The sequence below is a fragment of the Hirsutella rhossiliensis genome, assembly GCF_020360975.1.
Source record: "Hirsutella rhossiliensis strain HR02 chromosome Unknown scaffold00004, whole genome shotgun sequence".
Classification (NCBI taxonomy): Eukaryota; Fungi; Ascomycota; class Sordariomycetes; order Hypocreales; family Ophiocordycipitaceae; genus Hirsutella; species Hirsutella rhossiliensis.
Window position 1 is genome coordinate 4,021,809 of NW_025408670.1, and position 66,418 is coordinate 4,088,226.

The window sequence follows — 66,418 nt, forward strand, 5'->3', positions numbered from 1 at the left end:
AGGTGAACAGCTAGCCGTGGGGAATGTTCAGATGTTCAGCGTCCCTTCAACGCTGAATCTAGCAAATTGCATTGTAGCCGAGGCGTGAAGCAGAGCAACCCTTTTCGCACTCCCTTGAGTCTGGTGTTTGGCACCGTGCATGGTTGAGCAGGGAGAGAGTTTGATTTGAATCACATCCGACACTGCTCTCAAGTCTGGTGCCCGAGGCTCGTTATCGACACTTGTCACACGGATGAATACAGTAGAGCAGGTCGTCTCAGACGAAAATCAGTTTTCGTTTGGTAGTGAGATTAGCCTTGGTCGAGTCCGGCGATATGAGTCTCTTTGCCTCTCCCTGAGCTGGAGTCTGACCGCGCCTATTCCAAGCGTAGGATTGAAGCGGCGGTTTTCAGAGAATTTTACTGTTTTGAGCTTGTCCAGGGCCGAGATCCGGTGGGCATTCAAGCCTCAAAATCATGCTCTGCCCTGCTACAAGCTCCAGGACGGCGCCACTCTCCTACAAACACTCTGTCACGTCTTGAGAGTGAAGGCTTATTCGCGCTATCGAGAACCCTGTCGTGCTCCATCCGATGGCACAGCGACGTGTAACAAAGTGCTGGGCGAGCAGGGGTTCCCAATTGCGATGAGGTAACAGAAACTCGGCCGGAGCTGTGTAGTTTTCACGCGTCCCTTGGTGACAAGTCAGCGGGGGGCTTATCTTGCTAGATGCGCTCCTTGAGCCTCGATCGTTGTTGGTGTTTCATGTTAACTTTCCAGCGAAATACTGCGTCACAGCACCGAAAACATTGATCCAAGAGCGACTTGCGCCCATAGTTATGTTTATACCAAAGCTTACGACTGGAAAGCTCTCGGGGATACTTGGCGAGAAAGCCGTCGTGGAGCTCGGCTGGGCGGTATTGCAGTCGACGAAGCATTGGGCAGCAAGTTGAATCTCGACCAGGCAGTCGGATCGACGAGCTTGCTGATTGGGTGCCTCCCGTTTCCTCGACAACCACAGAAAGCCTGGGCCCCAGATTATTGTTGGCCGTCGCCTGCCGTCGTCGACAAGGCCCACGATCATTGGGCGTGGCTTTCCGACGCGTGTGGTTGCACTGAAAGGAGAGTCGAAGACTGAGAAGTTGATGGAACCCGATTGGACCTGACATTTCGGGACCAATGGAGCCTGCTGCTGTGTAAGCCGAGGCCAGGGTTGGAGAAACAGGGATGCTAGCTAATCGGAGAGGCAACGAGGGAGGACGATGGTTGCCCCTAAAATATGCTGACACCCTCACCGGAGGTGGGGAGGGTGTAATACAGTCCGAAGGATGTATCTCTATGACATGATGCTCGTACCTCTGGGTCTGGCTATGCGCTGGCGCACCATGAAGCGGTTTGTGCATGACAATGACGAGCTTTGGCCCTCTCCGTGCACTATAGCGACGTCATCAAGAAAAGCGAGGTTGGAACAGTGGTTGGCGAAGTTGTTGTTGTTTGCGCCGATGCTCGTCGCGAACTTTCATCAGAACACCTGCTAATCTGTTAGGGCTTATAGAGCCTCAAGCAAGAATAACATGATGGAGCTCTACTTGCCATCAGGTAGCTTCTCATAGTGGAGAGATGCCCGTTCAAAAGGCGTATCGATCATTAGGCCCTCAATGTCTTGACCCTGGAGACTGCAACGTAGCTAAGCCCAGTCTGGAAGTCACGTTCAGACAGATCGGTCACCATTTTGTCAACTGTGATGCTCTGTGACTTATGAACCGTGATGGCATATGATGCCATGAGTGGGAACTGCGTTCGGGTACTGGCGGACGCCCCAAGAAAGAAGTCTCGCTTCACTGGGAGTATGGGCACTACCTCGCGCCCATCATCCGTGGTTAGATACGATGGCCCGGTATACTTATCCATCACCATCATAATGACACATGGCGGGTCACGGTGCGTATCAGCGCCAGGCGCCCAACCGATGTCATATACTGTCCCTTGGGCCCCATTGACTAGGCCTGTTGGATGCCAGATGTTCTGGGTTAGCATGAGACGAGCACCAATACATACCGGAAACTGGCCAGCCAGGTTGCCAGCTTGTTCCGACGTTGCCTTGTCAGCACCGTTACCAATGTTCTTCGCCATGACTTGGATTGCTGGACGCTTGAGACGGACGAGATGCTCGTAGTTGTACTCGCTAACACGAGCTTTCTTGCTATAGATACGAAGAGCAGCATCAAACGAATCTACGTCTCGCTGGCCTAGCTTGGCCTGCACACGCTGGCTCAGAAGTTTCCATGACTCTATGGATAGCTCTAGGCCACGTAATTCGTCAAGTGCAAGACGAAAGCTAGCCTGGTCGTCGCCCTGTTGCCGCTGGACCTTTTGCAAGAAGACAGTGTGGTTAAACGCCCTATATGCGATCTGGCCAGAGACCTCGTGCAGGTCTTTGAGTGGTCCATCAAAGTAGAGGGGTTTGTTCGCAATCGGCGGGAGCTGGAAGAAGTCACCAACGAGGATGATGCTTATGCCGCCAAAGAATTCGGCTGCTCTAGCAGGAAAGACTTGGCGGAGGCGTTTGTCGATCCACGAAAGTTGACGCAGACCTAGCATGCTTTTCTCATCAATCACGAGATACCTAACGTCCCGTAGCTTCTTCTGAAGAGCATTAGCATCTGCTGGGGAGAGCTCTGTAAACGCCCTATCAACAGGTAGCCGGAGCAGAGAGTGTAGTGTTGTCCCCATTATCTGGTTGCTTGCAACCCCAGTGGGCGCAGCTCTCCAGATTGGACTGGGCCGGTTCCTGGCAAGCTTCTGAAGATGTGAAGATAGGACTTTGATCAGATAGGACTTGCCCGTCCCGCCACCACCGTCAACATGGGTAGAATCTGCTCCTCGCTCTCGCATTGGAAGTGTCCGACTATTGTATCGTAAACTATCCGCTGCTCTGCGTTGAGCGTATCGCGGGCCTCTGAAGGCAGGTCTTCAACATCCATATAGAGAGGATTCTGCGCAATGCGCTGGCGCCAATAATCGCCCTGAACGATCCCTGGATCAGCGTAGCGACCGACGTGGGGTGTCCAATCGTATTGGATATCGATATCCCGTCTACCCAGGAGATCTACCATCTCTTGGCTTGGTGGGCAGTCGGGAAGCTGGCGGGCAAGCTCAAGCCAGTCCTCCTCCAGAAGGTCAGGCTCGTGAAATTCTTCCTCGAACTCATCCGGATCCGGTCGACGGTCTTCGGCATTAGGTGTGCCATAGTAATCATCAGGGTGCTGGTGGTTCGCAAAACAGAATTCGGCGGCAGATGCATACGAGTCATACTCTACACCGTTGATCTTGCGTAGTTCGACGGGATCGCAATGAGGGTGAGCAAGCATTAGCTTTACCCGACAAAAATCATCGTATTGGTGATGCTGCGGATTCGACTTGTACCGCGGAAAGTAGTATAGCACTCGAGGCTTAGCTTGACGACTCCAACGTGTCCACTTTCTCCCATCCCTCTTGCTTGTATTCCAGTTGGCTAGGAAGTCAAGGTAAGTGAGTTCTTCGTGAAGGGCAGGGCGAGAAAGATACTTCTCATATATCCCAACGACCTCAGCGTCGTCATCATGATCACCCTGGAGGCGAAGCGACCGGCCCTGTTGCTCGTAGGGACGGCAATCGACGGCTCTTACAACACGAGTACCTTCCTGGAGCTCGCAGTTGAGTAACACATGGCAGATCTCTTGGCCCGAGAAGTCCCTCTCAGCAAGCAGCTTGTTCATTAGACGCGAGGCAAAAGAAAGAAGTGGATTCTGGTGGGAGACATAGGGCAAGATTTGCTGCCCCAGGCTTGCATAACTGTCGGTCCGCTTCTCCATCTTACTGCAATACTTGGCTGCGTAATTAATGACGGCTTGAAGGCTGGTGCAGGGGGAGATATCAATGTTGGCTAACCAGCCAAGACTGAGACACCGGTTGTAGTGGTTCATAAGGCTATCATTCCTGGCCGCCTCGAAGGAGAAATAGGAGTGTCCTTGGCGTCGAACAACGTCAGCCGTATCTCTCGCATCCCGGGGGAAGAAAAAGCGGCAAGAAATCTCGTCTGAACCCTTCTTCTTTCGTAGGCAGTATGTCTCACTGCAATGGTGGCGTTGGCAGCGATTCAGAATTTGTGAGAGCCATTGGAACGTCAAGGGATGCTGCACCGGATTCACAGCCAAGGGGTTACCCTCTCCTTGCTGTTGGACTCGGGCTGGCTCAGGATTGAATGCTGTGACGTGGAAACTCCAGACGCGGGCGAACTCTTTGCGCACATGCTCCCTTTCCAAGTCAACACTGGGGGCACCATCCATCCAGTATAGGCCGTGGCAATGGCTACTTCCACGACCCTGCCACTCATACCTGTTCCAAAAATCAGTGACATTGAATTTCTGCTTGAGAACGATATCTCTGAATAAACCAAACCGCCTGTGGAAGTGCCAGGCTGCAATATGTGGGTTGTCACGGAGAAGTTTGCTAGACATCCCCATTCGTTGTTGCTCGGGCAACTCCTGCCAGTCTTGAAACTGGGGCAAATGCTGATAGAGGCTCCTCCAGTGTAAGTCTGCCGGGCTGAATGTAATAAAAGCACCTGGACAGCGAAGGTTGTAGGCGTAAGACTCGAGCTCTCGGCGCTTTCGGTACCAATACGGGCGCGTCCCGCGAAGCTGTGCTGTCTGGCGGTTGATAGAGTTGAGCAACTGCTGGGCTTCTGCAGATTCAGGGTTCTGGAAAGCCTCAAGTAGATCATCTCGCGTTAGTAGGCCCTGCCGTTGTTGGTGTTGCTTGACGAAGTAGCTGCTTTTCGCTCGTGCCTGTACTCGCATCAGCGTGTTGAAAACCACAAACCGGAAAGTGGGATGGCAGGCAAATCTGCCATCATGCCATCGAAGGGCATGCTGTATGTAGTCCGCATATTTGATAGGCCGTAACCTTGGCTCGATGAAATCAGCTTGACCGCGAGGAAATAGTGTCGGAAAGGCTAGGGACAGGAGTGCCTGTGACTGGTTGAATTCGTTTATCGGTGTTCTCCGAATATCTGGCATTTCAAGCTGATGTTGTGTCGCTGGTCGTGCAGGGGGTGGTGCGTCGTGCTCGTCGCCAAGAACGTGCGAGTGCAATGCTTCCATCTCTGTATCCTCTGGTAGTAGATCTGGCACTGCAGACTGATCAACCTCATCTGCCTCAATGTCGTCATTCTCGATGTCACCCAAATTACCTGCCAGAGGATCGGAGACTTCCAATAGCAACCTGATCAAGTACATCGCCATCTTCGGGTAGCACTGACATCCGCTTCTGGCAGACAGTAATATCCGGTAGCCCGGGTGGTTATGAGACAGGAAGTCCAGCCACTGCTGAAGACAACGACGGCGCACGCGGAACTGGCGTCTGAATTGGCGGTTAAGGTGGGCATGTTCACCCGCATTCGGAGGACGTAGCAAGATAACATCTAATTCAGGCGGTAAAAGGGGAAGTTGTCGATACACCTTGCCAACATCGCGGAGAAAGTGCACAATATGGCCACGATATTTGTATTGCTGCCCTCGAACCTGCATGACGTTCACGAACACATGAACTGGAGCAATTAGCATCTCTTCCACTTTCGTCAATTGGGGGAGGAACGCAGGGATTGAGCCAAAATCCAACTGATTTTCGGCTGAAAAAAACAAAGGCTCATCCTCCTTTTTGTTCTTGTCCTTGGTCACGCAACGCTTGCAAATGTCATCCTTCAAGCCCATGTCAAACCATGTCTCCTGACAGCGAGCGCAGTGTTCCATTCGGTCGTTTTCCAGCTCCGTCCAGAATTTCTCCAGGAGCTCCTTATCCCTATCAGACAACGGGCAATGGGACAGATCACCCATCCAGCCAGGGTCCGGAAGCTGGAAATCTCGACGTTCGATGGCCGACTGCTGGACAGGTGGGCGGAAATATCTTCCCCGGGCATGTCTCGGCCATATAGAAGGACTCGATACTGGAGATTCGATCGGCGCTCCAAGTCGTACGCCTTCTTGAGAAGCAGTCGAGGGACCTGGTCGGGAAGGAATCGGCACCTGCGCGCCCGCTCCTCCTGTTGACGCGGCAATTGGTGTTCCCAATAGAATAGGTTCTTGTGAAATAATCGGTGTGCCCAGTTGCAAGTCTAATAATGGCAATCCTTGTCGACGTATTGGGGATAACCCAGCTTGTTCTGCAGTACGCTTAGAGGTGCCTGGGGCATGTCGATTCCTACAGCCGAGACAGTTAACCGTAAGCGGTCCACATGATATGGAACGACTTTTCTTCGAAATGAATTGATCTGCCGGCTTCGCCTGCTTGCAGTTCCTGCAAACTTTTGTTGAAGGGATAGAATCAGCCATTAGCATGCCGGATTGGAGGGGAAGGTTTGGTGAAGAAGGATGAGTGTCAGGAGCACGGGGCTTATTCAGCCAGAAGTGTGCTGGAAGCTCTCGAGGAGCTGGCTAGCTAGTCGATGCTCAGGGGCAGGCTGTGAGACCCTCATTTGGTGGCGTTATTGCATCGGCATCAGCCGAGCGCACCCCAACGGCTCAGCCCGGGGACAGAGTGGGGACACAGGACATATTCTGACCAGTCCCCGATGAGTGGGGACTCAAGGACGTATCTGACCAATGAGAGCGGAGCTTATGGTGTCAAGTTATCGTCGTAATAACAGTCCTTCGGACTGAATTATTACACACTGGCCAGCACGGGATCCTAGGCTTAGTCATCAACGGCGCCATCACTTCGCGCCTACCTCGCTCGCGCCTACCTCGCTCGCACCCACCTGCCAGCCACCACAAGCTGCCCGCCTCTTACCAGGACTTTGGTTTGGAGACACAACACTCGTGGGCGCATACTCCAAGATGCCAAAGGAGAGGAACTTCAACCCTGTTCAGGCCCAGCGCAAGGCCGATAAGGCGCGGGCAATCAAGAAAGGTATGCGAGCATCGACCGAATCCCCTTTCCCGTGGCTGACTGGGAAGCATAGGCAAGGCAGAGGTCCAGGAAAAGCGCAACGAGAGACTCGCCCGCAAGAACCCGGACCGGATTCAAAAGCAGATTGACGACCTCAAGGCCATCGCGTCCAAGGGCGGCAAGCTCACGAGCCATGAAGAGCAGGTGCTAGCGGGGCTGGAGAAGGAGCTCAAGGCGGTCAAAAGGGCGAGGGAGGCTGTTGGCGACAACGCGCCGTCGTTTAGTCGCGCGAGAGACGGAGACTCTAGGCCTGGAGTCTTGGGCAAGAGGAGGCGCGGCTCCCAAGATGCTTCCAGCAGCGATGAAGACGTACCCGACGACGTACGCAGCATTCCTATGCCGCGAGATACCCCTCCGCCGATATCCAAGGACGTCATGGACCAGTGGTACGCCAAGCGACGAGCACGACGGAACACGGGGCCTGCGGACAGGCATGACCGCCGGGGTGACGACGGTCGAGGCGACACTAGCCGAGTCGTGGATGGTGAAAGGCCGGCAAAGAAAGAGACACCGGCAACTGAGTACAAAACGGTCTACGAAGCAAAGCCAATCATGCGCGACCTACGGAAAGAGGCCGTGTCGGCGTTTGTGCCTGCAGCCGTCCAGATGAAGATGGCCAAGGGACAGGGCCAAGGAGGACTATTGGAGCCTGAAGAGGCGGACAGGCTGGAGCGGGAGGGCTATCTCAAAACAACGGCGGCAGGGGAGCAGAAGCAGTCTCGGGAAGGCGCTCGAACGGCCGCGGTGGAGGATGCTCAAGAGGACGAAGAAGAGGGATGATGCGGAGCTGGCCATGCGCAGGTGGCGTGGGCCCGGTTCGCTCCACCCCGGACCTCGGCTCGCCCGCAATGCCCCATGCAGGTCTACCTTGCGCAGCCGAGGGCTGAACAAAGGGCGGTAAGAAGGCCCTGATCGCTGCCCAACGATCAGCCACGGTTGCTGTCGCGAAGCAGAACGACCGACTTGCATGGTTAAACTAGCAATTAAAGGAGCGGAGAGTCGGGCACACCCCCCGGGCAGCTGCGGACGACGAAGGGCGCCAAGCTCAGGTGAGCAGTTGTTCGGCAAGTGAGGCTGCTTTTTTCCCCAGCGCTGCTCTGCCGGCGACCCGGCATCCTGGTTTGCGTCCGGCCGGCGCCGGCAAGCCTAGAGAGACTGGAGATGGACATGAGCCTTGGGAGGGGCTCCAAAGGAGTCGATGCATATGTGTATGTCAACCCTCTCGTGCCATGGGACAAGGCCATGCAAGCGTGATGGGTTGGCTGGTAACCTATTGACTAATGCGTTGGGCGGCAGAGCGGGTCATTGGCTGGGTTTCCATTACATACATTGCCCTCCCAACGGCCAATGTCGTGCGTGCGGACAGGCCCTCCGCGCCGAAAGCGGCTTTCGCGCCGAGGGCCGATCTGCTCGTGCATCGTCGAGTTGGCGATGTGCGGGATGCCCTGAAGCTGAAGGCGGGTCCTTTTGCTCCAGATTTTCTACTTGACATATTCCTGCCGTGTCCCGACTCTTTCCTACTAGTAACAAAGGCAAAGGCAGCCTGACTTTTTCTCTTCTTTGCCTGTCTCGTTGGTGACACTGCATCATACGCCGCCGCCGCCGGGGCCCCGTGGTCCACCGGCTAACATCACGCCCAACCTCTCCCCTCCCGAGCACGCCACGGCAACGGAGCAGAATGGACGCCCAGCAGGTCAACTCGCGTGCGCTCCACGATGAGCGTCTGGCCTACGACACGGCGGGTGGTGGTCCAGGCAGTCGAGGCCAAGGCCACGGCTCTGAAGCCGGGAGCGACGCAGATGGCATCGACAGCTACAACCGCGACGGATCGCAGCAGCAGCGTCTCGAGCAAAAGCAGGACGGCGCGGCGCTGGAGAAGCGGGCAACGCGGGTCTCCACGGCCTCGTATGAGGAGACGTACCCCGAGGGCGGGCTGCAGGCCTGGCTCGTCGTCCTGGGCGGCTGGTTCGCCATGATCTCGTCCATGGGCCTGATGAACACGGTCGGCATCTTCCAGGCCTACACGCTCAGCCACCAGCTCCGCGACCACAGCGAGGGCACTGTCGGCTGGATCTTCTCCATCTACACCTTCCTCGCCTTCTTCGGCGGCGTCTACATCGGGCCCGTCTTTGACAAGTACGGCCCGCGGTGGCTCGTCGTCGCCGGCTGCGCAAGCACCACGGCCGGCGTCTTGGCCATGAGCTTCTGCACAGGTGATTTCAGTCCCCCTGTTGGCTTCCACCCGGTGTCTGTCTCGCGTAACTTGTCGTTGGGACTAACAAGCACCGGTATGGCGCCCAGAGCTATGGCAGTTTGTCCTCTCCTTCGGCGTGCTCGCCGGCTTCGGCACCTCGCTCCTCTTCACCCCGTGCATCGCCGCCGTCGGCCACTGGTTCCGGCGCCGGCGGGGCTTCGCGACGGGCATGGCATCGACGGCCGGCGGCATCGGCGGCATCATCTTTCCCCTCATGCTGACGTCGCTCTTCGACAGCATCGGCTACGCCTGGGCCACGCGCGTCCTCGCCCTCATTTGCCTCGTCTGCGGCCTGCTGGGCATCCTCCTCGTGCGCTCACGCCTGCCGCCCGCCCAAAACGCCACGGCCCATCCCGATTTCCGCATTTTCCGCCAGGTCCCCTTTACCCTCACCACCGTCGCCATCTTCCTCCTCGAGTTCTCGCTCTTCATCCCCCTCACCTTCATCTCGACCTATGCCATGCACCAGGGCTTCAGCCAGTCGTTTGCCTTTCACCTGCTGCCCATCATGAACGCCGGCTCCGTTCTCGGCCGGGCCTTGCCGGGCTACTACTCGGACGTCGTCGGGCCCTTCAACACCTGCCTCTTCTCCGTCCTGCTCTCCCTCGTCGCCTGCCTGTGCGTCTGGCTGCCGCTCGGCCACACGCGGGCCGGCATCATCACCTTTTCCGTCATCTTCGGCTTCGGCAGCGGCACCTGCATCGGCATCGCCCCCGTCTGCATCGGCCGCATGTGCAAGACGCAGAACTACGGCCGCTACTACGCCACCTGCTACACCGTCGTCTCGTTTGCCTGCCTGATCGGCGTCCCCATCGGCGGCAGCATTGTCCAGGCCAGCGGCGGCTCCTACACGACACTGATTATCCTGACGGGCGCCATCTACGTCGGCTCCGCCGCCAGCATGATGCTGGCCAAGGTGTGGCATCTCGGCTGGAAGAACTGGATGGCAGTGTACTGAGTGCCGCGAATTCTGTGGCAGTAGCGGCTGCGATGCAAGAGCTGGCCAGAGACGAAGGGTGGTGCAAAAGGGAGGGCGTTGCTCAGTTTCTCCGCGCTTGCCATCTCTTCCTGTTTGAATGTGGCCTTTCCCCTTTGTAATGATACTCTGTTTCCATGTTGTTTTAGCAACGGGCCAGTGCACTTGTTTTTGGACAAGGGGGGTGGTGAGATGGAGGGTGCTGCACAAACAGCATGGGCGGCGGGCTTAGAGGGAGGCTCCCTTGGCTCTTGGATGTATTTCCTTTGGGTCTTGACGATGCAGCCCACGCATGCCTAGCTGGAATAAGCAGTGTAGTCTGAAGTATAGAAATGGATCAAAGCGGGAGACATTGACTGTGTTATGAATGAAGTAGTACGACGATATAAGTCACGTCTTGGACTCTAGTATCAGCCCCATCGAGGAGACGGGCCGCGTCGAGTTGATGCTGAGCGTCCCGAACGGCCATAAAGGATACACAAAAACAATACACACGGAAGGTCAGGCAGGTCTCTTCGCCCTCTCCCCCTTTCGCCCCCCTCGCTGCTCAGGCTCTTGCTCTCGCCGACGACAAAAACTCAGCCGAGTCAAGCCCTGTCCCTGTCAGCGGCAATGTGCGCGTCGTGCAGCTCAGCCACGGCGGGGATGATGAGCCCCTCAATCTCCGTCTCCGGGTCCTCCCTGGGCAGCTCGTCAGGCCGGAGCGGGCGTCCCTCGGCATCGCCCCAGCCCCCACCACCTTGGCCACGGCCGGCAGCAGCGGCCGTCGGCGGCGGCGGCACGCGCAGCCAGCGGTCGTCGCGGCCGGGACTGACAAAGACAACCTCCCACTTGCGCGTGGCCAGCAGGTTGCCGATGACGAGGTGGTGCTGGTAGCGGACGAGCGAGGCGCGCGCCTTGTGCACCAGGATGGCCGGGTCCGTCTCCAGCTTGTACGAGACTATCATGCCCTGCGGCGCCCACCCGTCGACGAGGTTCTTGAGGAACTTGGGCACCGGGTCGAGGTCGACGACGAGCCGCTTGGAGCGCGGCACCCGCGGCGAGGCGTCGAAGTTGTCAAACGTTTCCTCGTCTTCCTCGCCCGCCTCGTCTTTTTGGCGCTCCCGCTGCTGCTCTTCCGGTTGGCGTCCGTTTTGCATCTTGTCGGCGCTGGCATCTTCTTGTCCCCTCTCTTGTTCCGGGGCGCGCGTCCTTCTCTTTTTGGATTCCGGCTCCTCGTTGGGCACGGCGTCTTGCTGCTGCTGCTGCTGCTGCTGCTGCTGCTGCTGCTGCCGCCGCTTTAGCTGCGAGACGACGTCGGTGGACTGAATCTTGTGCTCAGCCATGCGTTCGGGCGGCACAAAGAAGTCAGACACGGCGGCGGCGAGGTAGAGCAGGCCGTTTGCACCCAGGGGCCGCATCAGCCTGGACACGGCGCGCAGCTCGTGCAGGTAATCGCCGATGGTGACAAAGGGCAGCATGAGCAACGAATCAGCCTCCTTGGCGCGGCGATAGTCGCGCAGCACGGAGCGCACCTTGACGACGTCGCCGGCGCGCACGCCCACGCGGCCATCGCCGTCCTCGCGCAGGAAGTCGAGGAAGCAGTCCTTGGAGTGCGAGAAGTGGCGCGAGTACGGCAGCAGGCTGAACTCGCGGTGCAGGAAGATGACGGCGTAGCCGGCGGCGAGGAAGTACTCGGCGCTGGTGGCGCCGCGCGTGCCGGCGCTGAAGTTGTCGATGAAGCGCACCGTCTGCTTCTCCAGCGGCACCGTCGTCCCGCCGCTCGTCACCAGCACCACGCGCCGCCCGCCGGCCGCGTGCGCGTCGATGAAGGCCTTGGCTCGCGCCGTGTGCTCCTCGAGCTGCCGTGGCGGCGGGTTCGAGGCAAAGTAGGCGTCCTCGGCCTCGACGGACGAGGGCATGGTGATGGCGAGGGTGGGGAGGGGGGTTCGGAGGGTTGGGAGGGTTATGTGCGCATCTAGATCAAGCCCGAGTGCAGGTAGAATGCAGGTACGTGGACGAATGTACGTATGTCTAGGTATTACGTCGTCGACGGCGTGGGCGAGATCCAGCAGTCGAGGTATATGTGGAGGAAGTTCCCGATGAGCGAGGGTGCAGCGATGCAAGGAGATACCGGTCGTGCCAATGAAAGACGCAAGCCAAGCGCGCCGAGGCCAATGAAAAGAGACGCAGTTGCCGTCGAGCCAAGAGCCGCTTTATATACACGCTGTGCTCACGTTTACGAAGCAGCTCCCATCCCGGCGGGGGGGCGCCCGTTTTATCTTGCTCACTAACAGAGACTCGCCGGCAGCTGTTTCCCGTCGTCCGAACGCACACATTTCGCTGTACAACAACGCACTGTCGCTTGCGATGAAAACTTACGGTGAAAGAAGGCATGCGGAATTGAACCAATGAATCAAAGAGGGACATTGAGGGGGAAAGCGTTCTAGAGGCAATTGAAACAAGGGGACCTCCTCGGCTTGTTGGGCCCCGGCGCAGATCCCCCGGCCCGCACTCGGCCCGCGCCATGCCGCCGGTCCGTCTCGGCCAACGGAAGCAAACACACCAAGAGGGACCGTCTTCTCACGGTTGGATTGAACCAGCAACAAATCCCTTCAAGCCTCTACTCGCCCTCAAACCCAGCCATGCGTCCCACATCGCATCGCGCATATGCAAAGAAACTCTACAGCATGTATGTATTCTACACCAACGTCCCGTCCCTACTTGCCGGGCGACAGCCTCCACGCCCGGAGCGGCAGGCTCTGCAGATGCAGCACCTTGGGCCGAATGTACCACAGGAATGTCGCCGTCCCAAACGCCACGCACATCATGTTGACGGCATAGTACCCGTCGCGAACCGTCTCGCACGTCCCCCCGCCGCTCTCGCACCTCTCCTTGTCCGCCTGCATCGCGCACGAAAAGGCCTCGGTCACGAGCGCGCCCTTGAGGCCCGAGGGGCTGGCCGACGAGCTCGGGTGGCACGTGGCGACCGTCAGCGTGTCGACGAGCTTGAGCACAAAGTACCGCGGGAAGGTTCCGCCGAGGTTTGATACACTGCGAGAACAGTCAGCTTCCCCAGCCCATCTTCTCAGGGGCTTGCGTGAGAACTTACGTGGCAAGCAGAGTCATGTAGGTCCCCCCAATGACCGGGTCCGACACCTTGGCGTGAAAGGCCGAGACAGCCACAAACATGACCGTGTTGGTAAACGTCGACAACACGTGCTCGCCAATGACGAGCAGCAGGTAGCCCAGCGTCACCCCGCTGCTCGGGAACACGGCGACGGTCAGCTGCGCCAACATGGCCGCGCCCAGCCGGCCGACGAAGCCCCAGCACCAGAGGCGCATGGGCGTGTACCTTTGCGACCACATGCCCGCGTAGTAGCCCAGCCCAATCTCAAAGGGGAAGTCGATGAGCACCGTCAGCGCCATGTTGTCTTTGCCGAAGCCCTTGTCCAGCAGCTTGAGGTTCGTCACGCCGTCGTTGGCCTGGAAGCCAATCTTGGCAATCAGGTGCACAATGATGATGGTCTGCACGTTCTTGAGCTTCAGGATGCCCCACATGATCTTGTAGACATCCCACACGCCGTCCTCGTTCTCCGACCTCTCCTCGCGCTTCATCAGCCCGAGCCCGATGGTGACGACAATGTATGCCCAGCCCCAAAAGGTCAGGTAGCCGCCGAGAGAGACGAGGCCCTCCTCCGAGGGCACGGTCCGTATCCACTTGTTGGCGAAATCCTTTGCGTTGAGGGCGAGGAAGACGGTGTACGACATGAAATGCCCGGCCGTCAGGCCGACCGTCTGCGCCGTCGACGCAAACGAGACGTTGGCAGGCGTCAGGAGCGTCAGGGCCCAGCCGTCGACGGCAATGTCTTGCGTTGCACACATGAGGACGAGGAAGAACCACCACGTCATGAAGCCCCAGACGGTCGGTCCGCCCGCCTTGCCCGTCGTCAGCATCATCTCCTCGACATGCGACCCCAGCCAGAGCATGCCGAAGCCTGACAGAAACTGGATGGGGACGATCCACGTCTTCCGTCGTCCGATCTTGGGGCTCCACACGGCGTCGACAAAGGGACTCCAGAAGAGCTTGAGCGAGTAGGGGTACGAGGCCAGGCTAAAGGTGCCTATTTCTCCGTACGACATGTGGTTCTTGAGCAGGAAGGGGACGGAGCCCATGGCCAGGCCCATGGGAATGCCTTGAAGAAAGTATAGCAAGACGAGTAACAGGAAATTTCTCTGATCCTGCAGAGGGAGGTCGAAGAAGCCGTGACTGCTTCCAGTGGGCGTCCTGGGTACAGGTTCGTCGAGGGAAAAGCTCTCGCGCGAGATGAAGTTTGCCGCAACGTTGTCCACATCGGGGTGGGCGGCTTTGCGCCGCATCTCAACACCGCTCATGTTGCCGTTTGCATTCTTCCCTCCCGAGGAAGGAGGAGACAGTCCGTTGGACTCGGGCGAGTTGGGTCGTCTGGCGCGGACACCCATAGGTGGTTGCTCGCAGTCGGGCGGCGGGATCGAGTGCTGGGCGTCGGCGCAGGTCCAAGGAACAAACGGTCGTCGGCTTTCTCGTATTCCCCCTCTTTTCCTTCACTCCACTGCTGTTTCGGGCTCGCGCTGAGGTGTCGTTTGGGGCGCAACGCCTCGATGCAGGCAGAATGCGTTGGCGGAGGGGGGCAGGACGAATCGAGTGTCGAGTGACCAGGGCGATATCGATAAGGCAGAGAAAAAGACAAGGCCTTTGACGTCAAACAGTGTGACAACTGGGCTGGTGAGATCTAGTCGCAGGTGAAGGAGCGTCGTCGTCGCAGGCTACAGTAGGGAGGCAGAGTTGCGAGGGGCGGCGGTAGTGGCGTTGGGCGGCGAAGCTACCGTGGCCTTTGGAATCTTTGTGTGAGCCGTAACGGATGGGTGTGGTAAGCTCGGAAAAAATAAAGAGGGCCAAGCGAGCGAACAAGGGCAAGACTGAGTCGCAGTGCGCGGTGAAAGGGAAGACAGAGCCCCTGAGAAGCGGAAGAATAGGAGTCCTCTTTACGGCCGTCCGCCGGTGAGACCAAAAGGGCAAAAAGGAAGCTTGACGGGGTGGCTTGGACTGGTTTGAATGGTTTCACGGCTCGAGCCTGTTACAGAGGCGGACAGGCCGCCCGAGCCCGGAACAACAGAAGATGCGCTGCTCTGCTTCAGGGCCGTTCAGGGGGTGCTGTGCTCAGGGGACCTGGAGCCGACGGCCGCCCCGAATGCGGAAACGCGAGTCCCTGTGGGCACGGGCTGGCTGTACCTCGCAGGTGGGGCCGAGCCGCCTTATCTTATCAGTTCCCTCGGCACTTCCCAGTAGAGAAACAACGCGCCGGTGACGCGCAAGTCAACAAACCCGCCGCCTTTGCCATCAGAATATTCGCATCAGCACGACAAAAGACGACTACACCGCCTCCCAGTCCAGCAGCACATGGTTTCCGCCGACGGGGCCGCCGCCCCCGATGCGAGTGCGCTCGATGATGAAATAGCAAACCTCGAGGCAGAAGGTACTTGAGCAAGCATCAACACATACATAGAACGCAGACGAAGCTCCATGCGCTGACTCTCACCTCCCAGCCGCCACCCTCCGCAAGGCCCTCAAAATCCAATGCTCAACCATCCTCTCATCCAGCACCGTCCCTGCCGCCGCCACCTCCTCGCCGTCATCCTCAACCCTCGCCCTCCACCGCCGCCCTACGCACTCCAAGCTCGGCGCCCGCTCCGCCCAGCAGCTCGCCTACATGCAGCAGTGCGGCTACCGCACCTGCACGCCCGTCACGGCCTTCAAGGTCCATGACCCGGACCCCTGCGCCGTCGACGGCGGCCACGTCCTCGGCCTGCGCTTTGAGGTCATGTCACGCGGCCAGTTCCTCCAGCCCTACTATCTCATGCTCAACCGCCCCTTCTCCCACGCAAAATACCATCTGCGAGTCCACCGCCACACCATCCCCCCCGCCGTTCCGCTCGCCGGGCTCGCGGCGCGTCATCTCCCCGCGCCCATCAAGGTCCAGGGCGACGAGGAACACCAACCGGGACAGGATCTGGACAGGTTTGCCAGGGCGCTGAGGAGGGAAATCATGCGCTACCACAACCGGCTCGGTGTATCGGCCGATCTGCGCAGGCGCCTAGGCCTACACGAAAAGACGCCTGCACAAGTTTCTGCCAACTCCATCGTCGAGGTAGGCATTGCGGACATCGAGGCCAAGCAGATCAAGCTCACGTGGGCCGATGAGAGGAGCGGACGCCTGGTCATGGACGATGACGGCAACATCCTCAAGCTCGCCGTCTTCGGAGGGCATGGGCGCGACTGGGACATGGCAAAGGAGCTGTTTGGCAAGTTCGACCGCATGGAAGACATTGCGAGGAAGCTGCAAGAACACGGAGACGGTGGTTGAAAAGGCGAACTGCGGCACAGCCAATTGAGGAGAGCCTTCAAGGCTCTCGATCATAACCCACTCCCCACGTCTCACAAGAGGCTTACTCGACGCCCCCGAATGCCAAGCCCAGTTGCCCCCTCAAGAGCGATTGCGGGGCAACACCCGATCTCAAGGGTGCTTGAGATCATTCAACGACCAACAGACATGGCCGGCACGTGTTCAGCGTCTATGCGTCCTCGGAGACACCTGGTTGGGACTTGTTGAAGGGCGGGAGATTGCTCTCTGGGGCCAACATGGAATCGAACCGAGATACTGGCTCAGGGAGGTCTAAGCCCTGCAGGGACTTTGTCCAGGCGACGCCGAGTCACATGCACTAGACGCAAAAATGTCTCCCCTTGGTTGGATTGTGCAACCAGCAAAGTATTATTGTATTTGCAAGAAATCTGAATACAGAAGAACCCAGCATCTATGTGCTTCCATGTCCAATGCCACGTCGGTGATGAGACAGCAACTGCCCCGACCCCTGTCCACCACCGCGTGCTGCTGCCTCGCGGCCGGGTCAAAAAAAAGTAAATTACAGAGGGAACATGCCTGCTATGCCGCGCCCTTTGCCGTCAAGTCGTCAGAATGGCCTGAAACTCGAGGTGGTGCTTAGAGGAAGAGGGCAGCGACGAGGCCAATGGCGGCGGCAGCCATGCCGAGCTTCTGGCCGTTGGCAGAGGCGGCGCCCACGACAACGGGAGAGGTCGTGTTAGCGGGGTAGCCGGAGTAGCCGGGGTTGTAAGGAGCGCCGGTGCCGACGGGGGCAGCGGGGTAGCCGGCCGGAGCGGGGACGACGCTAGGGGCGTTGGTCGGGTAGGGTGCGACCGGGGGCTGCTGGCTAGGGTACTGGCCCACGGGAGGCTGCTGGCCCGAAGGGTAGTTGCCAGCGGGAGGCTGTTGGCCCGAAGGGTAGTAGTGCCCGACGGGAGGCTGCTGGCCCGAAGGGTAGTAGTGTCCGACGGGAGGCTGCTGGCCTGAAGGATACTGGTCGACGGGAGGCTGGTGATGGCCGTGAGGAGCAGGAACGTAGGTGGCCGGGGGCTGCTGTCCCTGGTAGACGGGAGGGTACGAGGCAGCGGGGGTCTGGGTGGCAATGGGTTGGACGACGGTGGCAGGGCCTGCAGGACCCGGCACCGTAGCCAGGGTCGTGGCGGTGACGGCGACCGGGCAGATAGTGGTCGTGGCCGGAATGGTGACGACGGTGTGGACGGTGCTGCGGCCCGGGCAGTCGGCGACATCGGGGGGGCAGCCGATGACGGTGCTCACGCTCTTCTCGGTGATGGTGCTGGTGGTCCAGCGGTGAGCAGGCCCCCGCGCATGATCGCAGTCGCCCTTGCAAGGGTGGACGTAGTGCCAGTCCGACTCGTCGTTGTTGTCGCAGCCATCGATGTCGATGTCGTGGGGGGGGTGCCAGACGTTGGTGCAGTCCGAGGGCGGGCCGTGCTTGGGGCAGCCGTCGGTCTCGATACTGATGCCAAGGGGCAGCTTGACGTCGAGGCCGAGGCAGAGGTCGACGCTGACGAGGTCGCCGACGTCAAGGCCGAGGTCAAGCGGCGAGCGAGCCTCGTGGGTCGAGACCAGGGCGGCAACGGAGGCAGCGGCGAAGACGGAAGACTTCATTTTGACGGTTAGACTTGGGGGGAACTTGTTGCTGAATCGAGTAGTGCCCAAAGAAGTGATTGCGGAATAAAACGAGTGGACGGGTAGTGAACAATCAAAGGCCCTGAAACGAGTGAAGAAATGAGCGGAAGGCGGTGGAAGGTGTCCAAGAATCTGCTTGAGCTGATGAGAGGAGTCGTTGTTTGGGGGGAGCATCGTCATGTTAAATACCTCGTGAACACCTCATCCGAGCAACCCACCCATTACCGAGGAGGTAACCCTCCCCCCCCCCCCTCGCCGCCGCCCTCCCACTAGGGGGGCTCAGCGAAGGGATGGCTCATGGAGGGAATTGAGAGACAGAGCCACGATGGGGCGGGTGATTGGGCCCTGTTGCATGTGTCTGCCTGCCTCCTCAAAACCCTCCCCTGCTTCTGAAGGCCGCGCGGAAGGACCACCAACTAGTGGGCGGGTGTTTATGGGACGGACAAGACCATCCATCCCGCCTTGTGTCTGATGCTCATGCAGTCGTGTTAGGGTCCGCCGGGAGCCGGCCTGCACGGGCTGCCGGCCATTGTCTGCATGCACGTACGCGCACACACTTGCATCCGTATGCGCGGCTGGCAACATCGAAGGAGGCCGACCTGCGCTAGCGCCATCACCTATGACGCTCTGCGTCCAAGATGCGCTGATTTCTGGCTGGCGCCTTGAGCCGGCTGCCCCCGAGGTTCATACAAGTCGAGCTGTCGTCCGTGCAGTTGCCCGTGCTCGGTATAGAGTAGTACTGTATTCACCTGAGCTGTCATGCGCAACACTGCCAAAGCCTCTCCGTGCTCAAGCCTCCCTGGAGTCTTCGGATACAAGGAAGCGTGGTTGGGTTCGCCTGCTGCTCGGTGATGGCTGCGCCAACATGCCCTGGCAAAGGGATGGCCAGATCCTAGCCTCGTTTCCTCCCCCCAATTTCTTGTTTTAGCCAAGCACCCTGGCTCGAGCGGGGAGGGGACAAGCCACAATTTCCGCGTGAGACCAGCGGTGGTCGACTTGTCATGTATGCAGGGCGGCTATGCGCCGCGAGCCCTCGAGAAGGCCGTCGTTTCTTTAGATGGCATCCCCAGCGCAAAAGGAAGCAGCCTGGCTGGGCATGGCAAAGTGGGCGAGCGGTGGGGAAGGAAGGGAATAAGAAAGAGGGATCTCGGGTATAGCGCCATGTGGTGTTCGGATGGCATTCTATCTTCTCCCTTTTCTTTTTTTTCTTTTAGCCCAAGGCAAGGCCGTTGAGCGCTCAAGTTCGGGATGCTGCATGGAAACTCCATTATTCTGAGATGCAAAGGGAGATGGGGGCCTTGGGCATGCCAGGAGGCAACTGTTGGCGGCAAACTTGACATTTCCGATGGTTCCTAGGAGATTTCTCGTGTGATCATGGCCCGTATTCCCAACTTCCAATCAGGCCTCCTCCCGTGGAAGAGCCCGAGCCGATTTGTGGGGCTTTCTGGGCCAAGGATCCCGCCCCATCTCGTCCAGCTTGCTTTTGGGCGACGGCGGCTCCACTGGACCGACCGCACAGGCGAGCCTGCCACCATCACAAGCAGACGGCATATTGGTCTGCGGGAACAAGATGGCCTGTCCGTGAGGGCGATTTCCATTGGCGGTTGACATGTTGCCTCCCGCTGCAGTCGATTCACCAGTCCAACGGCTTCTTGGCCGTCGTCGAGGGGGCGGCAATGCCGGGCGCTTCGTCAACAAGGGGGTCCAATCGCGGACCGGCGTCGGCCCCCAGGATTGCCTCATCTATTCTCCACAGCTTGATTTGGTCGCCGATAACATTGCTCCATTTGCAGATGAGCGGGTGAGCGTCAGCCACGTCTGTAAAGAGGATTTCGCCGTTGCTTGCAGGCTCAACGTCAAAGGTCCAATTGCCGTCCGTGGCCCAGTAAGCCGGGTCGAATACGCGGCCTGTGCTCAGCTCGTCACGCGCCTCGGCCAACAGCTTGGCCACGGCGGCGGCATCCTCGTCGTCGGGCCGACCCCCGACGGCATCCGAGATGCCCTCGAGCATGCCCAGCAGACGGCCGGCCCTCAGACCGATGGTAGCGCCCAAGCTAAAGCCCTCGTCGAAGCCCGCCTGGATGGTGGACGCCTTTGCCACGGCAATAGCCTCTCGGTACCCGGTGGTGGTGTGCTCCGACTGCAGACGCCGCATGTCCGAGGGATGAGAGGCGTCCTGGCGCTCGGGGGAGGCAGAACCGAAGACGTCATCTAGGGAGGCATCCGTGGTGAGAGGCGTGTCGCGGGGCACAGCGGCATCGGCAGCATCCGAGGGATGGGCTTCCTCGCCAGAGGGCTCGATCGGCTGGAAGTGCATGGCGCAATGTTTCTGGGCCAGCCAGCAAAAGGCAAAAAAATTAGGAGCACTTGATTACTGTCTAGAGTCATGCTGCCCACGTACAGTAGGTGCTGATGTGTGGCGCACGGTATATACATACAATGTTAAGCCTGCCCAGCGGGTGTGACGGCGGTCTTTGCACTGTCATTGATTACTAAGGTTTCCGCCTGGTAAAATGCTTTGCATCAGTCTCCCTGGGCAACTTCCACTGCGTTTGCTTTTTGACGCCTCCCTTTTCGAGATCCGCCGCCCTCTGGCAGCTTGTTTCAGCTTTTCGAATGGGTTTCATGACCTGCTCGCTACGGTATCCGTATACCGGGAGGCAAAGGGGCGGGGACAGGAGTACAGGAGGGAGAGTGGGTGCATCGAATCGGCTTCCACCCTCTTCTCCCTTTGTCGCTAACTTATCCGCTTACCCGTAGTGCCGCCAACCGAGCCGGGCCAAGGGAGGCAAGGGGAGCCGTTGTGCTCACTTTTTACACACGTTTACATGGCTGTGCGACGACCGGTTTCACTCTCGCCGTTGAAGCTTTCTTGGAGTAGGTACGGAGTACAGGGTAGGACATCATCCATCACGTCAACATGGAAGCGCCCACATGAGTCTGGTTCATCCAACATAACCCAGTCACATCACTCACTCCTCGTGGCAGCGCGAACAACTGTGACACGAGTCCGTCGTGAACTAGCCAACTGGATCAAACCGGGCGTCCTTGTTCCACAGCGGCCTACACAGCCCATGTGGGAGCGCCGCTCCTCCACGTTCAAGTGTTCACAACATCCGGTACGACAGTTCTGATTGCCGAAACTCTCACCCAGAGCTACTGCACTCTCATCAAGGCCGCGGGGAAGCCGAAACGACGTCTGTACAGTATGCAGTGTCCACCAATCGCCGCCATCACATGCTCCCTTCTCCGCACCCGATGCAACTGCCACGGGCGCTCTGCAGCTCACGGCTGAGCGGCAATGTCCAAGAGGGGGCGGTTACTTGCAGGGTCTTCAAAAACCACTCCACGTCTCGTGTCACTAGAGGACGGCCGCTGAGTCCTGCATCTCGCGACTCACCTGTAGCCGAGACCATGACTCACGGACGTCTCCAAGGCAAGGTGTCCATTGTGACGGGCGCTGCCTCGGGCTTCGGCAAGGGCATCGCGGCCAAGTTTGTGCATGAAGGATCCAAGGTCGTCATCGCGGATATGGCCGACGAGGCTGGCCAAGCCGCTGCTCAAGAGTTGGGCTGCAAGTTTGTCACGGCAGACGTCTCCAGCAAGTCGGACTGGGAGCGGCTGCTATCGGATACCCTGCGCGAATTCGGGCAGCTCGATATCGTCGTCAACAACGCCGGCGTCACATATCCCAATAAGGCAACCGAGGACGTGACCGAGGACGAGTTTGATCTGGTCTTCAAGGTCAATGTCAAGTCCATGTTCATGTCGACGGCCGTTCTCTTGCCCTATTTCCTCAAAGACAACCGCCCAGGCTGCTTCATCCAAGTGGCCTCGACTGGAGGCGTCCGGCCACGACCACGGCTGACGTGGTACAATGCCACCAAGGGCGCCCTCATCACCGCAACCAAGGGCATGGCCGTCGAATACGGGCCCAAGAAAATTCGCTTCAACGCCGTCTCGCCAGTCGTGGGAAACACGGGAATGTCTGTCTCCCTGCTGTACCCACGAGATGCTTCGTGACTAACATGACCGAACCATGCCAGGACGCACTTGTTCCTTGGCAAGCCTGGGACCGCCGAGAACTTGGCGCCGTTTGTCGAGACTGTGCCTCTAGGCCGGCCCTCAGAGCCCGCAGACGTTGCCAATGCCTGCTGTTATCTTGCCAGTGACGAGGCCTCCTTGGTCACCGGCGTCAATCTCGAGGTGGACGGTGGACGCTGTGTTTGAGCCTTGATGGGGACTTGGGAGCAAGTATTTCATTCAAAGTCCCCATACCTGGTCCTTCTGTTCTTGAGGATTTCCACTTGCAGGGTTTGTCTCTGGTTCTTAATCAGATCATCATGAATCGTGCCTCTACCGCGCGCCAGATACCATGTCACAAAACGCTAGCTTTGACGACTTCTGGCCTACTCGCGGATGCAAGGTGCTTGCTCCAGTCAACGCCACAGGCAGGGTCAAGGCTTCTTCTGGCCCCAGGGCTCAACAGCAATGGAATGCCATGGAATGGCCCTTGCCGCCAACAGTAAAGCTAGGAGCGAGGAGCGTACCAGACCCCATATACGCGTATGCGTATCCTTACCGGTTGTGTTTCGACACAAACTGTACACTCGTACGTCCGATAATACCCCGTGCCGACCTCTGACCTCGCAGGTGGAAGTGTCCTGGCTCCCTGCGGGACGGTGGTCACATTGAATAACATTACATCCTCACATTTCAGTATTCAATGGCAAGCGCCTGCACAACCGTGCTACTTCACGTCATGTGTACACTTTTAATTACCGCAGTCCTTGATATTGCATGCTATCAACCCCGTCGAGACCTTTCTTGATAACAAACTTGAATCTGACGCGTGGCCGAGCCGACATGTCGTCTGTAGGTCGATGACTCTGGCAATGGCAGTGTCCAGTCTTCTACTGCATGTACTGAGATAAAAAGAGTTGCAACAAGGCCATCTTCGTTTGTCTCGGACGAGTTGAGTTTCTCAGCGGGTACCCTCGAGACAACTAGACTTGATCACGTTCGCTATGCAGCCGTATTCTGGAAATCATTGAAGCAAGGTACCTAAATCCACAGTCCTCTGCGTTATGCTACGCATCCGTCATCGCTGTTGGGCAGCCTCAAAACAATGCCAGGCAGTTGGGCGGGCTGCTCACGCCCCCCGGCATGTTCAGGGGCGAGCTGGTGACGAAAAACTCCCAGCGGCCAAGGCCTCGACACGTGCGGCTGAGCTCCTCGAGGTCAAAGAGCTCACCAATAGGAACCCCCATGCCGGCGAGGAGACGCTCGTGCAGAAACAGTCCGGGCTCATCGTCCTGGTCCTCTCTGGGATACGACTCCAGCGGCGGGTACACCTCGAACGAAATGGAGTCTCCCGCCACGGCCGCGAATCCTTCGTCCCAGAGCCAGCGCAACATTTCCTCGGTCCCCTCGACGCCGGCGTGGCGGGGGATGGGGTCGTGCGAATAGGCCACCTTGTCGGCTGGGGTCATTTGGGTATCCCATAGCTTCGTCAGGCCCGTCCGGATGAAGAGGATGTCGCCGCGGCGGAACTCAATTCCCTGGTCGCAGGCCATCTGCTTCAAGACTCGGAGCGGGATCCCGTGTTGTGACAGAGGGCTGTACGTTATGGAGTGCTTCTCGGCATATGCGACGTAGTCAAGCAGCACGCCCCTGCCACAGATGCCCTCCGTGGCCCAGTGCTGGATGCCAATGCGATGGTTGGCGCGGTGCGTAATCTCCATGGCCGTCGTCCCACCGTAATACAACCGCTGTGCCGGGTTCTCCTCCGTGGGAAACGGTGCCGAGAAGTGGCGGAGGCCATCCCACTGGGTCGACTGTTGGGGGTTGAAGATGTAGACATCGTCAAATGCCTTGCCCCCGAGCAGGGAGAAGATGTGGTGCTGGGCGGGGGAACGGCTGAAGTTGGCAGTGTCTAGCTTGGTAAGGTCCCAGTTGAGCGAGACGCGGACGCCTGTCTGAATGCAACGCCTGGCTGCTTCGGCGACGATCTCGGGCGTGAGCAGCACGAGGCGTCCGAGGCCTTCTTCCCTGGAGCCGGGCTTGCCCGGCCATACTCGGTACTTGTCTGGCAAGGAGTCGTACGGGACATCATGCAACGACCGAGGCGCCGGGCCCGAGGACGTAGCATGCTCCGGAGCCATCGTGTTCTCCTGAATCATAATCGATCACGTGTATAAGTCGCCCAGGAGAACTCTTGTCGAAGAAATCCTCTAATAGCTTATAGGATCAAGATAAGCCAAAATCCAGCTCAAATATGTACATGCCGCCGTATGGAGAGGACACAGAGCATGAAATGCAGGCTGCCCCATGCAATCATCCAGAAGCACAGCATGATCAGCTGAGTCCCTTGACTACCCTTTGGGGTGGGCAACATATGCTGCCAAGTCCACCAAGTGTGGATGCTCGGCAGCTTCGTAAAGCTCCAAGTTGCACAGTCAAAGGCCAGAATGAAGGTTAGCTTGACTCATTCATTTGAGTATTGGAACTCGCCGCCAGATCCCCACGTATCAAGGCCTCACCGAGAACAATGTGGTCTTGGTAAACTACCAAGGCGTCAAGCTTTCCCGGGCAGCCGTTCACAAAGAGGATTCACACGGCTCAGGAAACTCAAATGACAAGCAGACAAGGAGTCGGGCCGCCATCGCCAATCGCTTCTGCTGCCGTAATGCCGAGAGGTGTTGCCGTCCCAGCCCAGGCGCAGAAGCTGGGGGGTTGCCCGCTCCAGGGTTGTACCAAACCCCGAAGGCCGAGAAGTACGCTTCATGCTCATTGGTTGTCCTGCTGCAGATGATGAAATTACAGTGGTATTTGTACGCCTATGCCGAGTCGTGCGGGGGGATTGTGAACTGGCGTTGAGGGGCATGAGGGGAAAGGGGGAGAGGAGAGGGTGCTGGAATAAGAACCCGCATAAGACTGTCCGGCGACAAGGTTCCATGCAAACCCGGCGACATTCCCGTCGCTTAACTGTTGTCAGGTATATTCACCTGATGCTCGGATCGGCATTTCGGACAGCATCATTCATCAGCTCAAAGGAAAGCTCCGCAGCAAGGGCGACCGTGTGAGCTCGAGAAGACGACGCCACGCATACTTGGAGAGCGCGAGTCAGAAAGGGAGAGGAAGCAGTCGAGTCCGATACTGAACTCATACACCTCTAAAGAGAACAAAAACTAGGCCAAGAGACAAGATGAGTCCCGCCTCCGAGCAGACAGCCAGCAAGCCCGAGCAGTTTGACTGTCTCGTGCACGGCGAGTCCGTCCCGGCCCAGTCCGGCAAACGCTTCGACGTCGTTGACCCAGGCACGGGCAACGTCTGGGCGGCGTGCTCGGACGCCGCCGCCCAAGACGTCGACGGCGCCGTACAGTCGAGCCACGAGGCGTTCCAGACATACTCCAAGTGGACGCCGAAGCAGCGCTCGAAGAGCCTCTTTCAATGGCACCAGCTCATTACCGAGGCGAAAGGGGATCTCGCCAAGGTGCTCACCTCCGAGACGGGCAAGCCGCTGCGGGAGGCGGACCAAGAGGTCGACTACGCCCTCAGCTTCCTGTGGTGGTTCATCGGCGAGGCGGAGAGGATCCAGGGCAGCTCCATCACGTCGGCCGTCGGCGGCCGGCGCGCCATCATCATCAAGCAGCCCGTCGGCGTCGTGGCGGCCCTGGTGCCGTGGAACTTCCCGCTGGTGCTGGCGCTGCGCAAGATGAGCGCCGCGCTGGCGGCCGGATGCACCATGGTGGTCAAGCCGTCGCCCGAGACGCCCGTCTCGGCGCTGTCGCTGGCCCGGCTCGCCGTCCGGGCCGGGTTCCCCGCCGGCGCCGTCAACGTGCTGACGACGAGCCTCGACGGCACCCCGCCCGTCGCCGAGGAGCTCTGCCGGCACCCGCTTGTGCGCAAGGTGTCGTTTACGGGGAGCACGCGCGTGGGCAAGATCATTGCCGGGCTGTGCGCGCAGAACCTCAAGGGCTCGACGCTGGAGCTCGGGGGCAACTGCCCCTTTGTCGTGTTCGACGACGCCAACCTCGCCCGCGTGTTGGAGCAGCTCATGGCCCTCAAGTGGCGGCACGCCGGCCAGGCCTGCATCTCGGCCAACCGCATCTACGTGCAGCGAGGCCTGCACGACAAGCTGGTGGCGGCGCTGGTGGAGCAGGCGTCGAGGCTCAAGATGGGCTACAGCCTGGCCGAGGACACTGACTTTGGGCCCGTCACGACGCCGAGGGGGCTCGACAAGGCCGAGGCCATGGCCCAGGACGCGCTGTCCAAGGGGGGGAAGCTGGAGCTGGGTACCGGCAAGCGCATGTCCGACGGCGGCGGCGGAGGGTATTTCATGGAGCCGACCATCCTGACGGGCGTCACCGACGACATGCTCATGAGTCGCGAGGAGATCTTTGCGCCCCTGGCTGGCGTCTCCGTCTTTGATACCGAGGACGAGGTCGTGGCGCGGGCGAATAAGACGAGCATGGGCCTGGCCAGCTATGTCTTCACCAAGGACGTCCACCGGCTGTGGAGGATGTTTGAGAAGCTGGAAGCAGGCATGATTGGACTGGTGCGTCATTTCTTTTCCTTCTTTCTGTATCCTATGCCCCTGCTTATGGCCGTTTTTCCTTTTCTCCCCCCCCCCGTCTCACTTTTTTGCTCTCTCCTCACCGGTGCTTTCTTTTGGTGCGTTGCTTGCTTCTACCCCCCCCTCCCTCTCTCTCCCGACTGATTGGGTCGCGTCCTATTTTCTTCTTTCCAGTCTCTTCCTTTTTATTGTCCCTCTTATTTGGAGAGGGCAGGAGACCTAGAGCTTGAAATCTGCACGGGACACAGAAGTCTTGGTGCGACTCGCTAACACACACACCCCGATGTTAGAACACGGGCGCCGGCTCCTCCCCCGAGACCCCCTTTGGCGGCATCAAGGAAAGTGGCTGGGGAAAGGAGAGCGGAAAGGACGTGGCCGTCGACGAGTTCCTGGTGACCAAGTGCGGCACGCTGACCATCGAGGACCATTGGTGATGAGGCTCCGAGGCTCCTGACCTGGGAGGCGGACGAGGAGAAAAACAAGAAAAAGTGCCCTTTTTTGTGCGACGGTGAGGCCAGGGGGACTCGTCAACGGCGTGTGCTTGGCCGGGCCGGTAATCGTCATTGTTACGCTTGTTGCATTGTCCGCGCTTGCCGCCTCGCCGCAGACGACCGCTCAGGAGTTCTTTTCTTTTTATATTATCGGTTTTTCTTTCTTTTTCCCCTGCTTCTCCATCAAGCATCATGCTTGTGTAAGTGTGCATGCTATCGCCCGCCCCGGCACCCCCGGGGTCAAACAGCTGCGCCATGCGAGCGCTGCTTATTCACATACATGTATCTACACACCACTGCGTACAAAGCAACTCCCTCCCGTAGTTTGTTCCAGGGACTTGGGTTTTGGGTACCGAAGCTGCGGCACCGTGGAGACATTTAAGGCGGCTGTCCCGGTTCGCGCCGCGGGACTGGGGGCCTCGTTTCCGCCCTCCCGGCCGGTCCGTTTTTTTCTGGGGGGACTGGAGGGGCTGAAGGGGGATTTGCTCTTCATTTACTACTGCTTCTATTTTCCTCAGCAGAAACAAATAGTCATAGAGTTTGCTCGTGCTGATAAACTTGCATGCCAGACCCGGATACGAAACAGGCCACTCTCCGCACCGCCAATCGTCCCCCCCCTGTCCAAGGCCAAGGCTGGCCTGAAACCCAAAGACTCGGGCGCTGCAGAGCGTGCCTTAGGTAAAGGCGATATAGGGCTCAGGGAGTAGTGCAGCAGCATGTCCCAGTCTCCCTTTCGGAGGGAGGACGGAGGGAGAACGGAGGAGGACGACGGCGACGAGGAGGGGAAAAAGAAAGCGTGGGGGCAGGGCGGCGAGGGGAAAAGAAGCGTCGACAACTGGGCCAAGAAATGCCTTGGGTACCAATGGCATGTAAGAAAAAAGGCTGCTGACCCCTGTCTTGTGTGGATCGGGGCATCTTGCATAATGTCGACGGACGAGTCGCGGCGCCGCAATCCATCGCCGGCCGGGCCTCGTTTCCCATTCCCCGGTCGCCCTACTTTAGTAGCTGCTTGTATCGCGAAGAAGGAAGAAAAAGGTTTGACGCTCGCTCGTTGTCGAAACGAAACGGGCAATCGGCATCCATGGGTCCCTCCCTCCCTCCATCCCCTTTCCTCCTTTGCTCAAGCCTCACTCCATCCATCCTTGTCACGACCAGTTGTTACCTGGCGGGCCGGCCAGCCAGCCAGCCTCCCACAAAGCAAAAACAATCAAACAGAGATAAATAAATGGAAAATAATTAGCGGGGGGGACTGTTGCTGGCTTGTCGGAGGGAGCACAGCAAACCAGGCATCTTCAAGGAACCAACAGGCCCCCATGCCGCGGCGGTTCCCTCGACGATTCTTCTCCCCCAACGCGCCCCCGGGAGGCGCCATCCGGGCCTGTGTGAGGCGGTGCCTCCGACATCATGTGGCTCTCTGTGTCGACGAGAAATGAGGCTCGCAGAGCAGCCCATGATCCGGACGCTGCCGGCCGGCCGTTGGAATCCCAGGCCCCCGTGTGCGCTCCAGGGGCTGGGAAATCCGTCGGCTCTCGGGCCACGCGGACGTCATCATCCCATATGGCCGACTGCAGCATGCTGTACGAAGCATTCATCTGCACTTCTGGTATCGATGTGTACCAAGTATACGAATACGCCGCGGCAAACTCCTCCTCTCGCAAACCCAAACTCCTTGCTGTGTCGTTGCCGGGTGCAGACAAGGCCCATGTCCGCGGGTCCCTCCCCCCTCCCCCCCCATGCCGGTTTCCTCACGCTCACCTGGGACCGCCGCCGCTGGAGCATAGGTTGATTTTGTGTCACCGTTGGCATTGGCGGTATGAGCAGTCTCCACCGTGTCCGCCGTCCTGGCGGCGCAGGATCATCGGCGTGCACTTCTAGAAGCTCAGGGGGTTACACCGGGACATGCCCCAACTCACCGCGTTGGATACCGAGTGCCCCGGGCGCGACACTGGCTCTCCTCGGCCGCTCACCGGAGCGACGGTTCCTCGGGCACGTTTTCCCATGTATGTATGTACTCGCAAATGGCGGTAGTGCATGCATTGCTCGTCGTCCATGTGTACTCGCCGCGCCGGAGCTGGAATCCATTCGTCCGTACCAAGTATATGCATGCGAGATACAGGCACGATTAGGTTCATCGGGGAGCCGTCACGGCCATGCACCGGGCCCGCATATGCTCTCTCTCCCTCTCCTGCTGTCGTCCTCTGTCACCTCTGGCTCGCCTTCCACGGTCGACAAGCAAACAGTACAGACCCCCTGTGGATCCTCAACGGGCCTCGAGCTGAGCTGCTTGCGTAGGAAATATGGTGTAGCACTAGGAAATCGCCAACGAGCAAGGGGGAGGGGTCGGTCAAGGATGCCATGTCGTCAGGGGTCTCGCTGACTGCCAAGGGTCATCACGACTTCGGTACTCGCACTCCGTAGTGTACCTAGACTGAGCTTAGCAAAAGGACTGCCATGCGAGCTTGTGCGCCCCTAGCAGGCAGCTCTTGGGACGAGACTCACCCACTGCAGACCGGGGCTTAAAAATCTCAGACATGTCCTCCGAATTTCGTCCCTCTGAGCTCTCTCATCGACCAGAGAGAAAAGTCAGGCTGTCCGACGCTGTGCCTGTTACCCAATTGCGCCTCTTATAACTCGCCGCTCCTGCTTTTCGCCGCCCTCTCTCGTCCGTCTCCACACCCGTTGCCTCTATCTGACAGCCTGGACCTGCTCCGCCGCCTGCCCACGTCTTGTTGAGAAACACTCCGCCGAGGTTGCGGCCTTGATACTTCTCCAAGCGGCCAAACCACACGTTATAAAGCATCAGCAGCCATGCCTCGCGGCCCCTATGACACGACTGGCGTGGTGAAGCCCAACGCTCCCAAGCCGCCCAAGCCTTCCTGACGGGTTGAAACGGGGTGGACCGGGCCTTACTGGAAGCTCGACGGGTGGGTGTAGCCTCCAATTCGCAGACCAAAGAGGCTCCTGGATGCTGACGTCTTGGTGCAGCGACTTGCCCGTCTCGACTGAAAGATGATGCCGACCGATCAGCTCTGATACGTCTCGAAGCGTTGGCGTTATGGAAGAGATCTTGCCCTCCTCGCTTGTTGTCGTATTGACAATTTTCTTTCATTGTCCTCGGCGTCTTCTGATCTTTTTGTTTGAGAATGACTCGGCCAAAAATAGACTGGGAAAAGGAGAAGCGGAAAAATCCGACAAAAGTTTGGCATTGGGGAGGTTGAAATCCCATATTAGAATCGGTCAGATACACGAAGAGGAGGGTTGGGCTTCTTGGTCAGAACCAGCACCAGCAATGGTAATAGAATGGTCCAAGGCGGCAACGCCAACGGATACTTTTGCTTCCGTCGAACCCTCATTTCTGGCACAGAATCGCGTGAAGAGGACATGGAAAGCGAGAGCTAACAAGACGCGGGATTGCTCCACAGTCGTGCTGTGTCTCAGGTCCCTCTCGTCCTTGGGTCAAGTCCGATCGGGAGCAGCCAACATCTCGGAACTGAGTGCCGGGGCTTCTGTAGGTTGTCTGGCTGCTACCACGCTGCTGGGGGCGGCCCCCAGACGGGAAGGGGGACCATCCGAAGTGGGACCCAGACGCGGAGAGACAGTGGAGGAGCCGAAGCCGTTGGCTATCTGGCGCAGTCCACCGAGCTTGGGTATGATGTGGGCCTGCTTGAGCCTTGGCCATCGGTCGTTTTACCAAGACAAAAGAGTCTCCGTCTTGCTGCTTGAGCTCATCGATGGACGACTTGTCTCAACAAAGCCGAAGATAGTCACAACCACGACCATGTCTCGTTACTCAAGTAAAGGTCCAGACAGGTCAAGGCTTGACGTCAAGCCAAAGGACACCTTAGGCTCTTAGAGGTCATTGATCGCAACCTGGGCACCAAGTTTTCATGAATACGGGTGATTTAATATAGCCTCACTAACCATAACTACATAAAGATGCCTTTAAGTTCGAGCCTATATTCAGCTGGTGTCAAGCTCGTCAGCAACATGTCTGTCATTGGGCTGTGTCGACTTTCTTTCCTTCTTTCTCGTGCTTCAATTGTGCAACATCAGGCGCTTTTTGTAGTTTAAATACTTTGTATCTGATCGTGTAGGGTACTTGCATGCTGGTCAGTTACTACAAGCAACATCCCGTATCCGCCTCGCCTCACGTTGCCTTGCCTGATCACTTGCAGGGTAGGGGGACATGGTGGTTAAGTGAAGAGATGCATCAGGAATCATCTGTAGCCGGCACTTGTTGCGGTGAAAGGCCTCTTGAGATGAAACGGGGTGCTTGGAAAAGAACCAGTCAGCCCTACACGTACCGGCATGCCTGGGTTCAATGTTGGTACCAAGAACGGACGGAGGATCGAATGAAACGATCGAGCCAAGACTACAAGACGGCTGGAGTGAGGTACTGCGGCAAACACTACTGTACTTGTCCAACGAGCAGGCTGCATAGCTTAGCCACTTGCTTGGCTGCAGCCGCAGTCCAGGTCGAAAAGTCGGACGATCGCCCAGCACCAGGAGCCTGCATAGCCCGGAACGGCCAAATGGCTACTGTGCCTCGTGTTGCTGGCGCGGTTCGATAGCTCTGCGCTCGGGCACGCCTGTAGCAGGCATACCGAGACACAACGGATGTAATGGAGAGACGGACCAATAACTTGCAACCGTCAGTGGGCGACGCAGCCTCAGCTCCTGCAAAGACAGACTCTCGATGAAGACTCGAGGCAGCGAGACCCTGCTGGTGCTGCATACGTGGACGTGCATATTCACACCACCCGCCCGCCCAAGAACCCGTCCTCGGTGCCCGTCATCGCCGCTGCAAAGCCCTTGGTCCCATTGGACCCTCTCCGATTTTCCTCTTCCTGTTCCATGTTGAAGGGTGGGGGCAACGGAAGGCTGTGCCGGGGAGGCCTCGGCCAGCGTGAGATTCCCAAAGGAGCCTTCCCATGCCTTGACTCACCCATCTGTGCCTGGCAAGGGCCGGAGTGTCTCTCTGAGAAGACGGGAAATCGTGGGATTTGGTCGTCGGGGCCACGACGGGCCTCGGAGTATCGGGACCTGACAGCTGACGGCCTTGTTGCCTGTGCGTTGTAGTTTCAGACTTGCGGATGCGATTCCTATTCGTGATGTTCAACGGCCCGCCCCAGACGTGCGCTTCGTGTTACCTGAGCTGAGAAAAGTATTTTGTGGCGTAAGGAAAGGGAGCCACCTTGGTACAGCTCGGATATTCTACCCGGACATTGGATGATGGGGGTTATCTGATACCGTACGTAGGGCTTCCATAAACAAGGGGTGGCACGATCGTGATGTGCAGACTTGGTGAGGGCAGAAACCACGCCTTATAGTTTGTACACAATGTACGGAGACGAATGCTGTAATTAGTTACTTGAAGGCCCCGTTTCTGCACAATGCGGCACAGGACTCTTCCCACGAGACAATAGAACGGCTCGGTGTCTCGCGGGGCATCCGCATGTTGCATGGGGGCCACTCCAGCCAGCTAGGGGTCGAGCCACGTTGATGCTGCTATGACAGAATCACAACCGTCGATGCCGCATGTGACGAAATGACACAGTCACTGACTGCGTCGTACAAACATGGCATGGGAGATATGCGCTGTCCATGGCTCCGTAGAAGATGGAGAATGTCCGGCACAGTCAAGCGGGCCATCGAGAAGCGGACTTAGATGAGACGTGCATTCGGTATAATTACTCCCGGTAGTCAGGCTGAGACGGGCAGAACTGAGACCAGGCTCACGGCAGCGAGCACGACATTCCCTTGCGCATCGAAAAGGAGAAGATCCTATTGAACCGAAGCTGCTGGCGTCCACACCCATTCACAATCAAATTGGCGCCCCTCAAGGATGGACCGCGAATAAAAAGACGTGACGGGATGAAGCATCCACGGCTAGGTATGCACCTGCAGCCGTCGATTCGAGATGATGCGTTGACCGAGCTGGAGAAAAGGCTTCAGCTCCGAGATGGCTTGGCTGGTGACTGGCTCGTCTCGTCGCCGGCAAACGGACGTGCAGTTGGGGGCTTGACGGGCGAGGCCTGTTGCAGGTGCCGTTCACGCCATGGCTTTCCTCCGGTCGGATGGGCCTCCCTGCCGACCTGAATCAGCAGGCCCATTTAGGCAGAGGCCCGTCGTGCGGCCGTGAATGGCGGTTGCAGTGCGATGCGTTGCACCGTGATGTGGGCAGAGGGAGCCTTCGTCGATTACAGTACGAAGTCGCGGCACTCCAGACTGTACTGTGCGATGCGAGGGCACGGGCACGTACAGTGTTTGGCGCAAGCACACTGTACGCTCCTGGCAACGTAGGATCGAGCTGCAACGTCTTCATCCTCCCCCCTTTCGCTTGCTCGCCACCAATCTGCTCCCGCCCTTTACGCCTGCCCCTCGGCCAATACCCGCTGCTGCCGACGAGGCCCCCCATCTGCTCCAGCTCGCATACCAAGGGCCGGCCGTTCATCAATCTGGCACGCCTCTCCTCTCTGCGTGCATGCCATCGTCTACAGTACAGTGTTCGCCAAGCACTCTCGGTCTGCGGCTTCTGTGATGGATCCCCCCAGCCTCCCTGGGAGCCCCTGGCACTGTGGAGTGACGGGGTACAGACAGTGCAGCATCGGCGGCGTCGACTCAATGCCACCCGACAATCTCGCCCGGTGCCTCCTTTGCGCCTCTCTGTCGACTCTCACCGCCTGGCTTGCTTCGCGCCGGTGGCCATGTGTGCCGCAGCTATTTATTAATCGTCTTCGTCTCCACCTGCAAGCCTGGGCAATCTTGCCCCTTACTGACAACATCGCGTCGGTTGTCGCGAAGCTCGGTCAACATGGCTGTCCAGAGCCTCATCGGCTCTTCCAACTGGGCTCAGCTTGGCGCTCTCGCCTTTGCCGTCTGCCTCGTCTACGCCCTTGTCCTGGCAGTCCAGCGGCTCTACCTCAGCCCCATCGCCCATGTGCCGGGCCCCAAGCTGGCCGCCCTGACCCAGTTCTACGAGTTCTACTATGACATTGTGCTGGGAGGCCAGTACTCGTTCAAGCTGCTCAGGCTCCACGAAGAGTACGGGGATGTGATCCGCATCAACCCGTGGGAAGTTCACGTACTCGACCCCGACTTTCACGCCGACCTCTACGGAGGGGCCTCTCGGCCGCGAAACAAGTGGGGGTTCTATGCCAAGCAGGTATGGCCTCTCGCTCCCTGGGGACAAGGGAAACGTGCTCGACATCTCTCAATTGACCGGCCCGACGCAGTTTGGCTCTCCTCGTACGTCTCAGGGCCATCAACCACCCCTGGACGTCGATCCGAAAGGGTCTAACACTGAGTGATCCAGACAGCTCGCTTGCCACCCTCGGCCACTACCATCACAAGCTGCGACGCAGTGCCTTGAATCCTTTCTTCTCGACACAGAGCGTCCGAAACCTCCAGCCAGTCTTGGAAGAGCGCGTGAATGCTCTTAGCGATGCCCTCGTCAAGTACGCAACCACCCGCAAAGGGGAGCCCTTGAATATCATGTATCCCTTTTCGGCCTTTTCCAATGGTAACATCTCCCCCTAAACTATTTCTCTTGGGCTCCATGACAGGACCAAAAAGAGTCTACGTTCACCTGCTTAAACAAATCCCTAGACGTCATCAACGAATACGCGTTTGCGAGATGCGATCACCTCAGTACGTCACGGCTCCCGACGATCCAACGTTGACGAGACTAACTCGGCCCCTTGCCAGTCGAGAAGCCGGATTTTGGCGCCGAGGTGACTGACAACTTGCTCATGGGAACGCACATGGGGATGCTCGTCAAACACATGAATTGGGCCCTTACTCTTGTCAACAGCCTACCCGAGTCCTTCTCGGGCCGGTGGGTTCCCGGTACGTTGGCATCGACCCCGTTGTTGGAGCAGACCTCTTACCCCCAGCTTACCCCCTGCAGGCTGGGGAGGGTTCCTCAAGATGAAGAACGACATCCTGGATCAAATCCGGGACATCAAGGCATCCGAAAACACGGACAAGTGGCAGCTCGACGCTAGCCACCCGACAATCTTTCACGAAATGCTCACCTCGAAACAGCTTCCGCCCGAGGAAAAGACACCGCAGCGACTAGCGCAAGAGGGTCAGATCCTTGTCCAGGGCGGGACCCTGACGTCGGCGTGGACCCTGACCATGGCGGCCTTTCACCTCCTGCACCGACCGTCGACGCTGCGCAATCTGCGGGACGAGCTGTTTGCCGCCCTCCCAGACCCCAACGAGGTCGTTTCTCTAGCCAAGCTGGAGAATCTTCCGTATCTGCGGGCCGTGGTCAAGGAAGCCTTTCGACACAATATTGGAACCAGTGGCAGACTCCCGAGGATCGCGCCGGACGAGACATTGGTGTGCAAAGATCGAAAGTCTGGAAAGCTGTGGAGGCTTCCGCCGGGGACCGTAGTGAGCATGAGCCCCTTCCACACCGTCATGAACGAGAGCGAGTTCCCCGATGCGCTGGGCTTCCACCCGGAGCGCTGGCTCGGGGTCAAGGACGGCGAGGGACTCGACAGGCGTCTGCACATTTTCGGAGGCGGCACGCGCATTTGCCTGGGCATGGCCCTCGCACAGGCAGAGCTGTACCTGTTACTGGCGAAGCTATTTCGCCGGTGGGGGAGTGGTGGCACCGTCGGGGCCAACGAGGACGGCGATCGGCGGCCGGGAGACGTTGGCGTCTTGAAGATTTACCACAGCACGCCGAAGGACTGCCAGATGGCGGCCGACTACTTTGTGCCCATTCCGTACAAGGTCGGTGATGAGGCCTAGCCCAATGGGCGGGAAATGCGCTGACACGGCGACGCAGGGCAGCAAGGGGCTCCGATTCGTGCTCGAAGCCAGCTGACCAACGCCGACTATTGGGCAGCCAGGGCCGGGAACGCCGCCGAGGCTGGGAGAATCCGGGGGCGGGACACACGCATGCATGCGACAGAGCGCAAAGAAGCTGACCACGGCAGTTTGTACATGCAAGAAGCATTTGATGGGTCTGGCACGCAGGAAGGAGAGGCTAGGAATGGGGTGTCTGTGGACCCCTGTGGGAAGAGGTTTGCTCTCATGCAGGGAAGAGGCTTATCTGGCCAAGCTCCATCAACGCTGGCCCAAGACACGGCGGCTATAGCTGCTGTGTCTGCCGATTCGTCCCGCTATGATTGGAGGGCTTGTCGTCGGACGGGAATCTTTGCGTGTGGCGCTGTAGCCTTTATTTGGTACTTTGTATTCGTAGCTGGGCGACAAGTCCATCGGGCTGGTCGCCTACCGTTCTTTCAAGAATGTTTCGGCTGCTCCCTTTGGGAAGCCCGCCCAACCCGGACACGGCATTCGAGCAGTTAGATTTATCTGCTCTACTTTGCACCAAGACGAGCATCTGCCGGGCCAATGACTGGGCCCACTGATGAGACCGTGACAAAGATTGGGAACCCACGGCGGCGGCCGATGAGCGAGTGGGCACGGACGGGAGGGGCCTGCTTGGCGTTGGGTCCGCAGCGGGTCCGGACGGACGCCGGGGCCATGTCATCATGCCTAATGGCCATGGACCGGGCCTCTGTGCTTCCGTCATCAGCCTCTGCCTCCCTTTGCGCCGTCACCTCTCCCTCTCCCCTCTCCCTCTACCCCCCCCCCCTTTCATCCCATCGACTGTGTTGGAGAAGCTATCACTTGCTTGCTTGCTTGCGCCACGCCCTCCTTTCCTCCAGCCGGCCCAACAGCGGACAGCGCGCGCGCCCACGACGGACCCGCCGCCCAGCTGCGCAGCCAGTGAACCGAGAGAACCGAGAGAACCGAGAGAAAGAAAGGAAAGCATCGCCGAACCGCCATGGCAGCCATCGACCCGGCCACGCGCAAGAGGGTGCTCCGCGTCATCATCATATCCCTCCTCCTGGATCTGGTAATCCCTCCTTTCCGGCTCTCTTTGCCGCGCGGCAATGCTTGCTCCGTCAAGACGGAGGCGCAACTAAGTCATGGCAGAGAATTGAGTAGCTGACGTGTCTCTCCGCAGATATCCTTCACCTTTATCCTCCCGCTCTTCCCCAAGCTTCTCGAGTTCTACCGCGATCGCGAAGCGCCGTCGTTTGTCGGCGACAGCCCGCCTACCTTGCTGCGCCAGGTCCTCGGCGGCCTCAACCGGTACAAAGCTGCCTTTTCCCGGCGCATCGACTCGCGACATGACATTGTCTTGCTGGGCGGAGCCATGGGCTCGCTCTTCTCGTACGCAATAGCCTCCCCGAGCTCCCGCGACTCGTGGCCGCCGCCGTCATGCTGACGCTTCCCGCCTCTGCTGCTCAATAGTCTCCTCCAAGCCATGGCCTCTCCGATAATCGGCCGCTTCTCGGATCGCTACGGCCGCCGCACCACCCTGCTGGCCTCCATGTGCGGCAACATCGTGTCGGTGCTGCTGTGGGTCGTTGCCGTCGATTTCCGCACCTTCATCGCCAGTCGCGTCGTCGGCGGCCTGTCCGAGGGCAACGTCCAGCTCGCGACGGCAATCGCCAGCGACATTTCCGACGACGCCTCGCGCAGCCCGACCATGGCCATCATCGGCGCCTGCTTCTGCGTCGCCTTTACCTTTGGCCCCGCTCTTGGCGCTTGGCTCAGCACCATGTCCGCCGTCGCGGCCAATCCGTTTGCCGTTGCCGCGGGCTTCAGCCTCTTCCTCATCGTCGTCGAGACGGCGTATCTCTATTTTTGCCTCCCCGAGACCTTGCCTGCGCTGGTGGATGCCAAGGCACCCAAGGGCAATGGCAACAGCAAGGCGTCCGAGGCCAAGAAGCGGCCGGCGCAGTCGTCGGCGGTGGTGGAAAAGACCAACTCGCCCTCGCTGATCTACGCCATCAACTTCTTCTTCCTCTTGTTCTTCTCCGGCATGGAAAGCTCCCTGTCCTTCATGACCTACGAGCTCTTTGGTTTCAGCTCGGGCAAGAACGGCCGGTTGCTGGGCTTCATCGGCCTCGTGGCCTCGGTGCTCCAGGGCGGCGTCACGCGCAGAATGGCCCCGCTCTCGTCCATCCGCGTCGGCATCTTGTCCTGCCTGGCGGCCTTTATCCTGCTCGGTCGGATCGACACCGTAGGCGGGCTCTACGCGGCCGCCACCTGCCTGGCCACGACGTCGGCCACCGTCGTGACGGGCCTCAACGCGCTGAGCAGCTTCGACTCGAGCGAGGACGAGCGCGGCAGCAAGCTGGGCATCCTGCGGAGCTGGGGCCAGCTTGGACGCGGGCTGGGACCCGTCCTCTTCACCAGCGTGTACTGGTGGGCCGGGCGCGAGTACGCGTACCGGCTGGGCGCGACGGGCATAGCAGTGGTGGCGGTGGCTGTCATGATGGGGCTCAAGACGCCCAAGGCAGCTCAAGCGGCAAAGGTGAATGGGAAGGCGAGATAGCCAAGGAGGCAATGTCACGGGTGGGTGGAGAGTGTACGATTTGACTTGGGGGCATGAAGGAGGGCGACGAGCAGCACAAGCGCACCATGTGTGTGTCTCACAGAGCTCGACGGGCGGCTAAGCACCGTCGAGAGCAATCTATCCATTGTCCTGAACAGATGTGTTGAGAGTCAGTATTTAAATACGGACGCAGTCAACCAACAGGTTTATCAAGTAAGAGCTGCAGAAAAAGACAAAAAAAAGAACACCCGCACTCGGATTTGCACCGAGATCCTTGGCTGTCACCCGGGTATGACCGAGATAGGAGGCCAACGAGTTGCTATTACTCTATACGGGCTCTGGCAGCTGCCACGGCACGCCGCCCGACAATACCACTCGACCAAACGAGCAGTTGCACAAGGGAGGCGCGGGAGGTCGTGCTGCGTTGGGGGCTTTGAGGCCTACAATGCTATTTCAAGGTTACCCAGGCCTGGCCGCATACGGGGAGGCCGTGATCCACTGCAGACCTGGAGACGGAATAGACTACAGCGACGATGAAAGGGATGGGGACGAGCCCGGCCCCTTGCGTGGGAGGATAAGTGAGCGGAGGATCGGTGTAAATGCCACGAGCTCGAGATGTGCTTCCAGTGAGGGCTACATCGGGTTGCCAACTAGGTATGATGCTGCATTTCGGGGACTCGATGATGAAACTCGTTCCGATAGGTTCAACTGCGCCATTTGCCGCAGTTTAGACAACCGAATGTTTGGGCAATAAGGATACGGCATACTGTCCGCGGGCCAGAGGGAGTCTTGTACCATCCCCCGGTTCAAGGCCGAGGTGTGGGTTTGAAAGCGCCGGCCGGCGGAGAAAGCAGCAACAACATGTCTTTGATGACGCCTCGTATGGTACCAGAAGCATTGACATCCAACGGGTCCCAAGAGACCGGCCGTTGACCGTCCCGATGCTGCCGCAACGAAAGCAGCGCCTACGAAACTGCGTCGCCACCTTCCCGCAGGCCAAGGCGTTGGTGGAGGGGAGCAGCAGCATCAATCAGACCTCACCTTCCACTCGCTACGTAACTTACAATACGGAATTGGGCGCCAACGCACAAGGCAGACTCCACCGTGGCTTGGGGACACGGTAGCCTCCGTGCCGGAATCATTGGGCCGGGCCAGAAGAGCGTGGTAGAGTTTGCGCGGCCGCCCCCTTTTGACGGATCGGGTGCTGCGAAGGCTGATGAAAACCGAGACCCAGAATGTCCGCCTATGTATGTACAAAGGGCTCGGCAATGCGATGGATAGGCATCATTCAGCAGAAGCGATACCTTCGACTTCTGACGGAAACCGCTGGCTCGCAGAGGGACAGCATCTGCGATTGGAGCCAGCATTGCGGTGGTGGCGAGGGAGAGTGGGCCATGACGACCTCCCACACCAAACGGTTTGGTAGCCAGCCAGCCACAGCTCGGGCGGTGGAAGCCGCTGAGCTGGAGAGCACGTTCTCCACGCCATCAAATATCCGCACGATAAAGAAATGCCACCCAGCATCGCCAGGCACCGGCCAAGCTACCCGTTGCGGCAATTGCCCTGTCCTTTGGGCTCGCGTTGGGCATGACGGGCCCTCGTCTTTTCCACCCCCCCCCCCCAAGCGAAACTCGAGACGCAGCGATGATTTTTTTGCGCTCGATCGCGGATCCGGCCTTGACCCCACCTCGCAAGGTATCGGCTAACAGAAAGCATGTATCGCCTGGGGGCACCATCGGTATCGCAAGAGTCATCCGGGCAAGATGAGTAATATCGCCGCGAGGAACACAGCTTGTAGCTCCTTGCCGATGACGGCGGACCTACACGCGTGCTCGGGGATGGAGCGCAGCGATGAATCGTAGCAGTTTGTGTGTGTGGCGGACGACGGGCAACTCTGCCTTGGACGGGACATGCGTTTGGGCGTCGCAGCAGCGACTCGACATTCACGATACAGCACACACCTGCCCGAAATGCACCGGTCTGATTGGCCCGCGTAGCCCTAGTCCACCCACAGACATGCGAAAATAGAGGGGGTGGGGTAAAATCACGGCCAGGCAGAGGAAAAAGAGCCTCACACGACACGACAAAGTACCTCGGGCGTGTTAGGGCTAGCGTGCACAAATTGCCCCCCTCCTCTGGTTGCCCCGCGCGAGGTGCGGCAGCAGCATGAGCCACCTCGCCCCTCTCTCTACCCACCCTTTAAATCTCCTCCTCCCACCACTGCTTTTGCGAATTTTTCTCCCTTTCTGCTCTTCGTCTCGCATACCCGGTTCAAGCATCCGACCTGCGATTTTGTATGTTCCCGCCTTCAACCATCGCCATCCCCAAGGAGAGCATCGTCTAACACGCGCCTTTGCTCAACAGCTCAATTTCCAGTCAAGCAATCCCCACGAAATCTTCACATCTACAAACCTCGCCAAGATGGGGTATGTCGCCCTCTCCCAGAGGCATCACGGCAGCCTCTCCCTCCCGACTGCAGACCATTGCTGACGCCGTCTTGCAGTAAGGACGACAAGACTCACATCAACGTGGTCGTTATCGTGCGTTGCCCCTCCATGGCCTCACCCCCCTTCCACATGCTGTGCCTTGCTAACTGATGTTCTAGGGGTACGTGTCGTCAATCGGTCCTTGCGGCCAGCCTCCATCGTGCTAACACTCGAGTCAGCCACGTCGACTCCGGCAAGTCGACTACTGTGAGTCTCTCGTCCGCCGCGACTGCAACATCCGGCTTGTGCTACCCCGCCTGTCTTGTCGCCAGCGCGGGGTACTCGGATGGACATGTTCTAACAAGCTTCTTAGACCGGCCACTTGATCTACAAGTGCGGTGGTATCGATAAGCGAACCATCGAGAAGTTCGAGAAGGTAATATTCGCCCATCCGTTTCTTCTGCTGCGCGAGTTTTTCCTACCCCAAACCATTGGCCGGGCGGGCATTCACTGTTACCCCTCCACGCGCGCAATCAAAATTTTCTCACAGCCTTCTCCCTCAGGTTGGTGGGGCTCTACCCCGCTACCTCTCGCCGATCTGCTGCTGCCAATAGCATCAGTGACCTCCCCCTAAACCAACAAAAGAAAACACAATCTCATCTTTTGACGCGTCGCTAAACCGATTCGAATTACAGGAAGCCGCCGAACTCGGCAAGGGTTCTTTCAAGTATGCGTGGGTTCTTGACAAGCTCAAGGCCGAGCGTGAGCGCGGCATCACCATCGACATTGCCCTGTGGAAGTTTGAGACTCCCAAGTACTATGTCACTGTCATCGGTATGTCGCTGCCATTGCTGCCTCATCTCGAATGCTTTGCTGACCTGGCGTCGCAGACGCTCCCGGCCACCGTGATTTCATCAAGAACATGATTACTGGTACCTCTCAGGCCGATTGCGCTGTCCTCATCATCGCTGCTGGCACTGGTGAGTTCGAGGCTGGTATCTCCAAGGATGGCCAGACTCGTGAGCACGCTCTGCTTGCCTACACCCTGGGCGTCAAGCAGCTCATCGTCGCCATCAACAAGATGGACACCACCAAGTGGTCCGAGGCCCGTTTCCAGGAAATCATCAAGGAGACGTCCAACTTCATCAAGAAGGTCGGCTACAACCCCAAGACCGTTGCCTTCGTCCCCATCTCTGGCTTCAACGGCGACAACATGATTGAGCCCTCCGCCAACTGCCCCTGGTACAAGGGCTGGGAGAAGGAGATCAAGTCCGGCAAGGTCACCGGCAAGACTCTGCTCGAGGCCATCGACTCCATCGAGCCTCCCAAGCGTCCCTCCGACAAGCCCCTGCGCCTGCCCCTCCAGGATGTGTACAAGATTGGCGGTATCGGAACAGTCCCCGTCGGCCGTGTCGAGACTGGCGTCATCAAGCCCGGCATGGTCGTCACCTTTGCTCCTGCCAACGTCACCACTGAAGTCAAGTCCGTTGAGATGCACCACGAGCAGCTTGTCGAGGGTCTTCCCGGCGACAACGTTGGCTTCAACGTGAAGAACGTCTCCGTCAAGGAGATTCGCCGTGGCAACGTCGCTGGCGACTCCAAGAACGACCCCCCTCTGGGCGCTGCCTCCTTCAACGCTCAGGTCATCGTCCTCAACCACCCCGGTCAGGTCGGCGCTGGTTACGCTCCCGTCCTTGACTGCCACACCGCCCACATTGCCTGCAAGTTCTCCGAGCTCCTGGAGAAGATCGACCGCCGTACCGGCAAGGCTGTCGAGACCTCCCCCAAGTTCATCAAGTCTGGTGATGCAGCCATCGTCAAGATGGTTCCCTCCAAGCCCATGTGCGTTGAGGCCTTCACCGACTACCCTCCCCTGGGCCGCTTCGCCGTCCGCGACATGCGCCAGACCGTCGCCGTCGGTGTCATCAAGTCTGTCGAGAAGGCCGCTGCTGGCTCCGGCAAGGTCACCAAGTCTGCCGCCAAGGCTGGCAAGAAATAAGCTCTCGCCGCTATGTGCAAGGGGTGAATCGGGGTCCGAGTCTGGCTGGGGTTGTCATGTTCTCACTTCTACGATGCAACGATATCCTATGCAAGGGATGAACACTGGGCTTTTGTCTCGGGGCACATAATGAGAGGCTGGGGTATTTGGGTTTTCTGCGACGGGACTTCTCATGATGTGCTTTACAGAAAAAACTTAGAGAGTCTAGAAGTGATTCGTGCCACCTGTGTTTCCACCCGATGGCTTGGTGACGACATGGTGAGGTGAAGGCTTACTGCCTCCCGTGTCATCAAAACACGAATGCGGGGACACGATAGAAAACGTCTGGACGGTCGAGGAAGCTCGTCTCCCCGTTCAGTCGGGTGTCTATTCAATGAACGCTACAGTATAATACAGTAAGCCATACATGAAGGAGGATAGAGCCTGAAACGGCTGATAAATGGGCAACGTTCTCCCGACACAAGTCGACGCTCGATGATTTTGATCGTTCCCATGTGTCATGATATTTTCTACCGCGTGAAGTCCCTCACGAGCTCGTATATTCGCCTCGTACTGCAACCCCGAGGCACTCCTTTTCAGCCTGCGACCCGATTCGACACAATGATATCTCGTATGCGCTCAGCTCCTCCCAACGCCATAGGGAAGAGAGTAGCCGCCGGTGCTCCTGGGATGGGACGCTCCTGGCCAGATGGGGCGTGTGCCGGCAAACGATTTCAGTCCCGGCGCACCATGGAGCGGAGTTGTGTTACCCAGTCTGGATCTTCGACTCCCCTTGCTGCGGTAGGTTTCTTCGAAGACGGAGTCGCCTTCTCTGATGCAGGCTCAAGAGCCTCCACTGCGCCCGCAGGCCTTTGGGACGGGGATTGCTCCTCCTCCGCAGCACCCCGAGTTGCTCCCGCGTCAGCCGGCTTCTGAAGCGGATAAGCCTCCTCCACCACCGGCAGCTCAGCTTCCCCTGCACCCATCTGCTGCATTATCGCCATGTGGGCGTCGGGAACCCCCTCGACCGTCTCCCAATCGAGCTCATCTTCCACGCACCGCTGGTCCTGCACCATTTTGTTGCCCTTGTGCCAGGAAAAGAGCTTCCCAAACGCAACGTCCTCGACCGCCTGCAGAAACTTGTTGGCCGTCTCCGCCGTGTCGGGCTTCCCGCTGCGGAGGTCGGAATCGGCGACAAGGGAAATTTCTTGCCGCTGGCCGCCTTGATGGCCGGCCTCGATGCTATTGTACCGGAGGGTGTAGCCGTCGAGCTCCAGGTCGACCATTTGGTGGATCTCCAGGCCGACGAACAGGTATGGGGTATCAGTGCCTCGTTGCGCCAATGGCTCTGCCGGCTCGTCAAATCCTCCCCTCTTGGTGCCCCTGACAGCTTTCCTAGGCTTGTCTGGTTTGGACGACTTTGCTGGTTTGACAGGATTTGCGGGTTTTGATCGGGCGGGAAGCCAATTGTTCGGAATGGAGAGATGTATATGACTCGGCGTCCTGAGCCGCCCTGCTAGAAGATTGAACTCGGATGTGGCCAAGAACTCCTTGAGCGAGGGCTGGCTTGCGTCAAGGGAGAGCACCCGCTGTTGAAAAAGGCGAACGTCGACGCGCTCGTCTGGCAGCAGAACGTCTGACATGTGCCAAGGGGCGAGGACGCCCTCTAGGGTGGAATCGGGCGGAAAGGTAAATTTTGAGAGGTCGCTGTCCGGATCGATTGGGAGTTTGAGCCGAAGGGCGGGTGCGCGCTTGCCTTTGTGGCTACGTTGAGCGTTTTCCGGGGAGAAGTGGAGGATGATTGCAGTGGATTGGACGACGGGCTTGTCGCTCCCGACGCCGACCGAGGTGAATGATGCTGGATGCGGAACAACAGGGGACAAGACGCGGCGCCTCCCGTCGGGGTTGGACGGAGGCGCAGGCCTGGAATGGAGGACATGGCCAAAGGTGGCCGTGATGCGGTTCATAGACAGGCCCTCCTTGGTCTTGATAACAGGGTTTGGCAGCGACATTTTATCGACGATGGAAGTTTGCGTTAGAGGCGTGGCAGAATCCCTCCGGCAGGTGGGGTTGACACGCCTCGACCACTGCCGCATCTTGTCGTTCCAGAGCATAGCCCTGTTTCCGCGATGATGGCTCACAAACGTCGTGTTCCCGCCAACGGGTTGTTCCCGTTCGAACGAAGATATGACGTCGACTTCACTGGGGTGCGGATTCACCTGTTGTGCCAGAAGTAACAGCAAAACGACGTCTGCGGGATCTTGGGTCCGCTGACCAGTCGAAGCCTTCTGCTCTCGTGGTTCATTCGGCTGGCGCATGGCGTTGTCTGCAACCCATGATATCGAGAGTTCCTACAGAGTGTTAGACGACGGATCGTGAGAAGGCTGGCCGAGTAAGCAGGAGCGCATACGGAGTCATTGGCTTTGTATCGAATCAACGTGTTGGTAATTCGCTCGAGCTCATTCAATACCGCTCTCGACATGTCGACCTTTCCCAAGGGCTTGACTGGAACATGTCGCGTCATCATGGATTGAACCATTTCGTCGATCCGTGCCAAGATGGTGCGCGCTGTCGCTTTAGGGCTGTAAATCTCCAACCGAGAGTCTCTGGGGCTCGGTGTTATTTTCCACTGCTTTGATCCGCCCAGGCATTCGGTGGTCAAAGTCTGCAGAAGTTGGCTTGAGGGACCTGCACGGCGACATTAGAGCTGCAGGTCGAAGCGGAATCGAGCCGATACGTACGAAAGAGGAGCTCGAATATGGATGGCCGAAACCAGACCAGCGTTCTTCCTGGACCCCTGACCTGTTCCCGAACGCCAATATTCCACAGTTTCGTGATGATCTTGGCCGCGATCTGTCGCTTTGGAGTCAGTTTTTCCAGCTGCACCATCCGAACAGCCTCCCATGGTTGCTGCTCGACGATCCAGGGATACGGGCTCGCTTCCTTTGCCCAAGACCTGGGCTTTGGATTCCTGGCCACACAATAACTGTTCAACTGCTCCCAGGTGAATCCTTCGTAGAGCGCGCCCACCAGGTTCTCCAGCTCGCGTAGTCTAAGAACGTCTGTGTCGCTGGGACGCAGCTCGTCGATATTCCTGATCGCTTCTTCCAGGGTTTTCGAGTCTGACTCCTCTTCCTGGGGGAGAACGTCGTCGACTCGCAGAGGCGTGCCTGTGGACGGCGCTTCCTCGTCGAGCACGGGTAGGGGCGTGGGGCGGGAGCGCATCTCGTTTGGATTTTTGATGATCAGGGCGGTGACCGGCTTGCCCAATGACTCGAGTTCCAGGTTCTTCTTGATGAGGAAGTCATGGTAATATTCCTTATTTACCAGTTCCGTCAACTTGGCCTCGTAGGCTTCGGCCGAATCGAAGGCATAGTCGGAGGAATATCGTCGTAGCGACTGGGGTGGGAAGGGGGGCGTCGCACGGGGCCGGCGCGTCGCTCGGCGCAGTGCGAGGCCCAGTCGACATGACAGGCAAACTCGCGGCAGAACTGAAGCCTGTGAAAGCATGGAAGAAGCTGCCCGCGAGCCGATGCGCTGCAGGAACGGATGGTCTAAGTACAAGCAAACGGATGCAAGAAATTTGCGACGATAAGCCGGCGGCGACTTAGGCGCTAAGGCGATAAGGAAAGTCAGACGCGTCTGAAAGTGCGACCGCGCTGTCTGCCCCTCGCCCCCCCTTACGTTATCGCTTCACGCTTCAGACAACCCAATTGCTGCGGCTTAATTGCGTTGGAATTGAAAGCCTGCACCAACGATGCCTCCTTCGCAGAGGAGAAGACGTCCGGTACCATCGTCGTCCTTGATAGCTCGTGCTGGCTCAACTAACATGTCGACAGATCGACGACGACGAATCAGACCAAGATGCGCGCCCGCGACAACGCCCCAACCGCAACGGCTCGGGTGACGAGGCTGGCGACGAATCTGGCGATGGCATGGACGGTAACCCGAACCAAGACGCCGACAGACAGCTTGCAAAGAAGCTGGTCCGATATGCCATCTCGTGCGAATACTCGCGGACTCCAATAAGACGCGACGGAATCAAGGAGAGAGGTAATGCCCGGCTGCTGCCGCTGGAGGTTGTCATCGCTGACACACAGTCTAGTCCTTGGCAACCAGGGACGGTCATTCAAGAGGGTCTTTGTGCTCGCGCAAAAACAGCTTCGCGAGATATGGGGCATGGAGTTGCGGGAGCTTCCCGTTCGAGAGAAGATGTCTCTCCAAGAGAAGCGACAGGGTAGGTTGGCCGTCCCAAACGCGCTTGTCCTAAGCTAATGCAAGGATAGCCATGAAGTCAAGTTCTCAAATTAAGACCGGATCCGGGGCCTACCTCTTGACCTCGAACTTACCAGAGCCATATCGCAGCGCGACCATTCTCAAGCCATCCAGGATACCAAACGAGGAGGACGAGGCTACATACGCCGCCTTTTACACCCTGGTTGTCGCCTTGATCTGGTTGAACTCGGGCGAGCTGAGCGAGCAGAAGCTCAGGCGCTACCTCATGCGGCTGAATGCTGATCAAAACGTGTCCAACGAAAAGACCGACATGACGCTGAAAAGGATGGAGAAGCACGGATACGTGATAAAAAAGGTGGAGCGGCCACCCATCGGCCAGGACGGTGACCAGAACGTCACCTGGCACATTGGGCCACGCGCAAAAGAGGAGATTGGACTCGATGGCGTCATGGGCATGGTGCGCGAGGTTTTTGGTGATTGGAGCCCTGACCTGGAGAAGAAACTACGGTCAAGCCTGGGGCTCAAGGCCCAGCCCACGGCGGCCAACGAGGACGCGGTGGAAGCCGGCGGGGGCGGGAGACAAGCCGCCGACGGTTCAGAAGACGAGTAACGGCCCCAACGCCTTGAATTCGTGTACGACGAATCGCGGATGATGCTCTCGGTTTGATCGAGACTAAACGGCCGCAGCAATGCTTCTCGATCCGGGGAAAATCGCGAAAGTGTTTATTCAAGACCCCGATGGTCCAGTGGTATCTTTCCATTGACGCAGTTTCCAGAGCAAACCCGTAATGTCCACAATATCTCATCGCCCTGCTGCCGCTGCCGAGGCAAGGTCTACTCTTCTTCGCGAGGCGGGGGAGGGCCGCAAGGTTGAATCATTTTCTGCGCCGACGTGGTTAGCTAAACGTGCGCGCCGGCGACGGCTTGAGGGACGAACTCGAATCAAATTTGCCCGGACTTTGGAGATGGGCTCGTTCTCCGCGAGCGCAATGTATGCAAGTAGAGGCCTATGGCCAACAATGGAGGAGTATGTGTCGCGCTGGATATTCGTCTTCCACTCCCAGGTCGTCGTGTCGGGGTGGCCAGTGCCAACGTACTTGGCCTGCAGGCGTTCGAGTTCCTGCTGGGTTCGGAGTTTGTCGGCCTGAAGGGAGAGAGCTGGTTAAGTGGCCGAGCGCACACTGGGGACCGGTGAATCTGGGGAGGCCTTACCATTGTGACGAATGGCCACAGACGGCGATGATGGCAGCCAAGGGAACTGAAAGGTTGGGCTTCCACCGGTCGCAGTTTCAGTCGGCATGAATCGCCGCGCGTGTGTTGGTAACGCTGAACCGTCTTGTGCTTTGATATCGCTGGGTTGTAACGGCACGAGTTCTCGGTGAACTATCGTCGGCTGGTGATGGTGACCGGCTGAATATCGGCTGAATGTCGAGTACTTTGTACCGTGCGGTGACTCCCATCGAAGGCAAGTCAGTTCATTTGCGCGCTCATCTTCACGTTCTTGATGGCACATTGTTCACGGTCATCCTTCCAGGCGTATTTAAAGAGAAAACTTATTGAGATACCCCCTTTCACTTTTCCTGCCTCCGCCCTCAAGTTTCCGACTGTCCTCTGGCTTATTCGCGCCCAACCTCGCTCGGCTGGCAAAGGGCATCTGATTCCAGACCAGCCTCTCCAAACGCGTCTTTACAAACACGTCAGACCCAAAAACTCCCACTAGACACATTGAAAATCACGTCTCGACTCTAGGCAGGAATGGAAGCATGGCGTCGCCGTCCAAGCACACCATGCCGGAGCACTGGACCGAGCTTAGTGCGGCAAGGAAACAGAGACAGCTGTGCTCCGAAGAAATCAGAGCGCTGAGGAGCTCATGCGACCAAGCATGCGGCAAGAAGCCGGTGACGGAATGTCACAGCTGCTACGGGAAATCTTTGGACCGGATGCGACTGCGGTATACCGAGAGCCAAGACCGCGAGTGGTTCACGCAGCGAAAGGCCTTTCTGCATGAGCTCGAGGGACTGTTTCACGATGCAAAAGATGACAAGCGGAGCCTGGACTTCATCGAGTCAAGGATAGAGTCAGAAAAGGAAGCTTGGTACCGTTGGGTCTTGCGAAAATACCCCGAGTTCATCGCCGTGTCAGATCATGGCGCCAACCAGGACGAGTTGAGGGGTATGCTTGACGACCCGGATCGATCGCGGCAAGAGCTGGTGACCATGATGCTGGAGGGGATAGGAACTCCGGCAGACTGGCCGTCCAGCGTGGATGCCCTTGCGGACAAGGCAGCTGCCATCAAGGGTGATGCGGCCGAGTTGAAGAAGCTGTACACGGCCCAGTTTTTTATGAACCGCACTTCGGACCAAGTCCTTCAGAATGCCAACAAGTACCTGGAGGAATACAAGGCCAGCGAGAGCGTGACGCTCGAAGACATTATCGACCGGATTGCTGCGGACATGAAAGAAAGCAGGAACTCGCAGCCACAAAGAGACTACCACCAAAGACGGCTCGACGAGCTGCGAAGAGCAAAGACGGCGTTTGAGCATGACAAGGCGCAGGCTAAGAGCCGAGCATCTGGAAACCAAGCGTCTACTGCGAGCGAGAAACTTGGCAACCTGCCTCCTTGTCATGTTTGCCAAAGGACCGTGGACCCTAGCGCCGTCCTCTCGTGCTGTTTATGCCAAGTCGTCACGCAGATGGGGGGCAGCGACAAGCTGACGGTCTATTGCACGGAAGAGTGCCTTCTCAAGGGTCATGTATGTGCACTCCCGCCTGTCTGCCCGTGCCACAGGAGATGAGAAAGCTAACTTGCTTGCAGGAAGAACACGTCGCAGCAGCGCACGACTGCGCAGCGGGCGACGAATGCACCCAGCTGCGCGACGAGGACGTGGAGATGGAAGATGGGACGTCCCAGACGGTGTCGTGCAAGGAGTGTCTGGACCAGAGGCGGATAACGCTGTTCTGCTCCAGCCGATGCGCGAGGGAAAACGTTGCTGAGCACAGGAAGAACTCACACGGGGTCAAGACATCGACCGAAGAGTCCGATGAAGCCGTGACGTCGATGCAACAAGTGGTTGAGGCGACGCTGGCGAGGGAGAATCCGGGGATAGCCATGACCCGGGTTGAATAGGGAGGGAGAAAGTGTAAGCGTGGTGTGGAACGAAGCCATGCCGTGTAACAGAGCTCTGTACAACAGGAATGAAAGTGCGTGGTCGACGTTGACTATGCGCGGACACAAGTTATGGCAGTGCTGGACCAGGGCTTTAAAGTCTACGAGAGTCCCGGGGTCTACGGAAGAGGCGATGAAGAATTCGTGAGACAAGGGACTAAGACCTAGCGTCGACGAGGCCGTGGCGACTCTGATGGGTATTAATAGTGGCATGCGGCGCAATGGAGTTGAAGTGCCAAGGTTTTGGTTGCGAGCGCTCAGTTCCGGTCATCGCCGGAAATAGAAAGCATCTTCGGGCGGATTATGCTCCGCACATCCGGCCTCACCACGTCGCACTCGCCAGCTTCGACCGCCATCAACCTGTGCCCGGCAAACCTCGTCGTCAAGCATGGCGCCCGATGCAGGCATCGCCGACGCCGCCCGGAAGAGAATCTCAACGGCATGCGAGGCCTGCCGGGCGACAAAGGTTCGATGTCGACCCAGTGAATTCCCTGACGTCTGCCAAAAGTAATCCCTTTGCCACCCTGCGAAACAAGCCCCGAACGCTGACGGCCTTTGTTTGTGTGATGCAGGTGCCTTGCGTTCAAGAGGGAGTGCATCTCGCGCATGTGCCCGCGGCCTCGACGATCGAGAAAGGCCAAGCAGTGAGTCCCGCCGGCCAGATGATCTGATGGTCTGTCCCTCTCTGATGCCCTCTCAGATCGCAGGACGGTCGGCTGCCTTGCTTGTCATCGTCGCCGTCTGGCCCGTCCGGTACCTTTACCATCGACTTCACCATCCCCGCTAAGTCGGAGCTTGACAACAGCGTAGACGTCTTGCGGGACTCACACGTGCAATCCCTCGAGCGCCTCTTCCCGGACGACGGTGATGACGGCGACGGCTCTGATGCGCAGCAATGGGTCTCGCCGGGGGCGGCAGATGTCCAGGCCCCGTCCACTTCGTCGGCGCAGCCCCATCTGCACTCCATCCACGACGGCCATGCCAAGCCCCTGTTCAACATGGCCTCGGCCGAGTCATTGCTCCACTCGTTCCGCCGCAACAAGCTCGAGCATCTCCCCTGCACCGTCCTGGCCGCCGATGCATCCGTCCCTCACTTGGCTGCCACGCGGCCCTTTGTGCTGCTTGCCATCCTCGCCGCCTCGTCCGGCTCCAAGACGCTCCAGGGCCACGGCTTGTACGATGACGAATTCCGCAGGGTGCTGGGCTACAAGTTTGTCGCCGGCGGCGAGAGGTCCCTGGAGCTGCTCCAGGGGATCCTCATCTACAGTTCATGGTACGACCTTGACATGAGGCGATGCATAATAGCCGAGGTCGACTGACGCCCCATCAGGTACCCGTTTCATCTCCGCCCAAAGGAGAAGCAAGCTTTCCAGTATTTACGTATGGCCACGGACATTATCCACGACCTCGACCTGGCTCCAGAATTACCCGCAGGCGTAGACGCCTCCGTCATGGACCTGACTGACGGGCAGCTCGATGGCATCCGCGCCTATCTAACCTACGTCCACATCAGCTCCACGTAAAGACGCATGCCAAGTCTTGATGAATGAGGAGCATTGGCTGACTTGCCCCAGACAAGTTGTTTCGTGGAAGACCAATCCCAAGATCCCCAGCCTCTACAATTCCTGGACAACCACGTATTGTGACGTCCTTGAAAGCAAGGCCCGCGTCGAAGGCGATGCCGTGCTCGCCGCCTTGTGCCGAAACTCGTGTGCGCTCCATGAGGCGTTCCAGGTCACGCACGAGTTCAGCGGCCAACAGGATCACCATCGCTGGCTCATCCTCTCGGGCCTTGCGACAAAGCTCGCAGAGGCCCGGGCCAGGGCATCGCCCGCCGTTGTGTCCAACGGTACGTGCTCTCTGTTATGTCACCAAATTGCGTCCTACCGAGACTCACCTTCTGCAGTGTCCTTTTCTCTGCAATGCCATTTCATCGATGTCTACCTCGACTGCGGCTCATTGCTGAGGCTTCCTCGCGCGACGCGCCGTCGTCATGGTGAAGATGGGCTTCTTCCGCTGCTGCCGACCAAAATGTACGAGTGCGTCGTCAAGCTGAGGATGCTCCTCGACCACCTCGCGGCGCTGGATGAAGCGGCATTTCTATGCTTCACCGTCGACGATTGGGTGCGGCTCATTCTAACCGTGATTCTGTCTCTGCGATTGTCATTCCCCATGTCGGAATGTCCGGATTTCGATGCTTCGTGGGCTCGCTCGCAGTTGCAGTTCGATCAATTCCTGAGCCGCATAATTGGTGAAACAGACTCGACGCCGGCCTCGAGAAACCTCGACATTCTCTCCGCCAGCCGCATCATCTTGAGAGTCGTCAAAGATAAGTACCACCGCCGGCTGCGGGCTTTGGAGGAGAAGCAGGCGGCGCCGCCAGACAAGGCAAACGGCTGTCCCATGTTCGACGCGTTCTTGGAGCCCTACCTACCACTCTGGGAGGCTGAGCTTGGACATCCGCCGCTGCCAGCGACGACGATGTCATCGGGGTCCGGTGAGGAAGCGGCCGCTCCCTTGCCAATCTTCCACGATCTCTGGGCGACAATGACAATGAATTGGGCTGGCGGTGACATTGGTTGACAGCGGAGCTGGAACCATGAAAGATGAGCGCTTGTGCGGTCAATCAGTGAGAAGAAGTAAACGAGAAAGAGGAGAGCGACGGGTTTGACTTCACGATGGTCGTGAAACGCACCGGCGGCTCACTCGAACGGGTCATCGTCGTCCCTGGCCAGAGCCTCATGACAAAGGATTGGCAGAGCGAGACGATGGCGCCTCGCCCCCACCATGCCTGGCCCCTATTTTCCCATCTACTCACTCCTGCTGCCAGGACGAAGGGACGGTCAAGGGATATTAAAGGCAGCCCGTGCCCGCTTCCAAAAAACCCGAGTCCACGAACCCGCCCACGGGCTCTCAAAAGCAGCAGCTCCAAAGACAGCTCTCACAGCTCTTCATTTTGCGCGCGCGCTCACACGTTCACACTCTTCCTGCAAAACGGGCTCCCAGCATACGGAGGGGACCTCCGCCGATCCAAGTCACATACTGTAGAACCCTGACGGCGCCTGAGCCGAGTCGAGCGATCCGGCCAAAGGCTCCCCACTCTTCTTGAAGCCAATGGAAACTGATGCAATGGTCAAGACCTTGAGTGAACACGCCCCCTTGCCGTTTTATCTTTCCGCACCTTATCCACCAGCCAAGCGGTCTGCAGTCTTCTCGCCCTCCCTTCTCAAAGCCGTCACTACCACCGCCGTCCGTCTCATGATGCATTGATGCTGTACTGCCAGCGAAGCAACGGTCTCGATCTTCTTCAAAGCGTCGGCCTGTGATCAGAAGTATAGATCTTTGTGTGCGTTCGCCGACGGCGATTGGTGAGTCGAATTAATAGCAAGAGTATCTAATTATTGCTTATACATTTGGACCAGCTTGTCACAGCTGGGCTAAGATTTGTGGACGGTGGTGAGGTGCCACGTGGATGTTATTTTCAAGGAGGCCCCAGTGGTTGATTACAATGGAATAGTCATCTGTGCAGAGGGACGGTAGTTGGCTTTTGAGCTTGCCCGGTAAAGGCGGAAAGCTAACGGGAAGTCTGTTTAGGATGCGTTCAAGGCGGGACAAATAGCTGCTCTGGAACGAGGCGTCGCTGAAAGAGGACACTGTAGTCGGCCGATCACGCCACGCGGAAGCAGAGAATCTATATCGTTGTCAATTAGTATAGAACTTTCTTTGCCAGACCTTTAGGTAGACTTACAGGGCAAAGTCTTGTACAGTCTGGTTTAGAAGACGGAGATTCTCGGGACTGTGAAAAGAGGTGCCAGCGAGAAGATGCGCCTCCCCGGATATATCGTCCATAGTGTATACGTGTAGAGGATCTAACCACCCATTGAGATGGGAGTCCGGTACCATATGTCCGTAGGTCTCCCTCGCGGCGGCTAGAAGTCGAGGTCGAGAGGGTAGTTGGCATCCCGAAATTATACGACGAACCCCTTTGTGCTATCGCCAACCCCAACTGTATAGCTCTTGAGCCTTGCGTGGACGTAGGCTTAACGGCCCTGCCGCCATTAATAATAGCAGCTTTATCATGGTAGGCCTTTTTAGCGATTAGACTGAACTATTTAAAGAACCTGTTGATTTGATGATTTGATACAGTAGCCATGTTGATCAGGCTGATCTAAAACCTAGTATGCTGAAGGTTTGATCAAGCACAAGAGCAAGTGTTCTTCACGCATAGGGGTGTCGAGCAAGTGCAATATACGAGGAGGCAAAGATGAAATGTTGGGTGGCCTGCGGTAAGAGAAACGAGGTTGGGGAGTTATGAGCCGGGGACGGGATGCAGGGATGCCCTAGGCAAAACATCGACTTGCATATTCTTAGGTTTGATTCATTAGCATGATTGCGGTCATCTTTATCTTCTAAACAGGCGACTGTGGGCAAAGTTTATATTAGAATATAAATATATACATGTTTATATCTCTGGTGCAATTAACTAAATCTTATATATATATATAATACCAGCTGTTCAAGGCATATATGTCTAGCACAAGCATAATTCCCCCCGTCCACGTCTCGGCGCCGGCAGAGCCCGTCGAGGCAAACTGAGAGGAGAGGGCGTCAGATGGGAGATGAGGCGCCGGCAGAAACAACAGGAAGCACACGAGCCAGGGAGAACAACGGAGGAACGGCAAAGTGTCCTGCTGGATGAGGGGCGGCGGCAGCTAAAGGTGCAAGCGACATGGACAATGGACCCGGCTCGGGGTATGGATTGAGATTCTGTTGGGGATAGACGTGCTATGTCAGATGTAAGTTTAATGTCGATATGCCTGCCTTTCGAATTTATGCGGAGCTTCCAGCAAGGTGAATCCCCTCAAACTTGCTTGAGGCCGGAGTCCTTCTTGGCGGTCAATAGCACATACTTCAGAGCACCATCATCCAACTCTCGTACGAGAACCGCGCAGGCGGCTTCCCAGCACTTTCCACGTGCAGATAAGACACGCCAGCCAACAGCGTGCCTCTTGGAGGGTGAGGAAGGGGGTTGTCCCCTGTGGTCTCTTGTCCCGGTGTCAACACGGCAAAGGTGGACTCAAGGGATGTAGGCTCTGTGGTCTGCGCAGGGGACATGGCTGTTTTCGAGCGCGCTGACAATGACTGGCCGGACGCACTTTGTTGGTGCAGAAGAAGGAGCCTTGCGCGGCTGCTTCTTTGGCTTCTCCGCCGGTTGTTTGCGTTGCCGCGGTCGAGGAGGTTCTTGTAGTTTGCAGAGAGCCGCCAGCGCCCTTACAAGCTCCATGCAAATGCAGAATAGCTTATCGCTGCTGGTGACCTCGACAAGTTGTAAGAGGAGCTTGGCGATTCGTGCCCGTTCTGGAAGCTGATACTCTACTTTGACTGCCTGGCTATTTCTTCGCCGTCCCTCAGAATGCGAAAATCGCTGATGGCACGCGTCAGGCGATCGTCATGCAGCGTTTTCCTCGCGCCATCTGCCATCTGCCCCCATTTGATGTATTCTTGGAGCAGCCCTCCGCCTCGTCCTGTCTTGGGTGCCGTCTTCAGCGTATACCCTATCTCATTGATCTTGCGGACTATCTGGGGTTTCTTACACCTGAGCCTGGAAAGCCTTGGCTGCTTGTAGACCTAGGTCATCTGTTGGTCGGCAAGGTGCGTGGGAGCGCCCGCAAGGCGAAAAAGCCTGCCCATGAGATGTGTAATATCGTGCTGGGGCTTACTGTCGAACACGATCTCTGGAAGCCGGCTTCGATATAGTCGGTCGACCACGTAAAGCTTGAAGAAGGTCGACGAGTCTCTGAGGGTTTGTCCCGTGCTCTGGTTACGGTCCTCGGCGGTAAGTGCCTTGTTGAGCCTCATTCCCGATCCCCAGCGCAGATCGTACCACTCTAGAAGCTTCTCGTAGCCCAGAGCGCGGCCGAGACGAACCAGGAGCTTCTGTGCCTTTCCGTACTGAAAGCCCTGTCGACGGCTATGGTAACGTTCTTGCCTCGCCCTTGGATGTCTCGAAAGATCGGTCGCTCCCTCCAGCGCCTTTTCCAGGGAACAAACATGGTGGACTGGCCTGGCGGCACGCAAAGGGTATAGATCTGCTCAGGATCCTTGATGTCGCTGTCGAAGGCTCCATCAGCAAGGCAAGGCTCTCGACGTACAGAATAGGATCTTGTAGGAGGGTGTCTTCTTCGTGAAAGCCGTACGTTTTTGGGGTTTGATTTGCTTGAGATCCTCTTAGTCTTCCGGACTTGGCCAGGTCAATTGCTAGTCCAACCCAGCTTTTTGTATAGGAGCACCAACTCAAAGGCCGATGACATCGGTTCAAGGATTTCCGTCAAGGTCGATGCCTGAACTCCTGGATGACTGCGGCCTGACATATGTGAGCTGTTATGGCTTTGTCGTGCAAGTTTGCCTGCGCGTCCACGCAGCCGACCTGCACCCAGGGATTAAAGATGAGCTTGCGCAGGTCGCAGCGCCTGTTCCCCCCAGGGGTGACATGCAGGCTGCAGAGGTGGTCTAACGTCTGCAGGGGAAGAGGATGACTCTAATCATGAACAGCCTGCACGCAAGCAGGATTGCAGGTCTTGGCTGCGTCTGACTCTCCCCGTTCTCGCAGATAGTTATTAATTACGGGCAGGGGGACGGGGTATAAATACCATGTCTAAGGACCAGCAAATTCTCATAATCATCTCACTCTCTAAAATCACATCTCAACCATCGTCTTGAATCGTACTAGCTCATCGATACTTCAGTTCCCAGCATTCAATATTTCCGATCATGGCTTACTACGACACCATCACGAGCCCCGGCACCTTCTTCAAGGCAGCATCAGCTGAGAAAACTCAAATTTTCGATTCTCTTTACCGATAAACAGAGTGGGAGAGCGCCGTCAGTCGCTGGGGCCGCGAACATTTATTTGCCAGCCGAGTCATCTGTAGTAAGCCCGAAAATCGCCTTGCCCTCTTTGTGGAAGGGGGGTTCAACCAGGACAACTTGGACGGCTTGCACCCAGTTATTCAGCGCCTTATATCGGGTCCTGGACAAGCTTCCACTCTGGCCAATCTGTGGGAGCCGCAATTTGTCCAGCGTTTCCAGCCGGATAGTCTTGGCTACACCTGGGCCGCTCTGGCCGCCTTCTCGCGGGCGGCTGCTAAATCGCGGGACGATATGCCTGAGCGGTCGCAACGTAAAAGAAAAGCTGTCTCTCCACAGAAGGGGTTTGTTCCATCAGCCGGCGTACGGATCGGCAGCAGCTCGCCGAATAGGCCAAGCTCAGCCGACACATCTGTATCAAGTATCGGGGTTATATATCAAAGCGGGACGCCCCTGCTTGAAGACTTCACTGTGCGCCTAGCGAGCTGCTTTATTCGTTGTGTGCTTAACTACGCGCAGACATTCGACAACAGGGGCCCGTATATCTGCTACCAGGATGGAAGGCAAAGATATAGTGTTCCTATATCATACGGCCAGCAAATTGAGGCTGTCGATGATGGTGGGGTGCAACTTTGCGATGGTAGGGAGATTTTTCAAGTTGCTATGCTAGAGGGCAAACGAACCTTCCATAACCTGAATGATAGCAAACCAACTGTTTCCGACCAGAATAACTAACTATATTAAGAAGACTTATATAGCCTACCTAGGAGCCTTTTCTACTAGTAACCTTTTAGCTTCTTTATAGCTAGCTAAGTAAGAAGAAATCCTTAAGGAAGCTAACTAATACTTCTTAATAAAAGCTCTTTTTAGATAGTAGCTATAGGATATATCTCTCTCCCGAGGCGGCTAAAGGCCCTAGGGCTAAGGGCCTAGGCAAACACTACACGTCTATTCGAAAGACCCCCCGCCTAGCCCTTAGCCCGGAAAAGGACCTTATAGGGAGGCCTAGGCTAACCCTCTCGGCCTTCTACTAGCTCCTCTTCGGGGCCGGCTTCCTATTTTCCTTCTTAAAAAGGACTAATAAGGTAGAGCGAGACGACTACCGCTACGGCTAAGGAAGGCATACGGCTAGGCACCTTATCCTAAGGTGCCCGAACTATAGGAGGGAAAGAGAGGTCCTTTACCGGACCTCTAAGAGATAGGAGGGGGCCCTTAGCCTACCTATTCTTTATAGCTCTAAGGAAGGAAGGGAAGCCCTTCTAACCTTCTTAGCTAAAACAGAGATAGGGATAGCTAAGTAGCTCGAAAAGGAGTAACCTAGGGGCCCTAGGGCCCTTAGGGGGGAAAATCACCGCGTAGGAGGAACTAGACTAACCTTTCCTTTATCTTTGCCTTTATAGCTACCCTTTCCCTAATTAGTTATAAGCCCCCGGGCTCTATAGCTAGCTAGGACTACTAATAGGGGCCTAGGCCCCTATTAGCCTTACTATAGCCCTAGAGGCTATATACGAGTAATAATATAAAATAAAATAGGATATATATATATTAATAAAGCCTATTAGTAATAGTTACTTAGCTATCTTTTAAGAAGCTTACTAGGAACTAAATAAAAAAGCTACTAAGGTATAATAATAAGTAGTCTTATTCCTTTAAGGCTAGTACTTAGCTTAGACGGTCTAACCTACTACCCTTATAGCTATTATAGCCCCTACTACTATAGCCCCCGCTACTACTACTACTCTTTTAGCTCCTCCTCCCTTAAGAGCTTTAACGCTATCTTTAACTATAGCTATTATATTACGCTAGCTATACTTATAACTCTAGGCCTAGCCTTATTAGTTTATTTAGTCTAGCTAGTTATTATAAAGTAAGTAAAGGTATATATATAAGTACTATCTATAAGATAATATTAATAAGCTATATAAAGCTCTTTTATATATAGCTAGCCTATATATATATATATATAGGATCTAGCCCTTTATATATAACTATATAGCTTAGGCTATAGCTTAAGCCTATAACTTATAATAGTTAAAGACTCTTATATAATACCCTCCCTTTAGCGTAGTATAGTGCTACCTTATTAATAGCTTTTATATAATTAAGTATTAAGCTCCTTATACTAGCTCTACTTTACCCTTTCCTATTAATTATACTAGCCCTACTAGCCTTATTATTCTTATACTTATTAACCTAAGTAGCTAGAACCTAGCTTTATACTTATTAGCTAGCTAGCTACTTAAATATAAGTATAACTTATTATATACGCCCTTAAGCGGCTAGCGGCTAGCCTAGACCTATATAAGCCTTAGGTTACTTATCCCCTTAGCCTTAAGTAGCTTCCTTTACTAAGGGGTATATAAAGTAGTATCTTTTCTTTCTTTTTTCTTCTCTTTCTTTAATTATAATAGTAGTAGTAATAATTAAGCTTTACTTTATATAAAGCGTTAGTTTATTCTTAGCTATATAAGCTACCTTATTAATAAGTACTTATAAGAATAGCTATAGTAATAATAGTAGTAATAGTAGTAATAATAACTTTAATAAATAAGTCTTTTATTTTATTAAGTAAAAGGCCGCGTTCTATTATATTAACTTCTATAGTAAATATATCTACTTTTATTTCTATTTCTTTTTCTTTCTTAAAGTATATAAAGTTATTTATTAACGCTATACTAAGTATAGCTAATAATAACTCTATTACTACCGCCGCTCTTACCTATACCCCTATAACTATACCTACCGCTACTATCTTTACCTTTACTATACTAGCCGCTCTTATATTACCTTTTAAGGTAATAACGCTATCCCCGCCGCCGCTTATAACGCCCGGCCCTTTTACCCTTACCTCTAGCTTTACTACCCTTATAAGTTTACTACTTAATAAGTATAATAGCTATTTTCCGCTAACCTCTTAAAGTATAAGCGCTAAGTATAAGCTATAGCCGCCTACGTAGCCCTTTATATATAGTATATATCGTAGGAGCTCCCTTACGCTAATTAAGTTAAGCGCCGCTATAGTAGTAGCTATTTCTAATACGCACGTACTAACTATACTTATAAAGTAGCGCCTTACTATTACTATAGCCGCCTATTATAATCTTTATACTTTAGAGCGCTAAGGCTTTATCCTTAAATAAGCTCTTTTCCTCTTACTCTTTTACTTTTACTATTAACTCCCTTAGTACTAAGGATACCGCTTTTATCGCTTTATCGGCGGTTCCCTTATCTATACCCTCCGCTAGCCTTACTATTATTACTAGCTGCCTCCTACTTACTTCTACTACCCTTAAAGCCGCCGTTACCGCTAACTAGCTTATATACTTAAAGGGCCGCTTAAGCGCCTTAGAAAGCGCCGCTTTTATTAATAAAAAAAGGAGGCTAATAATAATAATAATAATAATAATAATAATAAAGATAAGGATAAGAGTAATAATAAAAAATAGGGTTAAGTAGTTTAAGGGCTTTACTTTAAAATAAACGCTATTTTTATCTTTACTTATACTATTATACTTATATTACTATAACTACTTATATTACTATAACTACTTACTTTACTTTATTTACTTTATAGTCTTAGCTTAAGCTACTATTAGTAGTTTATTAGTTTATTATTCTTATTTATTAGCTTAAATAAGGCCTTAAACTTATTAAGGGCTATAGCTCTTATAAACTTATATATAGGTTCTTATATAAGGTTAAGATACTTATACTACTTAAAAAGGACCTCTAAGTATTTCCGTTTATTAACCTTTTTCTAGTATATAGCCTATATCTCTTTAACCTTAAACTTATTCTTTTCTTTTACTTTAATTATAAGTAGTTAAGCGTTTATTACTTCTTATTTAAGTAGTAGGTATAAAGAAGCTTAGTAAAAAGAAGTTTATATTAATCTTATTATAGACCCTTATTAAAAAAGACTATTAAGCTCTATAACTTATAAACTAATAACTCTTTATACTATAAACTTTATATATAGTTAGTCTAGCTTTTTTTTTTAGCCGCGCTAACTTATAATTATAAGGTCTAGCTATACCTTATCTTTTATTATAAACCTATTTACTAAAGCCTTAGTTTTATTAGTATACTACTTTTAATTTTATACTATAGTAGCTATTATAAATTAGTAATAATTTATAGTCTCTTATAGCTTTTAAATAAATATAAAGGCGCGGCCTTTTAATAATAAATTACTCTATTACTTTATTACTATATTTATAGTAAAGGGAACTAATAAGGGCGGTTTAAAGCTATATATTATAAAGAAAAAGGTTATCTTAATAAAGGTATATAGTTTACTATTTAATATACGTTAAGCTATAGGGAGCTACTAGTCTTAGTTTATTTAATTGTAGGCTATAATAACTTATAAGTAAGCCTATACTTCCTAGTTAACCCTCTTTAGCCCTCTATTAGTTTATAAGTAATATAATATACTAAGTAGCTATATAATTTAAAGTAGCTAGTATTAGTACTATTAAAAGCAGCTAGTTTAATTTAATTTCTTATTACTTATAATAAAGGCTATCTAGCTATATAAGTAAGCTTAGTATTAAAGGAAGCGTTCTATATAGGCCTTTATATTTATAAATAGTATTAGCTTTAATATTATTATCGTAAAGAGAGATATAAGAAGTATAATTAAAATATATAAAGGTAAAATTAAAAGTAAGGGGTTAGATAAGTAAGGCAGAGATATTTAATTCTTATAGGGGTAGTAATTATAGTAAGGGAGTAATTATTATAATACTTTTATTATCCTTCTTTCCTTTATCTAACGCCCTTCTTTATACTTATTTAGTATCTTAATTAATAAAGAAGATCCTACTTAAAGAAGCTATTAATATCCTCTTAACTACCGAGCTTTTTATTAGTTTTTCCCCTCCTTTCTAGCCGCTACTAGTATATCCGTCTTATCTCTTACTACCTTTATAAGAAGCTATCGCTACTTTTACTTCCCTTTATACCCTTACCCTCCTCTCTATACCTCCTTTTAGCTCTTTCTTTTAAACTAGTTTTTTAGCTTTCTTAGTCCCTCTTACTAAGGGATATCTCTAAGAACTATAAAATTAAGCTATGCTTCGCGATATACCCCCTTAGCTATAGCCTACCCTTATAATAAAGGTATAGCTAATATAGCTTTAGGCTAGTAAGTATATAAAAGAGGTTCTTAGCTCTATACTTATCCCTTTACTTACGGAAAATAAGGGCCCTTTTAGGTCCCTAGGCTCTTTTAGACCTACTTAAGGAATAAGGGCTTAAAGAGGGGAAAGTCCTATAAGAAAAAGGGCCTTCTTAAAAGGAAGAAACCTAATTAAAATAAGGGGCCCTTTAAAAGAAAGACCTCTTCTTTTTTTTAACTATAGATATTACCTTCTTATATAGACTATTAGCTCCTCTTATAGACTTTAAAGGTAGGCCTTTAAGGATAGCTTCTTATAAACGTTTTTTAGCTTAATTTACTATAAAAAGATAGTTAGCTTTTACTTTAGTAAGAGCTTTATAAGACTATTAGCTTTTATTAATACTATAAGAACCTAATAAATAGAAATAAGTCCCCTTTAAACCTCTTAGTATAACTAATACTAATAGATATCGATATACTATAGCTAGGTTAATAGCTTTATATTTTCTTTTATAAGAAGCTATATAGTCTATATATTATTATTAAGATTATACTAGTAACCTATCTAAAGGTATTTAGAACTTCGGCGTTAAATAAGAGGGAAAAACTAAAGTACTTAAAGGAAAACCCTTACCTCTTTTTATAGTGTAAGGAACGGTGTTCCTACTATAAATAAAGCAGCTATAATATACTCTCCCGATTATATAAGCCAATAAGTAGTATATTAATTATAGACAAAATCTCATCCTATAGAGCAAGAATCGCTCGTCATTTTACATGTCATTATGCATTAAACGGGTTGCCGGTTATCGTACAATCGGGAATCGAAGGAACAGAGCTAGCTTGGAATGCTAGCTAAGACCTCTCAAGAACACCGGCACGACCAACCTCCTCTAAACACGAATATCAGTAGAACCAAGACACTTCCAGATTCACTCGAGATATCACGGAATTCCTCAGTCTCAGGGCTATACGGCAGCCTAAATCTGGTCCCGAAAGGTTCTTCCGTTCAGCTACAATTGTCTATATAAGACAGCATGTCCGCTGGTAGATAGATAGAAAATCATCAACTTCAACACCTCTTCCACACACCAATACACCACCAATAAATTCCGTTGAAAATCCTACCTTATACTCCTTCTTCCCCTCTATCACGTAGTTTTACGTGATTTCTTGATTTCCCAAAATTCCGCTTTTGCTCATATACCTTAAGATATAGCTAGTCCGCCCTTATACTAGGTCGCGGTTATAATATATAGGAATCTTATACTAGCTATCTTAGGTATCGTTATAGTTAGTTAGAATTATATTAGCCTTACTATAAAATAACCTTAGAAAGTAACTCCTTTATATACGTAGGGTATATAGCGTTAATCGGTAGTACGAGCGTATTTAGTTAATAGTTAATTATATAATTATCTCCGACCTTATCCTATAATAATATCTTCCTAGGCTCTACCTTATTTTTCCGCTATAAGGCTTAGTAGGCTAATTTTATTAATACTAGCTTTTAGCTAGGCTAGTAGTTAAGTTATCGTACTAGCTTTATACTATACTTATTAAGTTACTAGTATCGGCCCTAGGTTTTTATTTTCCTAGTTAGGGGGCCCGGACTAGGGTTAAGAGGAGGTCTTAATAAATTTATCGCTAAGTCTAAGTAGGTAAGGTCTAGGCCGGCCTACTTATAGCGGGGCTAGACTACTAGTATATTTATAAGCGCTTTTAGAAGCGCTAATTAGCTAATTAATAAGTAGGTTAGCGTAGTCTATTAATCTAACTAAAAATTAATCGTGCCCTAAGCTAGATTTAAACTAACTCTAGTATTATAGCTAGTAAGCCTCCTAGGTATATAACTATTATATTATAAAGGTATAGTTTATATATTATTATATTCTATAGCTAATAGTAATAGGATTTATAGTTATAGTAAAATTAATAGCTAGCTAAGGAAAATCGCTTTTTTAATACTTTTAAAGGAGCTAATAGCTTTACTTTTATACTTAATATTATAATAGTAGCTTACTTTAAAGCTCTTTAAGTAATAGTTCCTTTATAAAGGGAAATAATATATACTTATAAGCTATTTCTATCTAAGGAATTATCTATAAAAGATAAATCGCTTAAATAAAAGAAGATATTAATAGCTAGTTTCTTTTCCTACCTTCTTAAGTATAGACTATATATTATTAAGATTACGCTAAGGACCTAGTTAAAGGTATCTAGAGCTTTAATACTAAATAAGAAGGAAAAACTAAAGTACTTAAGGGAAAACCCTTTCCTCTTTTAATATAGGTCCGCTTTAAATAAAGTTATAGTAGTAGTATATAGGAAATTTATACTAGCTACCGCGGGCTTTTCCTATATATTTATATTTTAGCGTAGGCCCTCTTAGGCTATAGCCGCTACTATCCTAAGCGGCCGCGGCCTAGGCTTACTAGCCTAGGCCTAGGGTTATAAGTAGTAGTCTCTCTTTAAGGGCCTAGCTCGTAGGCGCCTTTATTCTCTATAGCTCTTACGTCGCTACTATATAGCCGCGGCCGCGTTAGCCTATTAATCTATTAATTAGTAGGGTAGGTAATATCTAGTTACTAGGCCGGGCGCTAGTATAGGTCGCTTCTAAGTAGGGCCGGCTAATCGAAATTTAGTTAGCTAGCTCCGTTAATCGAAAATCGGTTCTTATCTAGCTATATAACTTCTTAATTAAAGGCGCGGCGGCCTATATTTACTATTTATTATATAGTTACTAATTACGTGCGCCCGGCTCGTATATATATATACCTACCCTCCCCTCTTAGTTTCGTTCCTACCTCCTTTTACCCCTTTATTTATTATCTCTTTTATAGGCCTTAGTTCCTTACCTATATTATTTCTATATCCTTAGTTCTTCTTAATATTATATTTAGTTTATTTACTATTATATCGCTATATCTAACTAAGAAGCCGACTTAGGTAGTAGCGGCTTACTTCTTTTAAAACCCCTTCCTTATAAGAAAGTCGCTACTATAGTAAGATTAAAGCGCTCTATCTTATATTTTATATATATTAAGCGCTTTACTAGTAATCTTACCTATAAGTCCTTTACTAGCTATTAAAACTAGTCCTATAAGTATTAGTCCTAGTCCTATCTTAAGTTAGTCTTACCTTTAGTACTTTTCGCTAACTTTACTAGCTATAAAGGCTAAAGCGTATATCGCTTACGCTAACTTTAACTAGTTCTATTACTAAGTAAGTAATCCTACCTTACTATAATATAGTTTAAGTTTAGTACTAATCTATATTCTAGATTACCTTTAAGGGTAAAGAGGCTACTTATACCTTTTACTAAGCTTAGTCTAAGGTTAATAGCCCCTCTCTTATTAAGGGCTTAGTATAAGAGCGCCTTTACTATACTACTTTAAAAACTTATATTTACGTTAGTTAAAAGGCCCCCGCTACTAAGGGTAAGGGCATATTAAGTAAGTTTACTTTTAGTCTAGCTATAATTACTAAGAATATCGAAACGCTTACCTTAGCTTTTACTTATTTTATAGATAATACCCGCTATATATATAAGTCCTTAGAAAAGTACCTAAGTAAGTTTAGCGATACTATTAAGACCCTAGCTTAGGTTAGGCCTAAGTTACTCTTAGTTACTTAAAAGACTTTTATAGCGGTTAATAATCTTACTAACTATTTCTATCCTATCGCTAGTAACGACTATAATAGTAAGGATAATAGTTTTAACCTTACTAGGCTTAGTTTAGCCCTAGCCCCTTTTAATAAAAGGAAGGGTAAAGGTAAAAGTAAGGGTAAAGCGGCTATTATATTTAAGGCTTTATTTAAGGCTAAGGCTAAGGAGTCTACTACTATTACTATACCCGCGGTTATCTTAAAGCTAGTATAAGAACCTACTACGTCGCTCTCTATTAGCTTTAATACTAAGCTATAGCTTAGTAGTTCTCT

The 66,418-nt window shown here is 54.8% G+C and overlaps 20 protein-coding genes and 1 non-coding gene across 21 annotated transcripts; 11 read left to right on the top strand and 10 right to left on the bottom strand.

Annotated features, from left to right (window-relative positions):
- Positions 1–1,892: 1,892 nt before the first annotated feature.
- Positions 1,893–3,347, bottom strand: HRG_04696 (PIF1-like helicase domain-containing protein; the record flags this gene model as incomplete). The annotated part of the gene is made up of 5 exons (XM_044863167.1): positions 1,893–1,955; positions 2,035–2,244; positions 2,320–2,622; positions 2,886–2,972; positions 3,036–3,347. The coding sequence occupies 5 exons, from the start codon at positions 3,345–3,347 to the stop codon at positions 1,893–1,895; spliced, it is 975 nt and encodes a 324-aa protein (XP_044721781.1).
- A 3,504-nt stretch (positions 3,348–6,851) lies between these two features.
- Positions 6,852–7,743, top strand: HRG_04697 (WW domain binding protein; the record flags this gene model as incomplete). Its single annotated transcript, XM_044863168.1, has 2 exons — positions 6,852–6,924; positions 6,977–7,743. The coding sequence occupies 2 exons, from the start codon at positions 6,852–6,854 to the stop codon at positions 7,741–7,743; spliced, it is 840 nt and encodes a 279-aa protein (XP_044721782.1).
- An 898-nt stretch (positions 7,744–8,641) lies between these two features.
- On the top strand, positions 8,642–10,175 carry HRG_04698 (major facilitator superfamily domain-containing protein; the record flags this gene model as incomplete). The annotated part of the gene is made up of 2 exons (XM_044863169.1): positions 8,642–9,176; positions 9,265–10,175. The coding sequence occupies 2 exons, from the start codon at positions 8,642–8,644 to the stop codon at positions 10,173–10,175; spliced, it is 1,446 nt and encodes a 481-aa protein (XP_044721783.1).
- A 605-nt stretch (positions 10,176–10,780) lies between these two features.
- HRG_04699 (phosphopantothenate--cysteine ligase CAB2) lies at positions 10,781–12,094 on the bottom strand (the record flags this gene model as incomplete). Its single annotated transcript, XM_044863170.1, has 1 exon — positions 10,781–12,094. One exon carries the CDS (start codon positions 12,092–12,094, stop codon positions 10,781–10,783), a length of 1,314 nt encoding a protein of 437 aa, XP_044721784.1.
- Positions 12,095–12,892: 798 nt separating this feature from the next.
- Positions 12,893–14,654, bottom strand: HRG_04700 (acetyl-coenzyme A transporter 1 domain-containing protein; the record flags this gene model as incomplete). The annotated part of the gene is made up of 2 exons (XM_044863171.1): positions 12,893–13,226; positions 13,285–14,654. 2 exons carry the CDS (start codon positions 14,652–14,654, stop codon positions 12,893–12,895), a joined length of 1,704 nt encoding a protein of 567 aa, XP_044721785.1.
- Positions 14,655–15,612: 958 nt separating this feature from the next.
- HRG_04701 (cenp-O kinetochore centromere component domain-containing protein) lies at positions 15,613–16,576 on the top strand (the record flags this gene model as incomplete). The annotated part of the gene is made up of 2 exons (XM_044863172.1): positions 15,613–15,688; positions 15,759–16,576. The coding sequence occupies 2 exons, from the start codon at positions 15,613–15,615 to the stop codon at positions 16,574–16,576; spliced, it is 894 nt and encodes a 297-aa protein (XP_044721786.1).
- A 633-nt stretch (positions 16,577–17,209) lies between these two features.
- On the bottom strand, positions 17,210–18,220 carry HRG_04702 (adhesin protein Mad2; the record flags this gene model as incomplete). Its single annotated transcript, XM_044863173.1, has 2 exons — positions 17,210–17,683; positions 17,735–18,220. 2 exons carry the CDS (start codon positions 18,218–18,220, stop codon positions 17,210–17,212), a joined length of 960 nt encoding a protein of 319 aa, XP_044721787.1.
- Positions 18,221–19,874: 1,654 nt separating this feature from the next.
- Positions 19,875–20,558, bottom strand: HRG_04703 (uncharacterized protein; the record flags this gene model as incomplete). The annotated part of the gene is made up of 1 exon (XM_044863174.1): positions 19,875–20,558. One exon carries the CDS (start codon positions 20,556–20,558, stop codon positions 19,875–19,877), a length of 684 nt encoding a protein of 227 aa, XP_044721788.1.
- Positions 20,559–21,655: 1,097 nt separating this feature from the next.
- HRG_04704 (enoyl-(Acyl carrier protein) reductase domain-containing protein) lies at positions 21,656–22,471 on the top strand (the record flags this gene model as incomplete). The annotated part of the gene is made up of 2 exons (XM_044863175.1): positions 21,656–22,227; positions 22,288–22,471. The coding sequence occupies 2 exons, from the start codon at positions 21,656–21,658 to the stop codon at positions 22,469–22,471; spliced, it is 756 nt and encodes a 251-aa protein (XP_044721789.1).
- Positions 22,472–23,361: 890 nt separating this feature from the next.
- On the bottom strand, positions 23,362–24,423 carry HRG_04705 (putative cyclase domain-containing protein; the record flags this gene model as incomplete). The annotated part of the gene is made up of 1 exon (XM_044863176.1): positions 23,362–24,423. One exon carries the CDS (start codon positions 24,421–24,423, stop codon positions 23,362–23,364), a length of 1,062 nt encoding a protein of 353 aa, XP_044721790.1.
- A 1,025-nt stretch (positions 24,424–25,448) lies between these two features.
- HRG_04706 (aldehyde dehydrogenase family domain-containing protein) lies at positions 25,449–27,253 on the top strand (the record flags this gene model as incomplete). Its single annotated transcript, XM_044863177.1, has 2 exons — positions 25,449–26,801; positions 27,110–27,253. The coding sequence occupies 2 exons, from the start codon at positions 25,449–25,451 to the stop codon at positions 27,251–27,253; spliced, it is 1,497 nt and encodes a 498-aa protein (XP_044721791.1).
- Positions 27,254–34,124: 6,871 nt separating this feature from the next.
- HRG_04707 (cytochrome p450 domain-containing protein) lies at positions 34,125–36,149 on the top strand (the record flags this gene model as incomplete). Its single annotated transcript, XM_044863178.1, has 7 exons — positions 34,125–34,475; positions 34,546–34,558; positions 34,626–34,832; positions 34,919–34,960; positions 35,018–35,147; positions 35,206–36,055; positions 36,111–36,149. The coding sequence occupies 7 exons, from the start codon at positions 34,125–34,127 to the stop codon at positions 36,147–36,149; spliced, it is 1,632 nt and encodes a 543-aa protein (XP_044721792.1).
- Positions 36,150–37,115: 966 nt separating this feature from the next.
- On the top strand, positions 37,116–38,678 carry HRG_04708 (major facilitator superfamily domain-containing protein; the record flags this gene model as incomplete). The annotated part of the gene is made up of 3 exons (XM_044863179.1): positions 37,116–37,187; positions 37,299–37,507; positions 37,589–38,678. 3 exons carry the CDS (start codon positions 37,116–37,118, stop codon positions 38,676–38,678), a joined length of 1,371 nt encoding a protein of 456 aa, XP_044721793.1.
- Positions 38,679–38,923: 245 nt separating this feature from the next.
- HRG_12083 lies at positions 38,924–39,015 on the bottom strand. The gene has a single exon. It is a non-coding gene; the product is annotated as a tRNA-Arg (tRNA).
- Positions 39,016–41,099: 2,084 nt separating this feature from the next.
- HRG_04709 (translation elongation factor EF-1 alpha) lies at positions 41,100–43,103 on the top strand (the record flags this gene model as incomplete). The annotated part of the gene is made up of 7 exons (XM_044863180.1): positions 41,100–41,104; positions 41,182–41,218; positions 41,284–41,294; positions 41,344–41,371; positions 41,478–41,540; positions 41,800–41,938; positions 41,995–43,103. The coding sequence occupies 7 exons, from the start codon at positions 41,100–41,102 to the stop codon at positions 43,101–43,103; spliced, it is 1,392 nt and encodes a 463-aa protein (XP_044721794.1).
- A 713-nt stretch (positions 43,104–43,816) lies between these two features.
- On the bottom strand, positions 43,817–46,592 carry HRG_04710 (mitochondrial inner-membrane-bound regulator; the record flags this gene model as incomplete). The annotated part of the gene is made up of 4 exons (XM_044863181.1): positions 43,817–44,505; positions 44,578–45,433; positions 45,493–45,770; positions 45,824–46,592. The coding sequence occupies 4 exons, from the start codon at positions 46,590–46,592 to the stop codon at positions 43,817–43,819; spliced, it is 2,592 nt and encodes an 863-aa protein (XP_044721795.1).
- A 247-nt stretch (positions 46,593–46,839) lies between these two features.
- On the top strand, positions 46,840–47,928 carry HRG_04711 (MAGE family domain-containing protein; the record flags this gene model as incomplete). Its single annotated transcript, XM_044863182.1, has 4 exons — positions 46,840–46,869; positions 46,922–47,135; positions 47,188–47,319; positions 47,369–47,928. The coding sequence occupies 4 exons, from the start codon at positions 46,840–46,842 to the stop codon at positions 47,926–47,928; spliced, it is 936 nt and encodes a 311-aa protein (XP_044721796.1).
- Positions 47,929–48,152: 224 nt separating this feature from the next.
- Positions 48,153–48,533, bottom strand: HRG_04712 (splicing factor 3B subunit 10 (SF3b10) domain-containing protein; the record flags this gene model as incomplete). The annotated part of the gene is made up of 3 exons (XM_044863183.1): positions 48,153–48,200; positions 48,256–48,462; positions 48,531–48,533. The coding sequence occupies 3 exons, from the start codon at positions 48,531–48,533 to the stop codon at positions 48,153–48,155; spliced, it is 258 nt and encodes an 85-aa protein (XP_044721797.1).
- A 572-nt stretch (positions 48,534–49,105) lies between these two features.
- Positions 49,106–50,445, top strand: HRG_04713 (uncharacterized protein; the record flags this gene model as incomplete). The annotated part of the gene is made up of 2 exons (XM_044863184.1): positions 49,106–50,071; positions 50,134–50,445. The coding sequence occupies 2 exons, from the start codon at positions 49,106–49,108 to the stop codon at positions 50,443–50,445; spliced, it is 1,278 nt and encodes a 425-aa protein (XP_044721798.1).
- Positions 50,446–50,872: 427 nt separating this feature from the next.
- HRG_04714 (uncharacterized protein) lies at positions 50,873–53,067 on the top strand (the record flags this gene model as incomplete). The annotated part of the gene is made up of 6 exons (XM_044863185.1): positions 50,873–50,991; positions 51,057–51,128; positions 51,185–51,757; positions 51,815–52,003; positions 52,059–52,333; positions 52,391–53,067. 6 exons carry the CDS (start codon positions 50,873–50,875, stop codon positions 53,065–53,067), a joined length of 1,905 nt encoding a protein of 634 aa, XP_044721799.1.
- Positions 53,068–55,561: 2,494 nt separating this feature from the next.
- On the bottom strand, positions 55,562–58,041 carry HRG_04715 (uncharacterized protein; the record flags this gene model as incomplete). Its single annotated transcript, XM_044863186.1, has 4 exons — positions 55,562–55,909; positions 56,215–56,436; positions 56,466–56,595; positions 58,031–58,041. The coding sequence occupies 4 exons, from the start codon at positions 58,039–58,041 to the stop codon at positions 55,562–55,564; spliced, it is 711 nt and encodes a 236-aa protein (XP_044721800.1).
- Positions 58,042–66,418: the final 8,377 nt, after the last annotated feature.